This window comes from Lissotriton vulgaris, chromosome 11 (assembly GCF_964263255.1).
Source record: "Lissotriton vulgaris chromosome 11, aLisVul1.2, whole genome shotgun sequence".
Classification (NCBI taxonomy): Eukaryota; Metazoa; Chordata; class Amphibia; order Caudata; family Salamandridae; genus Lissotriton; species Lissotriton vulgaris.
The window spans coordinates 387946583-388018671 of record NC_141699.1 but is presented as its reverse complement, the minus strand read 5'-3'; the positions used below and the strand labels follow the sequence as shown (position 1 = coordinate 388018671).

Below are 72089 nucleotides of genomic sequence, written 5' to 3'. Positions count from 1 at the left end.
CACTGTGGGCCATTCAACACTGACCTTACATGCTATCACCAGGTCTCCTGGAACCACAATGTCAAACAGTGTGTTCAGATAAATCCACAGTACCTTTGAGATCTTAACAAACCTCTCTACCTGTTTTTACCATTCTACTGGACTCTCACGCAACTTCGAAAATGAGTTCGTAAAGGCAGCCAAATCTCCCCTACTCCAGGGTACATGTATATATCCCCCGTGAGCCACCTCCCGCAAGGGGTACGCCTCCACATGCATCAACCCTCCTCCCTGGAGATGTCTCAATAGCACTTAGCCTAACACTCTTTTTCTTTGACCACCTTTCCAACCATTTGTCCAATTGGACCCATGTTCGTAGTCCCACAACCAATTGCCTGATGTGGGTTTTTAATCCGATCACCCTCTTCTCTTCTAGATCCTGGTCCGAGTACTGCAACCTATGGCCACCCTGTAATGCTTTTGTCCTTGTCAAATCCACAGCATACTTGTTCGCTAATTCAGACAATTTCTCATGAGCTGTCCTAGCCCTTCGAGTAACATCTTTCGCCACAAACAACAGTTCATCTGGTTCATAGAGTTCGATTCTCTCTAGTGGCAATGTGCCTTCCACTATTTCCTCCACTTCTGATTTAAGTCTCATCACATCAATCCTCCTTGCCTTTATCGACGCCCTCAATGTACCTTGACCAGAGGTTCCATTAGAGTCCTCTCTGCCACAGTCCTGACTCACTCGTCTGTCTTCCTCAGGTGTGTTATGGGGAACCCTTCGGTTTTCCCAGCTTTCGCGGTCCCACTCCGGTCTGTTATCGCTAGGTGCGTGGTGGGAGAATCCCCCCTACTTTCCACACTCCCGCAATCCCATTCCTGCCTGCTTCCGCTAGGCGCGCAGTGAGACACCTCCCTATTTTCCCAACTTCCATGATCAAAATCATCCCTCGACCTGTTGCTCTGGGTATCCGCAATCGTCTCCCAAGTTCTCAAATCAGGCCTTAATTCTCTAAGCAACCTTGGCCGTGGTCCTCTCAGATCCATCGGTCCACTCAAACCCCCCTGCTCTCTAGATGAGTCTGCTGATGCTGCCAAAGGGGTGCTCCTTTCCACAGGCCTTGGCAATTGGCTCCATCCTTCCGCCACATTACTCCTTCCTTCACTGACACTTCTCTCTCTGTCTGTTTGTGGCGGACCCTCGCTTTGTGTCTGTTCTGGATTGTACACTGATACTATGGGACCTATGGTAACAGGTACCGTAAGAGCGTCTGGCAGTCTCTGAGAATCAAATCAACACCCTCTTCGTTTTGTACATTTTGTACCGTAAATCTTCCCACTACTCTCGTCCTTGGAGAAAGTTGAGGTGCCCTTTCTCCCTCCACCGAGCGGGACCTGTCCCCTAAGGGGCCCAAACCGCTCACCATTGGGACACCACCGTCCACGACAGAGGCTTTCCTGTCCATTGCTGGTGCTGATCTTCCCTCTATCTCAGGATTATATGGAGGTGGTCTGTCCGACAACAGTCTCTCTATCAGGCTGTCGTCTGTCTCACTGTCCTCATCCTCAGTACTCTTTCTCTGCGCATCCCCTGTATTGACCAACAACGGGTACAACCTGTCCCCTTCGATGGTCTGTACTCTCCACCTTTTGGCCAGTGCATCCCATCTCGCATCTTGAACCGCCCTAACTGATCTTTTCACTCTCTCTTGTCTCCTATCTCTGTTCTTTTCATGGGCTGCCCTTATCCACGCATTTAATGCTTCAAACTGTGTTGGTCTGGGCAAAGGCCGCAAAGAAGCCATAGTCGCTTTTAACTGATACAGCACCTCCAATTCAAACGTTCCGTATCTAGAAAAGGTCAATTCCTCGCTTCCGTCAGTCATCTTTTTTTTTTTTTTTCATCCTCATATTGCGATTTTATGTTTTGTGGAAATATCAAGGTTCAGCCTCTGCATTAACTGTACCAGCACTGCCCCTGAATACAAGTGTGTACGGGGAGTTTCCCAAAGATTTTGCAGAGGAGTCCCCTTTAGAACCATCACATAAATAACTTTTCTGGTTTTTTTTCGCTTGTGGGGGAGAGATAGCCACCTTGACTACTCAATGAGTATTGTACCCATCAACAGAATGTTACCATCGCTTAATCATAGGATCATCATTCCGTCTCGACCACTGAGTTTGGGTTATAAAACGATTTTCCCATATTATCCAAAAATTGTTTCTATTGGTATGCTTTCCCCTCCTGTCTAGTTTGTTTATTTTCAAGACTGAATTCAACCATTCCCCAATCGTAGGGGGTACTGAGCTGACCCATTTAATACATATCTCTCTTCTTGCAAGGAGGATTAAGACAAAAACCAAATTTTCTTGCTTTTTTGTTAGCTTACCCACTCCTAAGTTACTATCAATCCCAAAGAGTACAAGGGTTGTACTTACAGTTAGTTGCTGTTGCAAGATCGAACTTATCATCTTACCCACTTCAGACCAAAAACCATCCAAGTATGGGCACTCTTTAAAGATGTGAATGCCGTCTGCTCTCTCCTCTCCGCATTTTGGACATTTCCTGATTTGGGCTCCTTTAAATTTGGACAGTTTTTTTGGAGTCCAACAAGCCCTATAGATCGTGAAGAGATGATTTATTTTTAAAGCCGCTGATTTTAGTGTGGCCCAGCATTTTTCAATTGATTTCAACCATACTCCCTCTGGGTCTGAAATTTGTAAATCCTTCCCCCAGATTAACTCTGTGATCTGAGGATCTTCATCTCCTGATGTTATTAGGGCCCAGTACCATTTGGATATCTCTTTCTTTATGGGCAAAACTTTCTGCATATCTTTCTCCAGTTCTTCGGTATCCTTTTCATGTTCTGTGAGGCTTTTTGAAAGCTGATAGTATTTGAATTTAGAGATGGTAAACTTAGTGATAGTATGAAGATCATCCCATGAGATCAGAGTTGATCCGCTTATGATTTGACCCCATTACTTAATGTCGGCTGTTTTCAGAGGGTTTGCCTAGCTGTCTTTTAGGCAGTCTGGGGTGCCCGGGGAGTTCCATATAGGGGTCAGAGGGCTATAGTATGGGATGTTTAAGGTCCCTCTGATCTGAAACCAAAGCCTAGCCGCGTCTTTCAGGACCTTCAATTTTATTATTTTAAAGAATTTTGGATGGCCCAATTTATAAAGGAAGTGGTCATCTCTCTTAGTCATTGCTTGAAGGTATTCAGGATAGTATTGATGAACCCTCAACAATGGTCTCATGTTCTTAAAGTAGAAAGCTCTGTAATACTCCCACAGGTCAGGACTGGCTATCCCTCCGTGCTCTTTTCTTCTCCTAATTTTCCTCCAAGATATTCTAGTTCCCTTAGAAGCCCAAATGAAGCTCGCAATTTCTCCCTGAAGTTTTTTCAGTGAATTCCTTTAGAATTCTAAGGGAATTGTATTAAACAGGTAGGTAAATTTGGGCAAAATAGTCATTTTTATGATATTTGATCTGCCTAGGAAACTTAAGGGGAGGCCAGTCCAGACTTTTAAAAGTTTTCTTGTTTCGGATGCCACCCGATTTAGGTTTATCTGCGTAATTTTCTCCAGATCATGAACTAAAGTAATTCCTAGATATTTTATTTCGTTTTTGATACTGGGATTGATAAAATTTGTGTTCCAAGTCATAATCTCGGTTTTGGAATGGTTAATCAAATAACCTGAAACTTTCCCAAAATTCTCAAGGGAAATTTTGATTTCAGATATGGAAGACTGATAGTCATTAGTGAAAAGCTTCAAATCATCGGCATATAGAGCTACTTTTCTGGACCACCCCTGGTGTTTAAATGGTAGTATTTTTTCATTTTCTCTTAGAAGGTTTGCCAGTGGCTCAATATACAAGTTAAAGAGTAATGGCGAGAGGGAGCAACCTTGCCTAGTTCCTCTTTCAATGCATATGTTATTAGTAAGATCTGCATTCACCAAAATGTCCTCTCTGCCACAGTCCTGACTCACTCGTCTGTCTTCCTCAGGTGTGTTATGGGGAACCCTTCGGTTTTCCCAGCTTTCGCGGTCCCACTCCGGTCTGTTATCACTAGGTGCGTGGTGGGAGAATCCCCCCTACTTTCCACACTCCCGCAATCCCATTCCTGCCTGCTTCCGCTAGGCGCGCAGTGAGACACCTGCCTATTTTCCCAACTTCCATGATCAAAATCATCCCTCGACCTGTTGCTCTGGGTATCCGCAATCGTCTCCCAAGTTCTCAAATCAGTCCTTAATTCTCTAAGCAACCTTGGCCGTGGTCCTCTCAGATCCATCGATCCACTCAAACCCCCTGCTCTCTAGATGAGTCTGCTGATGCTGCCAAAGGGGTGCTCCTTTCCACAGGCCTTGGCAATTGGCTCCATCCTTCCGCCACATTACTCCTTCCTTCACTGACACTTCTCTCTCTGTCTGTTTGTGGCGGACCCTCGCTTTGTGTCTGTTCTGGATTGTACACTGATACTATGGGACCTATGGTAACAGGTACCGTAAGAGCGTCTGGCAGTCTCTGAGAATCAAATCAACACCCTCTTCGTTTTGTACATTTTGTACCGTAAATCTTCCCACTACTCTCGTCCTTGGAGAAAGTTGAGGTGCCCTTTCTCCCTCCACCGAGCGGGACCTGTCCCCTAAGGGGCCCAAACCGCTCACCATTGGGACACCACCGTCCACGACAGAGGCTTTCCTGTCCATTGCTGGTGCTGATCTTCCCTCTATCTCAGGATTATATGGAAGTGGTCTGTCCGACAACAGTCTCTCTATCAGGCTGTCGTCTGTCTCACTGTCCTCATCCTCAGTACTCTTTCTCTGCGCATCCCCTGTATTGACCAACAACGGGTACAACCTGTCCCCTTCGATGGTCTGTACTCTCCACCTTTTGGCCAGTGCATCCCATCTCGCATCTTGAACCGCCCTAACTGATCTTTTCACTCTCTCTTGTCTCCTATCTCTGTTCTTTTCATGGGCTGCCCTTATCCACGCATTTAATGCTTCAAACTGTGTTGGTCTGGGCAAAGGCCGCAAAGAAGCCATAGTCGCTTTTAACTGATACAGCACCTCCAATTCAAACGTTCCGTATCTAGAAAAGGTCAATTCCTCGCTTCCGTCAGTCATCTTTTTTTTTTTTTATCCTCATATTGCGATTTTATGTTTTGTGGAAATATCAAGGTTCAGCCTCTGCATTAACTGTACCAGCACTGCCCCTGAATACGAGTGTGTACGGGGAGTTTCCCAAAGATTTTGCAGAGGAGTCCCCTTTAGAACCATCACATAAATAACTTTTCTGGTTTTTTTTTCGCTTGTGGGGGAGAGATAGCCACCTTGACTACTCAATGAGTATTGTACCCATCAACAGAATGTTACCATCGCTTAATCATAGGATCATCATTCCGTCTCGACCACTGAGTTTGGGTTATAAAACGATTTTCCCATATTATCCAAAAATTGTTTCTATTGGTATGCTTTCCCCTCCTGTCTAGTTTGTTTATTTTCAAGACTGAATTCAACCATTCCCCAATCGTAGGGGGTACTGAGCTGACCCATTTAATACATATCTCTCTTCTTGCAAGGAGGATTAAGACAAAAACCAAATTTTCTTGCTTTTTTGTTAGCTTACCCACTCCTAAGTTACTATCAATCCCAAAGAGTACAAGGGTTGTACTTACAGTTAGTTGCTGTTGCAAGATCGAACTTATCATCTTACCCACTTCAGACCAAAAACCATCCAAGTATGGGCACTCTTTAAAGATGTGAATGCCGTCTGCTCTCTCCTCTCCGCATTTTGGACATTTCCTGATTTGGGCTCCTTTAAATTTGGACAGTTTTTTTGGAGTCCAACAAGCCCTATAGATCGTGAAGAGATGATTTATTTTTAAAGCCGCTGATTTTAGTGTGGCCCAGCATTTTTCAATTGATTTCAACCATACTCCCTCTGGGTCTGAAATTTGTAAATCCTTCCCCCAGATTAACTCTGTGATCTGAGGATCTTCATCTCCTGATGTTATTAGGGCCCAGTACCATTTGGATATCTCTTTCTTTATGGGCAAAACTTTCTGCATATCTTTCTCCAGTTCTTCGGTATCCTTTTCATGTTCTGTGAGGCTTTTTGAAAGCTGATAGTATTTGAATTTAGAGATGGTAAACTTAGTGATAGTATGAAGATCATCCCATGAGATCAGAGTTGATCCGCTTATGATTTGACCCCATTACTTAATGTCGGCTGTTTTCAGAGGGTTTGCCTAGCTGTCTTTTAGGCAGTCTGGGGTGCCCGGGGAGTTCCATATAGGGGCCAGAGGGCTATAGTATGGGATGTTTAAGGTCCCTCTGATCTGAAACCAAAGCCTAGCCGCGTCTTTCAGGACCTTCAATTTTATTATTTTAAAGAATTTTGGATGGCCCAATTTATAAAGGAAGTGGTCATCTCTCTTAGTCATTGCTTGAAGGTATTCAGGATAGTATTGATGAACCCTCAACAATGGTCTCATGTTCTTAAAGTAGAAAGCTCTGTAATACTCCCACAGGTCAGGACTGGCTATCCCTCCGTGCTCTTTTCTTCTCCTAATTTTCCTCCAAGATATTCTAGTTCCCTTAGAAGCCCAAATGAAGCTCGCAATTTCTCCCTGAAGTTTTTTCAGTGAATTCCTTTAGAATTCTAAGGGAATTGTATTAAACAGGTAGGTAAATTTGGGCAAAATAGTCATTTTTATGATATTTGATCTGCCTAGGAAACTTAAGGGGAGGCCAGTCCAGACTTTTAAAAGTTTTCTTGTTTCGGATGCCACCCGATTTAGGTTTATCTGCGTAATTTTCTCCAGATCATGAACTAAAGTAATTCCTAGATATTTTATTTCGTTTTTGATACTGGGATTGATAAAATTTGTGTTCCAAGTCATAATCTTGGTTTTGGAATGGTTAATCAAATAACCTGAAACTTTCCCAAAATTCTCAAGGGAAATTTTGATTTCAGATATGGAAGACTGATAGTCATTAGTGAAAAGCTTCAAATCATCGGCATATAGAGCTACTTTTCTGGACCACCCCTGGTGTTTAAATGGTAGTATTTTTTCATTTTCTCTTAGAAGGTTTGCCAGTGGCTCAATATACAAGTTAACGAGTAATGGCGAGAGGGAGCAACCTTGCCTAGTTCCTCTTTCAATGCATATGTTATTAGTAAGATCTCCATTCACCAAAATGTTGGATCTTGGGGTCTTATAGATCTCTTTCACCATATGTAAGAAAGATTCGCCCAGGTTATTTTTTCTCATTACCTTGTTTAAAAAGACCCAGTTAACCCGGTCGAAAGCCTTTGCGGCATCAAAGGTGAGTATTGTGAGAGGGTTTTTTTCGGAGGTGGCAACGTCTATTGCCCCAAATAGTTCATGAGTCAGGTCCTGGAATTGCCTTCCTCTGATGAAGCCTTTTTTATCACTATGAACCAACTGGGTCATCACTCTCCCCAGCCTTTTTGCCAAGATTTTTGTGCAGATCTTATAATCACAATTGAGTAGTGATATTGGCCGGTATGAATCACATCTTGTGGGCTTCTTTCCAGGTTTTAAGATTATAGTTATAAGGGCGTGGTTCCAAGAGTCTGGGATCTTTTCGTGTTGTTTATATACCTGATTAAGTAGGTCTGTGATTTGTGGCGACAGAGTTTCTCTTAGTGCCATATATAACTCGTTTGGAAGAGCGTCCGGACCTGCAGCTTTCCCTTTTTTCAATCCTTTTATTGCTTCCTCTACTTCTTCTTTGGAGAATTCTTCATTTAGATCTTTTTTCTCTTCCTCTGTTAGGGCTAAAATGGGTAGAGTGTTTAAATAACCCCCTATTTGTTGTTCCGATGGGTTGACATCTTCGGAGTATAACTCAGCAAAGAATTTTGTAAATTCCTGCCTTATTACCGTTTCCTCGGATGATGGTGGTGACTGTCTCTCTTGTTGTATACTTATTACCTTATTCCTTACTAGATCTGATTTTAGTTTCCAAGCTAGTAGTTTCCCACAGCCTTCCCCATACTCGTGGTTTGCTAATTTACTCGCTTCCCATTTCGTTCTTACTCTGTCTTCTAAGATGTCAGCGAGACAATCTTTTTGCCTTTGTCTCTCCTTCTCCATCTCTTCCCTTTTGTTTGTTGTTTGCTCACCCAGTATTTGTGCGTCCAGAAGATTTATAGAATTTTCTAAGTCCCTTATCTTATGTTTTATTATCTTCGAACTAAATGCCTCTTGGCTTAGTAGTTTCCCTCTAATGACTGCCTTATAGGTATCCCATGTAATTTGTGTTGATGTACCTGCTCTATTATATTCAAAGAAATTTTCTGTTTCTAACCTGAGTTCCTGTATACAATGCTGGTCGAGCAGAATAGCCCGTTCAATTGTCAGTCTACTTTGCGTTGTGATTTTAGTTCTTTTTAACGAAAGCCGGACTGCAGAATGATCTGACAGGTGGGCTGGGAGGTGTTCCAGATTTGTTACCCCTTCTGAGAGGCTTCTGTCAATTAAAAAGAAATCGATTCTTGATCTATGTCCACGTTTCTTGTTGTATAGGGTGAATGGTTGTCTTTTGTCCCCTTTTATTTTCCAAATGTCCATTAGGTCTAGATCCCTCCTATAGTTTCCAAGCCAATCTCTCATTTTTGGGAGATTTGATTGTCTTCCCGGGGGTGATCTATCTATTTTGGGGTCCATAATTATATTGAAGTCACCACCTAAGATTATTGGAGAGGTAGCTGTCAATAAGTGGGTATACAATTTTTGTAAAGGTCCCGGATTGTCTGTGTTCGGGCCATAATAACCTGCTATTGTATAGGGGTTGTTCCCAATTCTTACCCTAGCTATTGCCCATCTACCTTTGCTGTCTACTTCGGAATATTCATACTTGATTTTAAGAGTTTTCTTGAAGATTATAGCTATCCCTTTTATGTTGCATTCCTGATTCGTGCATACGTACGTATCCACCCGCCCTAGATTTTTCATTATTTGGTTCCATTCTTTTTTCAGGAGGTGTGTTTCTTGTAATATGATAACCTCACTGTCTGATGTCTTTAAATACTTTAAGATTCTGTTTCTTCTGTTTTTCACTCTGAGTCTGTTTACATTCCATGAGAGTATATTAACCTCTCTACTGTTTGACCCCATCTATTATTGCTGAGTAAAGGTAGTCATTATGACTATACTGGCCGGAACCTTGATTTTCCACTATTTCTGAATTGTTGAGGATTTTTTTTTTTTTTCCCTAATTTGCTCCCCACCCGTGTTTTGTTTCATATATTTTGTTTTAACTTTATGTGTATCTTGTTTACCCTCCCTGGGGAAGCCTCCTTCTTCTTTTTTTTGGGCTATTCTCCTTGCCCTTTTCAGGCTCCTAGACTCTTATATTTTTTATTTGCGCCTATATTTTGCGCCTATACTTTGTTCTTTCTGCCTTTTCCATAACGTGGTTTTCTAATGGTTCATGGGGTTTTCAGACCTGATATTGTCTCGGGCCATCTCAAGAAATTCTTTAACCTCCTCTGGGTCTCATATGTTGCGCATTTTATTCCTCCACATGATTCTTAGTGATGGAGGAAACTTCATTTGTACCACAGCACCGAGAGTTTAGTTCTGTCATGAATTGCCCTAGTTCCCATTGCCTGTCTTGCGAGGCTTTGGACATATCTGACCTGATCCTGAAGGACCAGTTATCCTTACTGAAGATTCCTTTTTTTAGCGCCTCACCAAGGATTCTGTCCTTCAACGTATATGTTTTAAAATTGACGAGAATTTTCCTGGGTGTTTTCCTTTCTTTGGCTTTTCCGAATGGGTCTCGGTGAACCCTTTGTATATCCTCTTCAAGCAGTTCCTTACTTGCCCACGAAAAATGTTCTGCAAGAAGTGTTATTACAAATATTTTTATATCAGCGCCTTCTTGATTTTCCGGTACGTTCAAAATTCTTATGTTGTTCTTTCTGGCCTGGTTTTCTAGTGACTCGAGTTTCTCACTCATGTTTTTGCCATCCTGTCTTAAGGATCTAATCTCTCTTTGGTGGGCGTCGACCTTCTTGCTTAGGGCTCCCACCTCCTCTTCCACTGCTGTTACCCTGTCGCCAAGCGCATTTAACTTGCAGTCTAGTGCCTCGCATGCATCTTGAATTTTACCTTGGTTGGCCTCCGATATCGCAAATTTGTCTCTCAGTTCGCTTAATATTTTCTCCCAAAATCTTTCCATGGAGTCAACTTGAGGCCGAGACTCTGAGCCGGTTATGGTGTTTTCTACTTCCTCTCCTACTGGGTTCCCCTCATTGCTCAATGGAGGCGCTTCTCCTGTGGGATTTACCTCTTCCATATTTATCGTATCTATACCTTCGGAAATTGTGAGGTCTTTCCCCCTGAATTGTGTCTTTAGGTTTGGAGATTGCACTCCTGAGGCAGTGGAAAAGGGGTCCCTTAAATCCTGTAGGGCCGACTGCTGTCTCTGTTTCTTACCGGGTAGGTCTTCGCCGTTCTGTGCGTTTTGCGAGAGTTGTTGGACTTTAAAAAACAGTTTTCAAAGAGGGGGTAACTCTTGTTTTTGGGACCTGTCCCTTCTCTTCTGATTTTGGCTTCTCTGCTCTGCACTTAGGTATTGGGCGTACCTTCCTGGGCTTTTTACCGGACTTCTTCGGTGTGGTGGCCTTGAGTACAGGGGGGTTGCTGTCTTGCTTGAGGTACTGTCTACTTCTGAGGCTGTAACAGGATCTTATAAACTTGGTCTGTTCTGGTTGAGGTTTTACCCCCCCCTTCTGCCCCCCCTTCTGCTCCCACAGAGAATATGTAGCTATAGCTGTATCAGGTGTCTTGGTGGTCTTCTTCTCCCTACTATCGATCTTTTCTCTGGGGTCCTCAGTGACAGAGTCAGTGTAAGTATCAGTTTCAGTTTCAGTATCAGTATAGGTGTCAATCCCACTGTAAGCCCTTTCTCCGCCCCCCCGCCCGATGCCTTGCTCATGGGCTGATACTTGCTGTTTTTCTCTTGCAGGGTCTCACGAAGGACTTCTTGTCCGCCTGCTTCCTTCTCCACCAAAAGCTTTGCTTGTTTTAATACGCCGGGATAATCCTCTCCTTTATTTTCTTGGCAAACAATTATTTCCTTCGGGACTGTGGTGACTTTCCTCACTAATTTAAAACCCCAAAAGGAGTCTCGATGCGTGTGAGTAAGCTTGTGTGCATCGGCAAGAATCACTTCAGCCGGGGCCTGTGAATACTCTGTTTGAAATGCTAGGTCTGCACACTCCCAGCGAGCTCTGCCACTTTTCCCCCGGAAGTGAAAGCCGAGTCTCCCGGCAGCGCTCCGGAGGCTTCTCCTTGCTAACGCAGCAGCCGTCCACGTCCCGATAAACTGCCCAGCAGTGCTCTGCGTCTCCCGTGTCTCTCGACCTTGATGTGGCCAGTGTTCTCCGTTGCCGCTCAAAGAGTAGGTTACCATCTCATTTCTTTCCCACACGTAGCCGTAGCCGTTACTGTTTTGATGTCCGTAGCTGTACGATTTACAATTTTACATTTTAAATGCAATTAGGCGCTTCTACGTGAAATCCTGCATGGTCGAGTCAGGAGCCTCCGACTGGACGTGTTATCCGGCCGCCATCTTCCCCCCGTCAGTCATCTTACACCAGTTCTCAAGCCACAATATGGTATGCAAACCAACATTCGTAGCCATGTAATGGGCTGCAGTATCCTCGGGTGGAGCCTCTTCCTCACCCCGAGGTTCTAACTTCTTTTCACCTTTGAAACAATTTTGCAACACTTTTAAGCATTTCATGATGAAAACCACAACGTTTCTTTGTTTACAGCGCTCTTTTACTTTCCGATGACAATCCACCAATCCCAGCGCGGCTTCACACTAACCGCCCTATCCCAGCGCGGCTCCCTCTGACATCACTCGCCTCCGCTTCGCAGCAAATCCCCTCCTCTCTCAGCTCGTCTCCCGGTCACGCATGCGTCCCAATCATACACTTGAAATGATCACTTCCGACCAAGCAACCACTTCCTTGACTGTACATCCACAGTCTGACTGTAATTGTCACCGAACTGGCAAATGTCTGTCCACGAAACGACCGGACAATCGCCTCAACTGATAGGTTACAAACACACGGCAACTTCCGACCAGCGTCCGTTACCCACGCACTCACACATTAGTTTCCCCTATCTCGGTCCTGCGGGCGATCAATGGTGCCTCATGACCCCCTTAACAATGGTCGACAATTACTATGGGTGTTCGATACGCCCGAACCACTTAAACTCCCCTTGAGCCTAAGATTTTCACTGGTTATACGCGCTCACAACCTGATCTCCTTTCACACTACAGGCACTCAACTCTGCAAGACAATACAACACAACAATACAAACGTAACACCGCAATCTAACAACGCATGACCCTTTTCATACTCACTCTCTTACGACCTGCTGCTTTCTGCCGCACTGTCACTCTCCGTCAGTTTCCATGGAACGCCATCCTCCGTCCGCGGTTCTCAGGACGCTCGTCACTAGATCTCTATGGGCCTCGGGGAAATCTTAACCTACTCTAGATTACCCTCACTCTAGATGATAAACCATCCTACTCTGCTACCAACTGAAAGGGCGGGATTTTCCTTCTAGAGTCTGCTTACCATTCTCCAGAATCCCGACACAGGTCGACTAGACCTTTTTACCTGTCATAGAGTGAATTAGGAAATCTATCTAAACCATGATTAGTCAATTTCAAACAATTCCCATTGTACCCCCAAAGAACCACTGACTAGGAACTAAGTTCAAGGATTTATTACAAAGCCAAAAACAACTGGATGTATAAACATCTCAGCAAAAGGTTCAAAAGATAAACAGGCACTAATACAAACATAATCCTACAGAAGAATCTCAGACGACTCAGAAATAATACAAGAATCAGTTCCAGAATCACCAGGCTAACAAGAATTGCTATGACCTGAGTTTTAGTATGCATTTATAAACGGCATAAAATCCAGGTTAATCTGTCCCTACACTATACTAAATGACATCCCTACTCAACAATATCTCATCCTAGCAAAGGTGTCAGCAGTGGTGACTTCTAAAGAAGTTCACTCACTTTCCTTCAGACTTAGTCTAAAGACTACTCAGTCATAGCTAAGCTCTCTGCCTGACCGACCGCTCCCTCTCACTCTCCAGCTCATCTGCTCTACCTCTCCCCTTGGGGTGCTGTCCCTAATACAAAACCCCACAATGCGGACGACACGCCTTCCGGTACGCCCCTCTAGAAGGTGTTGGTTTTCAGATTTTTCCATTATGGCACCTCTCCATCTTCGTCCTTGGGTCCCAGGCTCTCCTTCGTTTCAAGTTGCTTCCTTGAATTCCTCGGCTACTCCTCCACATCTGAGCCTAGTATCCTAACACTCATACACAATGGGCCCTTCTACTCCACTATCTACTTGGTCCTGCACCTGCAAAGGAACGCATGTGAATCGGCTCACAATTTCTAAATGTTGCAATTGACTTTAGCTAAAGGCAGCTTTCTCCAAAAACATTTCTACGATTTAATGCTAAGCAAGGCATATTCAATCAGGCCTACACGATTTCCATGAACTGGGCCTCTGCACGTTTATGTGCGCCAACATCCTAACATGAACAATATATTTCGTTCTTTAAGCCTCCATCTTTAAAGCAAAAATACATTTCTCTAACTTAAGCAATTCTATCACGTTTAAAAGGTACAACTGTGAGTTTTAACCCTTTCCATGCGGCCGCGATTCCCATGGTGTGCTGTAAACAGCACGAACAGGGGCGGGCCGTGACGAACCCCAGCCGTCATTAGCACACGAGCACCGTAGTGCATGACGGCTGGGGTTCGTCATCAGCATGGAAGGGTTTAATAAAGCAGATCTAAAGGCACAATGGTGATTTATTAAAACACATCTCTTATTAGTGAAATACTTCACATCAAACAACATCTCTATGTTAAAACAGCATTATTGAATTTCAAAACACTTAACGTTAGCTCTCAGTGTATTTCTAATACCATCTACTTTAGTTCTCAACCCTACATTACATTTGAACACGATTAGTAAGTCCTCTATATATGCGGGTGTTGACTACTCGTGCATATGATACACCCCTACAAATTTTACTTCGGTTTGGCGCTCTCTCACATGCAGCAGGTGGATGAGCAGTGGGGTCCACAGGGAGGCCATAAAGAACGACTAAAGTGTTTTCAGCGGTGACTGCCAGTGAGTCCTCTTCTCTCTTATGGACAAAGCTTGGCTTCAGTGATGTTGGATGTAGGCGGTGGGGGCAAACTATGCCAAGCGGCGGAATCAACGTCTTTTGCCAAACTCTGCGCTCCCATCGGAGTTGGGAAAACTCAGCTGGCATAGCGGAGTTCACCGCCCACCCTTAGCCAATACAGTTAGGATGGACACCCCATTTCAAGCCCCTCCTTAATTGTGATTCAATATGGATCACTAAACTCATTTTGTGTGTTGCGAATGCATTTTCATCTTGCAAAATCGACATTGAAAAAAACATTTTGTGTTTGCAAAACCTCTGATTTTGCAAATCACATGGTTTGAGAACTCAAATTGGTTTTGTACATCTGGGCTTGTTTTTTGTAATAGTTGATCTAATAAGTTGGCCTTCATCATCCGTATCACTCCCCTTTTTGAGACTTTCCCACAAAAGTGTCTGGAGATTCTTGTTAGCATCTTCACTACATCATTTTGCACACGACCAGCTCAGGGCGTGAAGCAATGCTGCTGGGATTCGGACAGGTATAAATGCCAGGTGATGCCAAACTTGCAATAGTAGGGTGTGGGCTGTGTCTGTGGACTGGCATTAGCCCCTGTGATCTTTTTTTCTCATGCAGAATGCCCATATAAAGGGAGAAATAGAAACTATATATTCCTAGGACGTTGGAGAAAATGGACTCGGGGGCTATAAATTGAGAGAATTTGAAACTATCTACTGGATAGTGACGTTGGCATCCTGAACCCCGTGCGAGGTGCAGTGGGGAAGGACTGATGAAATGGTAGATCCAGCTACATGAGTTGGCATCATTTGGCTGGCTGATGACAGTAGGAGGTTGTGAAACCATGTATAGTTATGGATCTTTTGAGGCTCGCCTCAAAGAAACTGTTCACTGAAAAACATGGCCACTGGATCATTGTGACAGGGAAGCATCAATTTACGTGGCAGGAATAACTAAATTATGCAGCAAGAAAAGGCAAATTATGCGGCATAATGCAACACCTTTTTGTTAGTATTAGTGATCTTTTTTTGCAATTATTACAATTGAGAACACTGTCTGGGCAAATATTTCACCCCAGTGCCAGTTTAACAATCAAATAGAAAAATAAACTACTGAAAGATGACCAGTTCATCTTTGCAGAGGGCTCCACTGCGCTTGAACATATCACGCAATGGTTAGTCAAATTTCGATCCTATTGAGCGAGGAACAACATTTTTTTTGTTAAAATCTGCAGATTATATAGCAAATACATAATTATGTGAAAAAAGGTGTGGCCGCAGAATCACATAATTCCAGTGGTCCTGTCTATATTGTAATAATTATGTTGCCAATTAAAATAAATCTAGTATTTGTAAAGCATGAACTAATCCCCCCTAAGGCTCTCAAGGCGCTGGGGGCCGTCATGGAGATAAAGTGAGCCATTGCCCGGGGGCGTGGCTTGTGCCAGACGGTAATGGCGGCGTTTCCGTAGTTCCCGAGGCAGACGGGAACAGAGATGGACCAACGCAGCACCTATCCCTCGTGTATCGACTCCAAAACGGAGGATGTGGTACACAAGCCAGCCGTGAGCTCCATGGGGATTGTTTGGAAGCTCATTGAATCGAGGTAACCAGCTAATTGCCAGTCTTACTCTCAGCGCGGCTCCACGGACTTCCCGACCGCCATTTTGGAGACACTGCTGACGGACCGGCTTTCTCGCAGCGTTTTTGTTTTTCTACGTATTACTCATTACTCAACCATTGCGCAAGTCTTTCAGGGCATTACAGGTACTTTTACGCAAGATGCGACTGATTCCTCACTTGTGACTCTTTTTCCACAACTTTGGCGCAAGTTAGCTTTCCTCAGTCTTCAGCCACCCTCTTGCGCATTACCTTTTCTCGCCGCTGAGGAACATTCACCCTATGCGGTATTTTGCTGAACAAAATAAATGCTATTTGCGCTACTGGGTCGCTGGTTACTTAGAAGTCCCTCGTATTTGCCACAATAGATGACTGCATCCACTGTCATGTTGTGTTGTATTTTATATTCATGAAGATGCGCTGACTACTTTCTCTTGGACCTTCTGACCCCCTTATCATTCTGACCTGACTTGTTACATCTCTGGCTTCAGCTGCCTTTTTTACTGCTTATTGCATACACAAAAAATGTCTATTCATCCACTATGGTTGTGCTACTCACCATTGCCTTCTATGGTATTTATTTAGACATGCACCCTCCTAGTCTCATGCAGACCCCTTATAATCCTTTCTTCATGATTGTTTACTGAATGTTTATTTGTATATTCATTTATCTGTACTACTGCAGGATTTTACTTGGTTATTTGTGCATTACATACCTTTTTGCATGTTTGTCTATTCCGCTGTAAAGCTCATTTTTTTACCTCTCTACTTGGTAGTGGTGCCATCATTGTTCTTTCATTGTAATTTATAATCTCTTCATGGGCAAACAACTCCATTCCAAATCTTCATCTCGCAGATTTTTAATCCATACTAGTTCACAATACCAGTGCTTAGATATGGATGACCCAGCCAATTCTTCGCCAAAGAATGCGTCATCAGCGGTGAATACTCTGGCTTCTAGTGGAAATAAAGCATCGACCAAAAGACTGAAGAAGGATCCTCCTTCTCCTCCTAAACAAGTCTCTTCAGTTACTATGGACCTATTGTTAAAGGAAATTAGAGCTTTACGTCCATTTGTTGAATAAACCACTACCACACTTCAGGAAACTTGGCCTACACTACAGGAACTCTCTAATAAATGGTCTTGTGTAGTAACCACATTGGAACAAAATGTTGATTCTTTGAACTCTTCTAATTCTAAAATTGATTCCTTATGCTCTCAGGTATCAACCCTGCACAAACAAATAGAAAATTTAGAAAACAGAAATAGAAGAAATAATCTCCGCATTTATGGCTTGCCGGAAGGGACAGAAGGGTCAGATTCGATCGCATTTTTCAAGTCCTTCCTTTGTAAACTTCTTAAGCTTCCGGAAGGTACTACTTTGAATATCCAAAGACCACATCCATTGGGTTCATCATCGCACCTAACCTCTACTTCCTCAACAAGTAAACCAAGAGGAGTGATATTATATTTTCTTGAATATACTGACTTATTAAAAATTCTATCTGCAGCCAGAGCATTGAATAAAATTACTTGGTCAGGAAGTTCACTACTTTTCACTCAGGACTATGCTAAATCAACAGCAGACCGATGCAAGGAGTTCTTATCAATGAGACCTCAGTTACGGTCGATGGGCGCGAGATATGGTCTCTTCCACCCATGCTTATTTAAAGTGACCATTAACAACAAGACTACTACTTATGAGGATCCACTAAAACGTAAAAGTTTCCTTTATTCTTTCCAGGCTGACTCCATGGATACCTCTTCTTCATCAAACTTTAAGTACTCACTTCCGGTTCTAATTTGTCTCTACTCCTTGCATGCGCCTCACCTTACTTATGGTGTAGTCACAAATTTACCCATGGACCTTCTCATGGGCTGATATTAGTATTGTTATAGCCTTACATTTCTTATTATTATATATTTCATGTTTTGCTTAGTTCGTAGAATGTTCCTATTTAAATATGGCACTACTTTTCACTCTATTGTTATTACTACATACTTAACCTCTTTTTTCTCTTTACAGGTAAATTCTTCAAATCCTCCTTCTCTCCCCATGTTCTTCAACATTCCGTTGGTACTGTTCTCCTCCCCGTCTCCCCTTGTGAGTCTGGGTCACGTCACTGTTCCATGCGGACTACCACCCTCCCACCCCTCGTATGGTATGGAATTTATGTAAGTTCCTCTTCCCCTTTGTCCTTCTTATCTTCTGTACTAACATCTTTCCTTCCCATTACTTTTCTACTCTTCTTTTTCTTCTATGGTATTCAGTTACTCTTCTATTCATATCACAATCTCTCTTTCTCTTTCCGCACTTTCTATATTTCTAATCATTATGTACTTTTTCCACCTTGCTCTTCTTTTTTATTTTTTTCTATTTTCAATTGTTTCAATATGTATACAGTTGGTTTATTGACAGAAATGTTTTTATCTTCTCAATACTTTGTTTATTCCGATATTTAATACATTACTCTAGTTTTATTTCATGCCTTTAAAAATTATATCTTGGAATGTCAGAGTTTACACTCACCTATTAAAAGACAGAGGGTTTTGGCTCATTTAACTAAACTAGGAACAGATATTGCTTGTCTACAGGAATCTCATTTATTAGCTGATGAATCTGCAAAGTTGAAGAGAGGCTGGGTAGGAGAGGTCCTTTTTTCCCCAGGTGATGGCAAGCGCAATGGTGTCCTTATCCTGTTTAGAAAGTCCCTTTGGATTAAGATACTCTCACATTGTGCTGATCAAACAGGTAGATGGGTGTTTGTAAAACCTTTGGAGGATAATGTCACTCTCTTTATTGAATGTTTATGCACCTACAGTTGGTGATCCTTCTTTTTGGATTTCTGTGGTATTGGTTTGTATGTGTCGTGTTGTACGCGTGGATTGTCTCGTGTGTATGATAGCGCGTGTCTGTGGGTGCACGTGTGTAGTGTGTGGAATGCATGGTTGTGAGAATGTTGGTGGGGTAGGGAAGGCAGTTGCTGAAGGAGGAGGGTTGGAGGTTGGAGTCGTGTTCGGTGCCGCTATATTGTACTTCGTGAAATAAAGGAGGAAGAACTGGATCTGCCTACGTTTCATCTTTTCCACATATGGCGACGAGCGGGATTCAGCGGCGGCACTGAGCATATTTTTCTGCTGAATATATTTTTTTTCTCTTTCTTCAAAAATTCTTTCTACAATTGATAAATTTATCTCTTTTTCCAAAGAACCCTGCAATTTTTCTTTAAGGCGCTCTTCAAGGATTAACTTAAAAGAAGTTCTGAAGCTGCAAAATTTCTTGGAATTTTTACCTTGAGTAACGTTGTCGCATTGCCGTTACACATCGCATTTTTCAAGAGGCCGTCTTGTTTTCTTCAACTCGTGAGTGAATTGTCATCGAGGATGCGTGTGCGTACTGTGACGCATGTTCGTGTTGCATCCTAGTAACTGGATAACGCGAAGGCTTCCGTAGACTGTCATCAACGTTGTTCGTCATCACGCACTATGCAACGTGGCGGCCATTTTAACTTTTGTTTCAAGTATCCTTGCAACTGGTACCGAGTGCCGAGCACCTTATTTACTCTTACATCGGGTGCAGTTAGAAGCTTTCACCGCACAGTGTTTAATTTATGGAAGTAAGCATTATCTTTTATTGTTTTTTCCTGGCCATTGAACATATTATTGGATTATTTTGATCTACAAGCAAAAAAAAGAAAAAAACAATTTTTATTTTGACAAGCTTTGGAATAAAAACTGTGGTGAACTTTTTGCCCAAATTGGAATACAACAAAGAATATACTGGAACTTTGGTGAACTTTTTTGTGCAAGAATTGAATTTTTGAAAGAAATATTTTCTTTATATCTATTTTGAAGTGATTACATTATGTTTCTTTTACCTATTTAAGATGTCTTCGATTCATCCACCGCCATTTTTCTTAGCAGAATCCGGTGAACCTCCTATTGCATGGGATTTATGGGTAGACATGTTTGAAGCTTATGTAGAGGTTTTAGATGAAGAAGAGTGTTCACAGGAAAGGAAAGTGTCTTTACTTAAACATAGATTAGGTGCAGTAGGTCTAAGGGAGTTCAAGAATTTACCTAAAATTGAGAATGCTGGCGATATGGGTGTTTATCAATGTGCGGTTAAACAAATGCAGGAAAGGTTTGGAAGGAAAATTAATGTCGTTATGGAAAGGTTCAAATTTTATTCGAGGGCTCAAAAAGTGGATGAGTCGATTGATCAATATGTTTCAGTTTTGAGGGGTTTAGCGGTTACGTGTGAGTTTGAAAGTATGACATATGACCAAGTTTTACGTGATCAAATTCTTATGAAAACCAAATCTAAAAAAATTCAAGAAAAGCTATGGTCATCAGGTAGTACTTCATTAAAAAATGCCATTGAAGTGGCTAGAGGGGTGAAAATCTCGGATCAATGTATTCGTGAAGTTAGAAATGAGAAAAATGATTCTGAGTCTAGTTCAGTCAATGTGATAAGTAAGGATGATAAACCAAGGTACACGAATGATAATAAGTAATTTAATAATTATTCTAACAAGAAAAGTAATGAGAAATGTTATGAGAAAAGTAATGAGCAAAAGAAATTTGTATGCTATAGGTGCGGATCTAGCAACCATTTAGCAAATTTTAAGTGGTGTCCTGCGCTTGATAAAATATGCACCAACTGCAAAAAAAAAAGGGACATTTTACTAGAGTATGTCACAACTTTAAAGCTAAGGTTAATTGTGTCCAAGAAGAGGATCAAGATGATGTTTTTCATATTGTAGGTGAAATTTCCAGTGTGCACGATGAGTCCTTTAAGAGTACGAGTAAAGTTAAAAAGCTACCATCATGTATCATCAATATTGATGGTTTGGAAGTTAAAATAATGGTGGACTCGTGTGCATGGCATACCATTATGGGTATGGATTTATTTAAAACAGTTTGGCCGAATAGATCATTATATGAATCGGACGTACATCCTGGAAGTTATACTGGACACAAATTAGCTTTAGAAGGTTTTATTTTGGCTAAGATTAGTTTTGGACATAATTCGTGTCAAGGCAAAGTATATGTGGTTAACAAAGGTGCAACTATTTTAGGATGGCCACACATAACAGACTTGGGTATGAAAATTGATCCTAGCTTAGACTGTCCTGTTTATTCTATTCAGAATGACTGTCATGAAATGAATAGCTATTCATTTCTCAATGAAAAATTTCCTGATGTATTTTCCAATGGCATCGGCAAGATGGTTGGATTTCAACATAAAATTATTCTAAGAGAAGGTGTGTGTCCCGTGAGACAAAAACTTAGGAACGTACCTATTAGTTACAGAGAGAAATTGGGGGAAATACTGAAAAAACTGTGCAAGGACGAAATTATTGAACCTGTAGAGAGTTCAGACTGGGTTTCTCCAGTGGTGATTTCCCTTAAATCCAATGGCGATTTGCGCTTATGTTTCGATTTAAGATGCTTAAATGAAGCTATTTGGGTCGATACATTTCCTCTTCCTAATCTACAAGAACTTACATCTTCTGTTGGGGGTTCCTCTTGGTTTTCCAAGATAGATTTGACAAGTGCGTATCACCAAATTGTTTTAGATGAAGACTCTAAGCATTGCACTGCATTTATTACCACAGAAGGAATGTTTAGATATAAACGTATGCCGTTTGGCCTTGCAAGTGCCTCTGCAGTTTTTCAAAGAGAAATGTGTAGAGTATTGCAAGGGATTAAAAATGCAAAGGTATTTCAAGATGATATTTTAATATACAGAAGGAGTATAGAATGTCATGATGAAAGTTTATATGAGGTCTTAGAAGCATTGAGGAGAAGTGGATTAACTATCAAAAATGAGAAGTGTGTCTTTGGAAAACCTGAGGTGGAATACCTAGGACATGTTATATCTAAGGATGGCATTCGACCAAAAATTAGTCATGTGGATGCAATTTTAGCTGTGCCTGAGCCTACAAATAAGGAACAATTAATGTCGTTCCTAGGATTAACAGAGTTTTACTCACGTTTTATTGAAAATTATGCATCTAAAAGTGAACCATTAAGGTTATTGTTAAAAAAGGGTGTAGCATTTGCATGGGAAGAGCAACAAAAACTGTGTTTTGAAAGGGTGAAAAAAGAAATTCTTACATCACCGTGTTTGAAACCCTTCTCGCCAATGGCAGAGTGTGTATTGTCTGTGGATGCATCTGGGTATGGCATTGGTGCTGTGTTCTCTCAGTGTATTAAATCAATGAAGTGGGTTGTTGCGTATGCTTCACGCACGTTAACAAAGTCAGAACGAAATTACTCTGTAATAGAGAAGGAGTTATTGGCTGCTTCATGGGCTGCTGAGAGATTTAGGATGTATGTGTGGGGGAGGAAGTTCAAGATTTGTACTGACCATAAACCTTTGGTGAATATTTTGAGACCTGAAGGTGGGAAGAATTTAACTCCTAGGTTAGCTCGCTTGGCTTCAAAGTTGCAGATGTTCAGTTTTGACATAGAATATATTCCTGGTAAGGACAATGTGGTTGCTGATGGTCTTTCAAGGTTACCAAATGTGGATTCAACAGGTACTGAGATCAACGGTGACTGCGAAATAGCTTTTACCATCAAGGATGTATTTTTGGTTGATGAAAAGAATGTCAATAACATGTTATCCGAAGCGTCATGGATGTGTGAGATGGACAAGGATGTTCTTTTGAAAGAGGTTAAACAATTCATAACAAATGGTTGGCGAAGAGAGTCTAACTTACGGGGTGAATGTGCTGCCTTTTGGAAAGTCAAAGAAGAACTGTGTGTTGTTAAAGATATTGTTTTAAGAGGGGACAGAATCGTCCCTCCATTTAGTTTAAGAGAGAACATTATTGAGAAAAGTCACATAGGGCATGGTGGTATGTCCAGTACGAAAAGGAGAATTAAAGAGTGGTTTTGGTGGCCAGGAGTTGATGCTATGGTGGATCGTTTAGTAAGGAATTGTAAAGTTTGTTGTTCCAGCGATAAGGTGGCGAAGCCGTTGAGTGTGCCTTTAACTTTGGTGGAGTTACCTGAGTACCCGTGGCAAAAAGTTGCTATTGATTTTATGGGTCCATTTTCAGCTCTATCGGTGAAGGATTGTTATGCTATTGTATTGGTCGATTATTATTCGAAGTGGCCTGAGGTAAGAATGGTAAATGGGATGACTACTGATGTGGTCATTGAGTTTTTAGAAGATGTGTTTTCAAGGGAAGGGGTACCGGAAATTCTTGTTTCGGATAACGGGCCTCAGTTTGTGTCACAGAAAATGGAAGAATTTGTAATGGTGATGGGCATCAAGCACATTAAATCATCACTATACCATCCCGAAGGTAATGGTCAAGTTGAGAGCTTCAATAGGGTGGTCAAGGAGGTGATCGAATTAGCGTTGAGTGCAGGTTTACCTTGGAGGAAAGCTCTGCAAGAAAGATTGACAGCATATCGTGTCACTCCGCATTCTGCTACTGGAAAAAACCTTTTGAGGTTTTGAGAGGTAGGAAACCATTCACTGGGTTGGTTCCATGGTGGTTGAGGAAAAGGAATGGTAAAGTACAGTGCAATAACAACAATATTGATAGTGAAATTAGATCTGAAGTCAAAAAGTATCAGCATCGTAGTCAGCAGTATCATGGAGGTAGATGTAGTTGGCCGTTGGTTAAGATTGGTCAAATGGTTCGGGTAAAGAATCCTAGAATTGTGTTGAAGGGTGAAAGTGTATGGTCTAAACCCCTGAAGGTAATGAAAGTGTTTGGTAGTGCAGTAGAGTTGGAGGACGGTAAGAGATGGAATTTTCGCCAATAGAGTCTTTGCAATGGGAAGGATGGCGGGGTAGGTTCACGGTCTGGTGATGATGAGAGAGTGTGTAGCGGATATATGTTAGGTGATGATTTTGGATTAATGAGGGAAGTGGTGTCAACTGGAAGTACGAGTAGTTGTAATGTTAGTTGTGACACATCTGGTCGTGATGAAATTAGGAGTAGGAGTGGTGTTAGTGATGTTATTGAATCTGGTTCCACTTGTACTAATATTGGTGTTGAAGGTGAGGCTTTACGTCGTGGTAATAGAACAAGGAAGTTGCCTGTCCGGTTTACTGATTTTAAGTTAGGGTAACTTTTTAGTTGGTGTCTTGTAAGCTGTTGAGGAGGAGGGTGTGTGGTATTGGTTTGTATGTGTCGTGTTGTGCGCGTGGATTGTCTCGTGTGTATGATAGCGCGTGTCTGTGGGTGCACGTGTGTAGTGTGTGGAATGCATGGTTGTGAGAATGTTGGTGGGGTAGGGAAGGCAGTTGCTGAAGGAGGAGGGTTGGAGGTTGGAGTCGTGTTCGGTGCCGCTATATTGTACTTCGTGAAATAAAGAAGGAAGAACTGGATCTGCCTACATTTCATCTTTTCCACAATTTCCCTATCCCAACACGTTACACAACACTATGACAATAATTTTATCCTTGCAGGGGACTGCAATGAAATCTTTGATCCCTTTAGCGACCGGAATTCCTCAGCCCCTTTTGTCCCTCATAGATCTCACAAATCCTTCACACAAATGACTAGACAACACAAATTCATAGACGCTTGGAGATTGTGTATTCCCACACTCAGAGAATACTCCTTTTACTCACCAGTACATCACACTCTGTCACGCTTAGATTATTTTTTTCTTTCTCACAATCTTACTCAGTCATTAGTGGGTGCAGATATTGGTCCTATCTTAATATCAGACCACGCTCCTGTAATCATTTGTCTTGATGTTTTGCAGCCACCTCCAGCTTCACGTAAACGGCACTTTAACAACACTTTGTTTCTTGATCCATTATTCACATCGTCTTTTATTTATTTCTTTAATGAATATTTTCTTTTTAACCAAACGGAGGATTTACCTTTTTATGTGGTCTGGGATGCCTTCAAGGCCTCAGCTCGAGACTTTATTATTAACTTTGTCTCAAAAAATGTAAAAAAGCCCAACAGACTACCACTGCCCTATTGACCAAAATTAAACAGTTGGAGCACTCCTATTACTCTTCCAAATCAAAGGAATGCTTATCTGATCTAATAAAACTTAAATTCCAATGTAATCAGGACACAACCAATAGTGCTTCCAACTATTTACTAAAATCTAGTGCAAAATGTTATGGTGGTCAGAATAAAGCAGGAAAATTATTGACAAATTATTTAAAGTTAAGCAAAATAAACTTAATATAGAATCGATTTTTGATCAAAACCATCAGTTAAAATTTAAAGATGATGACATTCTAAATGAGTTTCTCCTTTTTTACAAGTCACTCTATTCCTCTGAAACTCTTTCCTCTGATCAAACTATTTCCCCCTTCCTCTCCAAAATCCAGTGTACTCCAAACACACACCCAGATCTCTCACCTTTAGAGTCCGACCTGTCACAAAGGGAACTCCTCAACGCTTTAAAAACACTTAAAAAGGACAAGGCACCGAGTCCGGGTGGCTTCACTGTAAAATATTTCGCCGACTTACTCATTCCTAAATTGCACACCCTTATACTCGCCTTTTTACAATCTGGTGAATCTCATGGCTCTTTCTCAGATGCCCTTATTTGTATTATACCTAAGGAAGGCAAAGACCCCCAATTTTGTAAAAATTATCGCCCATTTATTTGGTAAATATTGACTATAAAATGTTTTCCAAGGCTTTAGCGTTACGTTTAGAATCTCATATGTCCGATTTATTAGGCACCGAGCAATCTGGTTTTGTTAAAGGGCGACTCATCACAGATAACACTTATTTATTCTTCAATATTCTTTCTAAAGTTTCACATACTAGCCACTCTTTTGCAGCCATAGACTTGGACGCAGAAAAGGCATTCAACAGAGTTGAATGGCCTTACCTCTTTAGCACTCTAAAATCGTTTGGCTTTGGTCCAAAAATCACTGCGCTCATATCTCTTTTACACTTCAATCCAAGAGCAGCCATATCAGCAAATAATACAGTTTCTTCCTATTTTCCTCTAGGCAGAGGTGTCAGACAGGGCTGCCCTCTTTCCCCCTTTCTCTTTAATCTTGCTCTGGAGCCTTTTTTGTTGCGGATTCGTCAAAATGATAACATTCACGGTTTCACTTTTTTAAATTATTTAAATTTTTTTTATTTGAGAATTCGTTGGTACAAAACAAATACAGCATAAAAGACATATATTATCTCATAATATTCTTCGATGAGCAGAAAAGCAGCATAGACAAAACCAGACAATCAATATAAAAAAATAAATAGGTGGTTACATATACGAATAAATATATATACAAATAGTAACAATATAGAGTAAATTCGATGTTATGAATACCGAGAAGCCTGGTCAGCCACATTTGGAAGGTTGGGGCATTTGGATCTTTCCAAGCGGCTGAGAGTAGAATACGTAAAACAGCAACGGCTAGAAAAGTAAATGCCTCTATTTCTTTATTCATAAGGGCCGTTTTTCTATCACTCCCAAGGATCATCATTGTCGGGGATAGGCTGATCTTTAAGCCTAGCAGCCCCTCTAAAAATGTCTCTATCTCTATTTTTATCGGGCTGAGCTTCTCACAATGAAAGAACATATGTAAAAGATCTCCGGGACCTTTCTGGCACCTAGGGCAGTTACTATCGATCCTCATACCCCAATCATGCAACTTAGGTGGTGTGTAGTACAGATCAAAAAGTGTTTTAAAATGTTGAACCTTCAGGTTTGAGGACCGAAGTACCTGCTTATCGAAACTCAAGGCTTTATCAAGGTCAGTATCCGGATCTTGAAGTCTGACTGCCCAGGCGGCCTCGTGTTTCTCAAGATCGTCAGGGGATTTTTCAATCAGCGCTTGGTATATACTACTAATCCTATCTCCTCCTCTTAGCAAATACCCCAGCACAGGGCAATACGACCAGTGCGAGTTATCAGAAATAACATTTTTAAGTGATTGTGAAACTTGGAGATATTTAAAGAATTGATCACTAGGGAGACCATACTTCTCTTGTAACCAATTAAAGCTGGCAGTGCTTCCATTCAACATCACATCGCCCACAGTCCAAATTCCCAGCTGCTCCCAGCATTTCCAGGCCCCATCCATACTCAAATTTAACAAGTACCCTGAGTTCCGCAGTGGGGTATACAGATTGATCTTCGGGATATGACACAGTTTCTGCATCTTTTTCCAAAGATCCCAAGGGCTCAGCGCCACCTTATACCGGGATTTTTTTTTTAAATCTGCGATTGGTTTTTCTCAACAATACCCCCACGGCCTCCTTTCCCATCAGTAGTTCATATATTGATGGCAAAGTATATAGATCAGAGGTTGGATCGCATGTATATCTCCCACTGGGTACTGACTCAAATAATATAGACATCTGAGTCAACAAACCAGCCCAATGGTAGAATCTTATATTTGGAATTGCCAAACCTCCACGTTCCTGAGGGAGCTTCATACATTTTGCTGCCCTCCTAGTTTTACCATATTGCCACAAAAAACTGTTAAAGATAGACTCGATCTTTTTTAACATCCCTTCCTCAATTAAATAGGGTATACATCTAAACAGATATAGGAGTTTGGGCAGCATAGTCATTTTTAACACGTTAGTTCTCCCTATAAGTGATAGATGTAGTGAGTCCATCCGCTTTAAATCTGATTCAATTTTTTTAAGAAGCGGGGAGTAATTATCCTGAATGATAGAGCCTATTTCAGCATTAATTACTACCCCAAGATAAGTAGCAGAATCAACATATATTTGATCAATTTTAACAATCTCCTTTGAACAGATCACCTGGGTCTTTGACTCATTCAGGCAATACCCCGAATGCATACCAAACTCCCTAGTGACCTCTACCAGTATCCGCATGGCCTCAGCTGGCTCTGGTGTAATCACTGCCAGATCATTGGCGTACGCCAATATTTTACTCGCAAATCCATTAGTTACTGCTGGCCGTATTCCCCTATTCCCGAGAATTTGCCTGACCAGTGGGTCGATATACAAAGCAAACAGGATAGGTGAGCAGGGCAACCCTGATGGATGCCCCTGCTTATCCTAATCCTGTCCGAACTCTGGCCCATCAGCTGAATTCGGGCCATTGGATCGCAGTACATGGCTTTTACTGCCACCCGAATTTTTGGGCCAAACCCTCTCCCCATCAGTGCGTCCCATAGGTATAGCCACCTGACGCGATCAAACGCTTTTTCTGCATCGAGGAGGATCCCCCCAGCAGCATAGGCCTCGAACAGCGAGATTGCTCTTCTAATAAGGTCCGCCGTTCCTCGACCGGGGATAAACCCATGCTGCCAGGGGGAGACGAGCCCACCAATAACCCTCCCCAACCGTACGGCCAGGATCTTTGCATATAGCTTATTGTCCGATTTGATCAAAGATATGGGCCTATAGGACCCAGGGTTTTCTTTCGGCTTTCCTTTTTATGGAAGACTATGATGTTAGTATCTTCCATGTTTCCGGAATCTTACCCATTCCCATAATGCCATTGAATAGGTGTAACAGTATTGGAGCCAGCTCTCCCGTGAGACATTTGTACATCTCAAAAGGGATGCCATCTGGCCCAGCAGCCTTTCCGGCAGCCAGGTTAGATAGTGCCTCACGGATCTCATCCAACGTTATATCCAGCTCCAATTTTTCTCTTTCAGCTGATCCTAATTTAGGCCCATTATCCGGATACCTGCCAATTGGACACATCCCACCTATTTCCTCTTTATACAAGGTTTGATAAAAGTTTGAGAAAACTGAGAGGATGCCCTGGGGATCCACCACTTCACGTCCATTCTCGCGGATTTTTGTTATTATATTCCTAGTATACTCTTGTCTAATCCTTAGTGCTAATTCTTTGCCAGCCTGCTCCCCAGTCTCATACACCCTCCTCTTATATGTCCAATATTCAGCAGCTGCCTTCTCTGCGAGAAGTTTTTGTAGTTTCCCTTTAATCAGACAGATACTGGTTTGGCTCTCTCTACCTTCCCTTCCTTGGGTTCGATCTTTGCAGTGCTGTTCTTCTGCCTTACCTAGATCTGCCAAAAGCTTGTTCCTAATGGCTTGTTCTTTTTTCCTGACCTGAGCAGAATAGCTAATAACCTCCCCCCTCAATGCTGCTTTAATAGAATCCCCCACACAGTTCCTTGATGCACTATAACGATTGGCATCAAAGAATTCGCGGGCCCAATTTTGCATATGTTCAACAAACTGTACATCAGTCAGAAGCTTCCGATTGAATGTCCAAGCCCTGAAGTTTCTAGCTAACCCCACACCATTATACATGATTGCCAACGGGCTATGATCCGAGAGGACCTTGGGGAGTTTCCTAATACTGATTTTACTAATTTCTGTGGATGATATTAAGAAATAATCCAGCTTGCTATATCTCTGGTGGGGACAGGAGAAGTATGTAAAACCTGGATCACTAGGTTCCTTTATCCCCCAAACATCAATTAAACCATGCAACAACATCATAGACCGAAGAGCCGTAGATACCCTTGGTTTTCTGCCAGTATACGAACTTCCCTCAGAAAGATCCGCGGAAAGATTAAAGTCCCCGCAGATCAATATGGGAATCGGCCATGTTGACAGTTCTTCTTCCAGAAATTGGAAAACCTCTGGGTCGTCCTAATTTGAGACATATATGCTACAGATAGTAAGGCCACACTTCAATTCCACCAGGGCCCATCTTCCCAGTGCATCAGATTTAGCCCGTTTCGCCCCCGCAACATAGGTTTCCCCAAGATCACTACCACCCCTTACTGTTGAAGTTTGGGAGGAACATGCCAGGATATTGAACCCTCCAACCCTCAGAAGCTGCCTCTTCGCCCATGGTAGATGGGTTTCCTGAAGGCACAGAATATCTACAGGTTCAGTCTTCACAAACTGCGCCAATTTTGCTCTTTTCCTCCAATCGTTTAACCCACCTATATTTATTGACTATACACCAAGGCTTGCCATGCTTCTTATTAAAAAAAAACCTTACTTTTAACTGCACATCATGAAAAAAAACCTTTTCCAAAACACATATACCATTTCCCGAGAACACCAAGGCTGTAAAAATCATTGTACCACAAATTCTCATTTTATTCAGCTTTTTCCCCCCCTCGCCCCCACCAGCCCGTACCCCCCCAAAAAAGCACCCCCCCTCCACCCCTCACCCTTCTTACCCCTCCCACTGGACCTTGGTCTGAGCTAATAATGATTGCGCGCAGCAGCGTGGAGCATGGGCGCAGCTGTTTACTTAAAACACAACAATCATATGAACCATAACTTATCCCCCCCAAACCGTCCCCCCACGAAGCACACAAAAAAGGAAAAAAGAAACCAGAAGAAAAAGCCTGCACAGAACTTAAACTTAAATCCTTATAAATGAGCCCAAAGCTGGCTGCATAAGCAAAGGAGGAAAAGGAGAAAGAGTCCCACTATTAAACCAAGCAACTCAGATAAATAGAACATCAAACACATTCTAAATTAATATATATATATATTTTTTTTTTAGACCCCTTGCCAGACTTAATACTCCGCCAATCAAACTTATTTGAATCACACAGAGTCCCAAAACTCCTTTGCCTTAACTTCTGATGAAAAATATATAGTCTTCCCATCTTTCAGTATCTTGAGCTGCGCTGGATTCACTAAATAAACCTGAATGTGTTTGTCCTGAAAGGGCTTAATCAGCTGGCAGAGTCTCCAACGCCTCTCCACCGTTGCATGGCAAAAGTCCGGTCTCACAAAGAAAGAAACCCCCTCACTAGATCTTTTTGCGTCCGGGCGAGCCTTTTCCGATATGATCTGCCGGAGAACATAATTACCGAAAAATATCAAGACTGCCCTAGGTTTGTCGCCTCTTCCGGCCCCCTGGCGAGCTCTAAACGGAGTATGATGGATTCTCTGCATTTCCGCAGCCCAATTCCACTCAGATAGTTCCAGGAATGCTGTCTTGAACAGGTTGATCATAAAGCCCCTAATATCTGAGCCTTCTGCCCCTTCCGGAATTCCCAGGACTCGGAGGTTATTGCGCCTCAGTCGATTTTCCATGTCCTCCAGTTTCCACTGGATGTCAACGACCTGGGCGCTCAGGGAATCTACCTTGGACGATGCTGCTGCAGCTTCCGCTTCAGTTGCCACGATCCGTTCCTCCAGATTAGTGACTCTATCCCTCACATTAGTACACGCCTTAGAGAGTTTTCTGACAGCACCCTGCATCTTACGCATTGCTGCCTGTGACTTCCGAGTGTCCTGCCTAGCTTCTTCTCTATGCGTAAGGATGGTCTTATATATGACATCCAATAGTGGTGGGTACGATGATGGGGCCTCGGCAATATGGCTTCCCTGAAGGGCCGTAGCTGAAGAGTGGTCCCAGGTCAGATCCGGTATATGTTGTGCGCGGACTTCTCCCTGACCAATAGGTCTTTTGGCCGTACTGGGGGGGTTTCGTTCTAAATCACTGTCACTATCAGATTCCAGATTGCTCCCTTCCTGTGAGTTCCTCTCCTCATCAGACCATTCTGCATCCTCTGTCACTGAGAAAAAGCATTCGCTGCTATCTTTCTCCTTCTCTTGTTCCTTGCCCCTTTTATCCATAAGGGTCAGCTGGGCTAGGGGTGGGGCACAATAGTGTAATCTCTTTCTCCTTCACTCCGCCCTCAATCGCCAAACCTTGCCCCGTAACCTCCTCCAGCTGATCATTCAGCAATATAGACACACAGACAGGGTATACGGGAGATGAGGAAGTTTCAATTGCACCCCCATTATCAGATGCAGCCCCATCATCAGTACCTGTAGCCGCCAGGGTCCCCAAAGCTGCCTCTTGTCTCCTTGCCTCAGCCAGATCCTCTGCCCGCATAGCAATTGGCGTTGTCACATCCTCCAGCCCCTCTACCTCGTCCGGAAGGAGGATAGATACGGGGTTGGTACCTGGCCCTTTAACCTTCTCGACCTCCTGTGACGCTAGCTCCTGAACTGGGGGTTGAGGGGCCTCCATAGCCACGTTCTTCTGACTCCTTCCCCCGCGAACCAACAGCTCCAAAATAGAGGGGGACTGCTGAGGGTGCTGTGCCACCTGTTTGCCTCACTTGGGCTGTATCGGCTTTCCCCATGTTCAACAATACTCGGGCCCCCTGTGCACAGGGATGTCACCTCAGACCCTGGCTGCGCTTGTTCCGGATTTAGAGCTAAAGCTGGGGCTGCTTGCGCTGTTTGCATCACCTGTGCCGCTTGGGCTGCCTGAATTTTCTTCTTTGCTGCTGCTGAAGCCTTGGCTGACACCCCTGCTGCCGTTTTCGGGGCCATTGTTGATTGTTTAACCGCCGGGTGCTGCCTCCGCTGCCTCCCCCGCAAAAAGCCGATCAGTAGAGCAACTCCGTCTGCAGCTTCTCCGATGGCTCCCACGTAAGCATGAGCGTGAAATCCGTTACGCTCGCGGATTTTGCGGATTTTCGGGAAATCCGCAATCCGCGAATTTTGCGGATTTCCCGCAAAATCCGCAAAAAAAAATCCGCGAACGTAACGGGTTCAAAAGTTGAACCCACACTCATTTAACTATTTTACAATGGCGCCAGCAAGCTGCCAGCGCCGTTGTAAAATAGTTACAAAGTTAGCTTGCACAGGAACCACTAGATAAAACGAAGCAGGTGCTTCCTGTGCAAGCTAACTTTGTAACTATTTTACAACGGCGCTGGCAGCTTGCTGGCGCCATTGTAAAATAGTTACAGGGCAGCACAGCCTTACAGGTCACTCAAGGGACCCCTGCGCCCTTCAGGGCGATTGCATAGTAACACACACATGGTCGCTCGAACTAGTTAATGCTCAAATTCAGTGACTCATTCATTAACCCAAAAAAAATCATGTGCCTCTTCCCAAATGTACCGCGGATAATCAGCTGTGATGCTGGATAGAGGCCTTTGCATCCTTGACTTTCACGAGCGCAATACCCGTGCTGTTCCTGTGACCAGGAGCTTCTTTTTCCTTATCTGCTGAACCGATCTTTCTCTGACCTTTTATACATACAAGAGGCATGTGAACTCGCATGGAAGCACCCCCCCCCCCACCACAAAATCCGCAAATCATGGTCGCTCGAACTAGTTAATGCTCAAATTCAGTGACTCATTCATTAGCCCAAAAAACAATCATGAGCGTCTTCGAGGCTGGACAGGTGTGCCTCTTCCCAAATCTACCATGTAAAATCAGCTGTGATGCTGGGTAGAGGCCTTTGCATCCTTGACTTTCATGAGCGCAATCCCTGTGCTGTTCCTGTGACCAGGAGCTTCTTTCTCTTCGTGTTCGCACGGGTTGCTGCAAGTTCGCACGCGTTTTGTACAATTTCGCAATTTGCGAAATTGTGCAAAACCCTCGCGAACTTGCAGAAACCCGTGCGAACTTAAAAAAAAAAAATCCGCAAATTCGCGAGAATTCGCGGATTTTGCGGATTGCGAGTTCGCAAATCCGCAAAATCCGCGAACGCGAGATCCGCAAAATTCGCCCATGCCTACTCCCACGGCCTGCCTCGACCAGCAGCCGACACGCCCCCAACCTGGACGCCGGGTCCAGTACGCCAGCAGCCTCGGCAGTCCGTCCGCACACCCGTCCACAGCCCCAGAATGTCTCCACTCGAAGCCCACCGCTCCGGGCCACCAGGGGACAAACAACATCAGCTCTCCTTCACCGAGAACCAGCCAGGTGAGCTGCTTCTATGGGGGGAAGGGGAGGGTTACTGCTCCCCGCCCGCACTGCAGCTCTGCGGCTCTCTCACACAGCCGCCATCATGCTTCGTCGGATTTCCCTCGAAAATGTGCAACTTGCCATTGCTGCTTTGAAAGACACTACTGTCAAAATGGCGGCTTATGCTGATGACGTCCTCTTATTCCTTTCACAACCTCAGGCTTCCCTTCCTACTTTTTTAGCAGAAGTTGACTCCTTTGCATCTGTCTCTGGCTACAAATTAAACAAAGATAAATGTGAGATCTTACCCCTTAACAAGTATACTTTCAAAGCTGAATTTACTACTTCAGGCTTCACGTGGAATCCTAAGTATATTGAATACTTAGGCTTACATTTTACTTCTTCCATATCAGGAACGATATCTCACTGCTTGGATGATTGTATACAAAGACTCTCTTCTCTAACTACGAGATGGCATCCCTTATATTTGTCTTGGTGGGGTCGGTTAGACACTATAAAAATGATGCTTTCTCCTATAGTTTTATACACGATTTCTAATATTCCGGCATTTATTCCTTCAAAATATTTTAGAAAGCTTAATTCAATCCTATCTTCTTTCTTGTGGAGTAATAAAAAATCGCGTATGTCCATATCAAAATTAATTTGTCCTAAAACAGAAGGCGGAACAAACTTCCCTGAATTCCCTACTTACCATAAATCTTTCTTATTACATCAAGCTTCACATTGGCTTTCTGACCCTTCTGTTAATCGTCCTCTCTAGTCTACACTTGAGCAATCCTTTCTTTCACCTTTTTCATTTCAAGAATATTTACTATTCACACGTAAACCAAAGTCTGTATCTTCCCCTATAATTACATTTACTTCTACGCTATTACCGCCTAATTGTTTACCCTCTTTTCTTAACCTCATATTATGATTAATAACAAACCTTTTTTCTGGAAATCTTGGAGACAACGGGCCTTAATTTGGGTACATCAACTATATGACAACGGTCAACCTTTATCCTTTACACAGTTTCGTACCTTATTTACCTTACCTCTAATCTCAGTTCTAAATATTCTCTCTTACTAAAAGCTGTTCAAGATGCTCGTATACATGATATACCCTCTGCTCCACCCACTCCTCACAGTGATAAATTGAGATCTCTTATTCTTATCAATTCAAAGGCATCTATCATATATACATTTTTTCATTCCTCCTCTGCATCAAGAGAAAAATCAAAGTGGAAACATTGTGGGAAAACTATTTCGACTCTTCATGGATCTTTGGGATGATATATGGCTTAACATTAGTAAATCTTCTAGGGCTGCAAACACCACACAGACACTTTTCTCTATATATAATAGGCTTTTACTCTCCATTAATTCTTAATACACGTCACTCTCATCTCCCCGATACTTGTTGGTCATGCTCATCACCACGTGCTGACCTATGCCATATGCTTTTTCATTGCACCTTGGTTAAAGATTGTTGGGAAAAAGTGTGGTCTCAAATCAATGCTTTCTTTAGCTCTACTCATTCTCTCTGTATAACCCGTATCTTTTTAGGAAGTTTATCCCCTTTTTGAGCAAGCTGTAACTCTAATGTTCAGATTGTAGATTTATTATTGGCAGTGGCCTTTCAACAAATCACCAAAAATTGGAAAGATTTTACTAAATTATCTTATAAGGCATGGTGGTATGCTGTTTGTTATAATCACAGATTGGACACGGCATTTGTATATCCATTACACATGGCAACGAAACGTTTACATTTGTGGTCACCTGTCACGATGTTCATTGACATGAGCGCCAGATGCTCTGTCGTTTGCTCCTCATCAACAAGAAGTACATAAACCTCCATGATTTTCCTCATACTGGTATTTTGTAATTTATCTTACATTGTATTTTATATTGTAAATTACTGTTGATTATCTAAGTTTTATTTTTAAATCGATGTTCTGCATATTATTGCATTATTAATTGTATATGATATAACTAACTGTATTTTACTTAAGCTTTGTATCTTTAGTCACTTTACATTGATACTTTATACGTAACTTTATTTTGCTTGTTATTGATCTGTCTTTTACATTACTGTATTCCTTCAACTTAATAAAATCATTTTGAACTTAAAAGTGAGCCATTGCCCAGAGTCACATGCTGCTGAGCTGGGCTGCCGCCGGCGATCGAACCGTGAGCCCCGCGCTCCGGATTCAGCCACTCTAGCCGCTGCACCACACCCCGCCAAAAATTAATCTCAGAAAGGTGGAATCCTGCGTTAGGCTTGGTACAATTTAAATATGTACCTGCAAGTGACACAATCAGCAGTGAGCACTTCATTCTCCAAGGCGGGGAACCATGGGAAATGCCGAAGTGTGCATCTCTGTGGTCCCCAGTTCTCCCTTTCTCTTCCTCTTTTGGGCCACATATTAAAGTGTCGTTTGGGGAGAGGTAACATGCAATGTTTGCTTACCAACAGAATGTATATCTTTCACTTTCTGGGGCACTCTCAGGCATATTCCAGTATCTTGAATGGTCTGCTACGATTTCATGCGGTTTGTTAGCCTCATAGTTCTACTTCCCTTCTTCTACCATTCCCTCCTTAGGGGTCTGGTCTGGTCGGCAGACTAGACGTCTAAAACAGGAAATCTGATTATTTCGTCCTGTGAAAAATAGGTATAATGGGGCAAGATCATTCTTAATTGAACACCCTTTCCTCATTTTTCATATTTCATTCTAGGCTTGCCAATTTTTTTTCTGCTGGCCCGCCCCGTCCACCTTTCTTGTCCCCCTCAGTATTTTGAGGTGGCTTTCTGTGACGTAAGGCGCTAACAAGCAGCCAGCAAATCATATTCACCTACTATCAAAAAGCGCACATCTTGTATAAATACATGCTAATATTTTATAAAGGAATTCAAATCGGTCTGCAACTACCTCATGTTAGAATTCTGCCTTTTCTGTTTAGTATGTATATACACGACCTGGAACTACTGAGGACAAACCCAGCATCTTGAAGGATCCTAGTTGGCCAAGAACACGTAACAGCTAAGAAAGAAAACAAGCATTGACAAACATGCAATAGGCATTAAAAGTTTAAAATATATAAAAAGTAAAAATATGTCTGGGTAAGGGTGGAATGCATAAGTTTGCAAACAAAAGTAAGTAAATATCTATCTGAAAAAGAAATCACAATTTTAAATTTAAGCAGAAACGAAAGCAGAGATTGTCCCACGAGCCTTGTCACTTATGCAGACTATTTTCCAGGTTGATGTGCTCATTTGCACGAGCAAAATGACGTAAGTCGAAGTAAAGCAATTCTTTGCAATGCAATAGGTCTCGCATTTTCGAAACGTTGCCCTTTGGCATTGTAAAGGACAATGTGTTTTATGTATGTGTTTTGAAAACTTGCAAGCTGTGCGTAAACACGAGCTTTGTAGGTTTTCTGAACTCATAACTAAAATTTTGCAATGCCAATAGCTCAAACTGTCGCAAATGCGAGACCTATTGCATTGCAAATGCTTTTTTTGGGTAGGAATGGGGACGGCCAGATTCATCAAGCTTAATTGCGCTTGCAAAGGGCCAGATTCTGAGAAACGGGCCCTTTGCGAGTGCAATTTTTGCATTTGGGATTCATCATCCCAAATGCAAAATTCGCTAATAAAGAATTCGCACATTTGCGAGGAATTGCATTTAAGGAATCTCTATTTGAGATTCCTTAAATGCAATTCATGAACCATTTTAAAATTGCGAAATCGCAATTGTGGGCCGCTATTTACAGCGAGGTCAAACCTCGTGGTAAATAGCGAAAACTTAGAAAAATGCATTTAAATGCTTTTTTCTAAGTTGCATGTTACACACACACATGTCCTTTGGACATGTGTGTGCCCAAAACACCAATGTAGATTACATTTCAGGGGTGCTACAGGGTGTCCTTTGGACACCCCTGGCACCCTTGAAATCGCTTCCTTATTTGCGATTAGCTGATTGCTAATCGCAAATAAGGAATAACTCCCCATTCATTCCTATGGGCCTTTCCATAGGAATGAATGGGGAGTTATTCCTTATTTGCGATTAGCAATTTGCTAATCGCAAATAAGGAATGTGTAGGAAACGCAATTTATTTAGCGATTCCTACATGAATCCCGTTTTGCAAGTCCTTAATAGCGATTCCTTAATAATCGCTATTAAGGACTTGCAAAACGGAACAATGATGAATCTAGCTGTAAGTGATTTGCCCAGAAACACAGGATGCTGTTAGAAAATACCTCTGGGGTGGGTGTCCTTTTGTGAACACGTTTTTCGTGCTATCGGTTTACGGAGCTGAGACAGGAGTACGTATTCACCCTGGTCTGGTTTACAGCTTTGCCCAATGCCCCAATTGTGCCCGAGATATAATGAATGCCAGTAGCCTGGGGGCAGTAAAAATAACAGTTTTATCATACTCCTGCGTTTCTCCTAACATATCCTTTTAAAAAATATTTTCGGTTTGTTTAAGGTCTTTTTTGTGAAAGTATTAATGTACTTCAGCAAAGTGTTTTTTCGCTGCATATTAAATGCTTGCAGGTTATTTTGGGGGTTCAGAGTCTTTGAGTACCGTACTATACTCCATGCCACGCATTATGAGCCTTTTCTTCTTCCTCCTGCTGGCTGCGCGTGCAGGCGTTCTGCCAACTGTTTACACTCACCACAGCCTCCATGTTGACTAAACTTCTGTGCTGCAGAAACCTCAACGCCTGAGGATGACCACCAACTGGACAGATTGTAAGTGCAGTTATGCACATGGCCTCACTCAAAGGAGATGACAAAGGGGACAGCAACTTAGTGTTACCATACAGGCCTTGTTTATGGTGGCGTGGGCTCCGTAAAGAGCATCATAAGAGACCCTTCCGATGGGCAGTCTACATATGACGCAAAAGCTGTGAAGGACGGCAGCTATTCTTAAAGTGAAAGGGCATATGGCACGCTGCAAATACTAACAAGCGACTGCCATTGTTGAAGCCGGTGTTCCATTTTTTGCGCTTCTGTTGTTCTGGCGGCTGTTTGTTTATATTTTCAGAGCGCCATGTAGGCTTTCACTTTAAGAACGTCATGTGTTTAGAGCGAAATTAGTAAAATGCAAGGTGGCGTGCGGCCCACAGCAATTGACAGGCGTTACCGCAGTGCAAATTAATTAAATAAAGAAGCGCGCCCGCTAAAGTGAAAGTGTACCACGCTGCAAATTACAAAATAAATTACATAACAATGTAAAAGCAGGCTACGGCGTTGTTTGGGTGGAATAAGTAAAGACAATAGTGCTCACTCACTAGATAACGCAGACCGAGTAACGAGCCAAGTAAAAGGTCCAGTTGTTATGGGCGGTAGCAAATGGAGACAAGGCAGTACCAAGGAGGGACTAAGAAGCCTCATAATGAATCAGAAGCCACCATTTACGAAGGACAATGACCAAGCCAATTACAAATGTGGATGGAGACTGGAAGGAGCTTCCAGTGCATACCCTAATATAGCACGCCTCGCAGAGCGAGCAACGCATGCGCTCTGCCGCTAGGTTCGACCTAAAAATGAATGGCACATCCAATTGGAGACCAAAGGCATGACAACAGGGGTTGGGACCCAGCAGCATCACTGGAATGCCACATAACTAAGTTATAGCACTGCTTTCAACATTAACCTTTTGAATTCCTTGCACTTCTGTACCTAAGCCGAGGGCATTCAGCCTGTGATGTCAGGAGGGAGCACATGATGTTTGCAGTATATGGAATACAAAGTTTAGAGATGGCTGGCTAATAAGCTAGACGAGAGATAAAATCAAGAAAAGAACGGTATGTATGATGCAGTCACAGAGAATGTGCTGGTGTGTGCTTACTTGCGTGCTACACACAGGCAGAGAGTGAAAGACAAGGACTTGGAGAATGCAATGGAGCAGCTAGGATCTACCTAAAAAAAGAGGGCTAATGTCAGTCCTTCCCTCAGGACTCTTTCACAGGTCAAAAGGAGACCATGGACCAGCGATGTCAAATAGACCCTGAGCCTCAAACTGTTCACTCTTTAGGAACCCCTGAGAGGAATGGGAAGCAGACATCATTCATTACTCTAGTATGTGCCATTCCAATATTGAATCTGTTAACTCATAACCACCGCATGCATAGAAAATGTATTTATTTGTTTTTAAATAACTAGAAATACAATATTAACAATAAACACATATTAAAAAAAGTTTGTTACAAATACACAGATGAGTTCACAGCGTGTCACTTCAAAAATACACATGTATACATTAATTATTTTTCATCTTACAAATGTGTCGGTAATTTTGTCTTTGTTGACAGGAGACAGAGTTAGGAAGCCGCTCCAACAACGTTCTCAAACTCAAAAGCTCAGAAAGATTTTTCCTTTCGATTTCTTTGAAATCATTGCTCCCCACTACTGGACATGGATAGTGGCCAGTGTGTCATTGAGCCTACTGGAAGGAAATGGCCCACCTGGCTGCTTTTGAACTATAAATTACAGCATTAATCATGGATCAGTGGGTCCCTCAGGTCCCTGGGCCCAGGTATTGCACCTGCTGCACAAATGGAACCTACACCCACTCATAAATAACCCCTTCTCGGATCTGACAATCCCATTTGGATAAAAAATCTCATAGAAAATACTCCAAAACCGGTCCCCGGAGTCATATGTGTGACATACACGTTTGGGAACCTTTCGCGCCTCAGGAACTTGACATGTACTTGGTACATACATCTACGCTGTCGTTGTCCAACTAGAGTGTCTTACTGCTATAGGAACTGTCCGTGTCGCCATCACTTACTCTGTACTTAGTACATACAGTGATGGTGTCCGAAGGGCAGCCTCTTATTTTTGAAAGAGCTTGAAGTTCTGGATGGTGCTTTGGTTCTGATAGCTGCTCACTGTTACCGGTTCATTCGGGTTCTGAGAGGTGCTGATGAACCAACCGGGGCATGAGGCTGACTCGAAAGAGCTACTGATGGACGCGTCCACCTTGAAGAAAAGGAAGCGCAGGAGGTTGGTCTTGATGGTTGTCAAGATCCCACTCACTTCCTGTGGGAAGAAAAAAGGAATCTGGTTAGGTGGGCCTGGAGTAGGAAATAGTGTCCTTTATAACCTTAGAGCCAATACATGCCGTGTAGCCAAGGGTTAAATATTACCCGACAACTTTAGTATGTTTAGAAAAAAACTTTTGTATTATTTCATGAAAAACATGACATCAAGTAGACACTCTATCACAGCAGTTAGTACAAAAACGTGGAAAAATATATACAAGTGTATACAACAATATCACAATGAAGGCAACATACATTTAAGGAAAAAAGAACGAAAACATATAATCAAATTATTATAATGACACCAGCTATTGTCTGCAATGTGAATTCAATAGCACATTGATTGCAGTTTAAACACTTTCTTAACAATTCATAGAAGAAATGAGCCAGTCCTTTGGTAACAAAACCTGTGAACAGGGCGGAACTGAGATGGAATAGCCTGCCTGTCACACAACACCTGTGAATAGTGAATTGTAAGAAATTGCAGGTAGGGCCTACGAGAGTGGAGAAAGTTTGTCCCTATCTGCACCCTTTGTTCTTGACACAGGCTGGGGGTCAACGCGTTTCGAACCTTATTTAGTCTAGGTTCTCCTCAGGACGAGGACTGGGTAAAGGTGAACCTGAAAGGGAATTTAGGGAAGGGGTCAGCAGTTATATAGATAGTATATATTTTTGACAAGATAGTGCTCTGACTGGCTACCCATAAGTAAGCAAAATTTACCTTCTCAGCCAACACAGTGGCTGCGTGGAGAGAAGTACACAGAACCACTGGAATTGTTCTGCGAAGACAAGAATTCGGGGCGCCCAGGGCGATCTGTATAAATCAGTCGAGACTCACATCCTCCTTTCTGTATATTTTTAAATTGTAGGATGCTGAGGAGTGAAATACACAGTGAACAAGTAAGACTCAGAAGCGGTAAGGTTCACGCTTCAAAGATTCGGCAGAGGTTTAAAACAAAGACGTTTCCTACCTGCACTTAAATGTGCGCTGTGTGAAGGGCGGTCTGCGTTAGTCAGTAGGGACTCACATCCTCCTCTCAGTATTTTTTTAAGTTGTAAGGGGCTGAGGAGTAAAGAGTGAACGGGTGAGACTCGGAAGCGGTAAGGTTCTCGCTTCAAGAATTACGGCAGAGGTTAAAAACAAAGACATCTCCTACCTGCGCTTGAATGTGCGCTGTATGAAGGAAATGAGCCGCGGTCCGTTTAAAGCGGCTAGGCGGGAATCAATCTCTCGCTGCACTCTGTGGACAAGCAAAGTCCGTGAGATTAATGCTGTGAAACATTAAATGTGCCGCGGCACATTTAATGCTTCACAGCATTAATTCTGGCATCTTTGACACTGCATTCAGGTATCTTGCTTATTTATTAATCCCGTCCCTGCGTGTTGTACAACCTCACACGCACATACTGATAGCCTCCATTCTTGTCTTCGCAGAAAAATTCCAGTGGTTCTGTGTACTTCTCTCCACGCAGTCACTGTGTTGGCTGAGAAGGTACATTTTGCTTACTTATGGGTAGCCAGTCAGAGCACTATCTTGTCAAAAATATATACTATCTATATAACTGCTGACACCTTCCCTAAATTCCCTTTCAGGTTCACCTTTACCCAGTCCTCGTCCTGAGGAGAACCTAGACTAAATAAGGTTCGAAACGCGTTGACCCCCAGCCTGTGTCAAGAACAAAGGGTGCAGATAGGGACAAACTTTCTCCACTCTCGTGGGCCCTACCTGCAATTTCTTACAATTCACTATTCACAGGTGTTGTGTGACAGGCAGGCTATTCCATCTCAGTTCCGCCCTGTTCACAGGTTTTGTTACCAAAGGACTGGCTCATTTCTTCTATGAATTGTTAAGAAAGTGTTTAAACTGCAATCAATGTGCTATTGAATTCACATTGCAGACAATAGCTGGTGTCATTATAATAATTTGATTATATGTTTTCGTTCTTTTTTCCTTAAATATATGTTGCCTTCATTGTGATATTGTTGTATACACTTGTATATATTTTTCCACGTTTTTGTACTAACTGCTGTGATAGAGTGTCTACTTGATGTCATGTTTTTCATGAAATAATACAAAAGTTTTTTTCTAAACATACTAAAGTTGTCGGGTAATATTTAACCCTTGGCTACACGGCATGTATTGGCTGTGCAGTTTCACGTTCTATTATTAACTATCCTGATCAGCCACCCTGTTCTGTTTCTCGATTATTGAGGTCCAGGCTGGTCAGTAGTAGGACCCCACACCTCTATTTGTGTACTCTTTATAACCTTAGAACAGTTGTGAGGGGTGCATCTATGTGCAATCGTGCTTTAGTGTGTGGAGCCCAGAGTTTGAGGTGCAGATGGTCAGGTGGCATGGTAGGTCTGTGTCACGAAAACATGGACCTGGGAAAAAGGCGGATAAAGTGTCTACCTGAGGATGCAATGGGATTATAGGATATCTGAAATGTGGGTCTCAGAGTACAGGGAAGGTGGACCTCATATGTGTGGAAATCAAGGTGAGGTGTGAATCCTGATGAGCCTGCAGAGTAGGCCTCGATGGACAGAAGAGGCGGGTCCCTGGCTTGTGAATGTGAAAGGTGCAGAGCGCAGAAGATTTATTAGGTCCCTCAAAGTGGTCCACAGGGTTCAGAAGAGGCTGAGTATCTGAAGGTAGCACTCAAGGTTGCTGAAGGGATGGAAGCTTACGAACTCCTGGCAACCACGTGTAGGGGATGAATGTGGCCACATCTGAATTCTCAACCTCAGGATGCAGAGAGGGGATACAGGCAGCATAAGTGTGGACTTCAAGGGGGGGCGAACCATATGCATAAAGGTATAAACCACCAGGTGCAGATAGGATGCCTCAAATGTGGAACTCCAGCTGCAAAGGGGATCAAGCAGTACATAAAGTGTGGAGGATTTCTTGGAGAAGGGAGAACTGGGGTTGGCGTATCCCTTGAAATAGTGGGAGATCATGAGGGCTCCGAAGGTTCACCTTAAGGTGCCCGGCAGGGAAGACAATCTTTTGTTCTTGCCAAACATGAACAATAATACTGTAACTACATCAAACTACAGACCTCCAAAGTGCTCACATCTTCGCTGACCTGAACAGATCATTCTGACAGCTAAAGTCAGAGATGAAGCACTTGAAATTTGGAAATCAGAATTTAGATAGGACCACAGAGGAAGCTTAATTCTGAAACTTGAACTACAAGGAGGCCTTGGGGGGCACAAAGTCAGGAGTACATGGAAGGGGTGGGGACTTGAATTAAGGAGCTCCACCCCTCCCTGCTCACCTCCAAACGTAGCTCAGGCCTCGTCCCGACCATCACGCAGGACAGGTAGAGCTGTTTTCCCACGATGCACAAGGTCACAGGCCGCTTCTTGACCCCAGGAGGCGAAGTGTAAAAAGACATGTTCAGCTTTACTTCAGAGGAGAGGAGAAAGAGGAGATAGTGGTTAATAGCAAGGCCACTTTAGAGGGGTGACTGGTGCCAGGTTATTACAGCACCGCCACCTACGAACTACACGTGAACCCTATGTAACCACAGAAGGAAACAATGCCAGTGATATGCCTGAGATCACACAGCATATCACAGTAAGTATCAATGAAATGCAACTCACAACTGTGTATCTTGTATCCTATTCCATTCTTTCACTTCACAAGTTATTTTAATAGCAGTTTGAGAAAGTGTCTCACTTCCGGGTTAGTGCCAGTCCGCCCTCATCTGTGGTTTCATGCGTCAAAGCACAGCTCCTCACCTTGTCGTTCAACGTTAGGCCCCTGCAGGTGAAGGGCCACTAGCTGGGCCTGGCCAAAGAACTCATTCAGGGCGAGAGACTTGTTGTCAGTGTCAGTAATGCGCTGCACAGTGCTGGAGAAATACCGGTACACTGATTCAGCCATAAAAGTGCGCTCGAACGTCTGGACGTGAACGTCATCTGAAAAGAGGCGGGAAACAGACATAGTGAGTGCGAGGCCCCTGGAAAAGGAGTGGACCAGCAGCTGAGAAGAATCCTTCTGAGCCCGGTCCTCTTTGGAAATACAGCATTACAGAGCAGACTGAGGTGAAAAGGAGCACTGCAGCTTCGGAACTGAGCCACTGCCTTGAACCAGAGATCCCTCTTTCAGCACCTAGGCGAGCCCTCATGTGGCAGGAAAGACCACCCCTCCTGGAATTCCTCTTCACATATTCCTTAACCCTCGACAGAAGCCCCCCGAATGGAGATTTTTTGGAGGTGGAACTTTACCCAGTTCGAATTTTGCAGATCCAATGGTCCTGCATCGAGAAAACCACTGATTGCTAAGTATGTAGTTAATATAGCACAAAAGTAATCAGTTTTGAGTGTGCCCACTTAAAGACTAATCCAAGTTCTTTCTATAATTTATAAGTGATTACATAAATTATTTAAGGCTAAAAAAATACCTGCTGTAATAAATCTGCTGAAGTAATCTACAAATGACTTAACACTAATCTTGACGTAAAATTCCCCCATTACAGGTGACATCTTACCTTCCACCAGGATGCTTCCAAAGATCTCCAGGAGATCGCTGTCCCCGAAGTGACACCCATTAGCGGCGTTGAACACCCCTCGCCTCATCTTCTCCACCGCCACCACGACCACCACTGCTCTGCGGAAGGCGGAGGACTCCTTCAGGTTGGTCACCTTCACCCTGCCGGATGGCCTGCAGCTGGTGCCGTCCCCTGGGCAGGAGCCCCAGCTGGCATCTACCCTGGAGGCCTGTGGGCACAAAGAAGAGTGAGACACTGCTGACTAAGAAACAGGGCAGTGCACAGTTGTGACATCACTGCAGGGCGCCAGATCGGAAAGCATGCATGAAAATTGGTTGCATTTGTTACACAAATTTCTCATTCATTAACCAATGTCATTGCTGAGCCTAAGTGGGCAAAGGGGTCGCTGGCACAGCCTGGTAGAGTCTTAGCAGAGTGGGAACCTGGTAAGTGGATGTGGGTGATAAACTGACAATGCCCTTTGGTGGCGCAGCATGTGTGTGACGTGGTAAAAACCCATGACAACAGGAGGAACCCTATTACTGGGATATAGTTGTGGAAGAACCCTTCTGTGTCACTAAAAATGACTTAATTTCAAAATGCACCAGTGGAAAGGAAGTATGCTAGAAAAAAAAGAACAGCAGTGTGTTACTCAAACATGGCTGATTGGGAATCACGCCCCCACAATGCGGATTGTCGCCTACACCTCCAAATAAGGTGCACACCCCTAGGCCGGTAGTGCGCCACCCCAAAACACAAGCAGTACCTCTTCAAGAACAAGTAGGGCCCTATGCCAGGAAAGTGTCTCTCAAACGAGGAGCCAGCCTCCAAACCAGGAGAGAGTGCACACTCCCAATCTGGAGTGCATGGTTCACAATCTGGAGTGCACGCTCTCAATCTAAAGTGCACTGCCGGGACTTATGATCATGCATGCTAAAGCCTTCATTCCTCTTCCTTCACCCTCTTGCATACTGAACTTAGACTGTTTCCCAACCATTCATTAAATATTTCAGATTTTAAAGATGATTGCAGATTCTCAGGATGTGAAATAAAGAAATGTTCTACCTAGAGGCCATGAATGAATGAATGAAGGGAATTGTAAAGTACATCAAGTACTCAGAGGAGTGTTGCGGAGCCAAGAGGCAACCCGGTGGGTGTCGAGGGTGGTGATTGTAAAAGTCAGCCCCACTCCGCCCCCTCACGTAATATAATCCCCTTGTAATCCTACAATAATTAAAGTAGGCAATAAGCACACAACATTTTGAGGCACTGCAGAAACACTTACCATCATGTCACACATACCGTCTGCTTCATAGATGATGTCATAAGATTCACTGTAAATATTTAAACATTAGAAATATTAGTACTTTGTGTGACTTTGCATAAATTTTTTTTATTGGAGCATTAATGTATTTCATTATAACCCAAATCAATGGTGGCAATTTTCATAGCCGTGGAGGGATTCAAAGACAAGCGCTCTAACAAGATTCGAGCAGTAACCTGGTGGTTACAGACAGAGCGCTGTTGAAGAAACGAGACGTGCTCCTGGGATCCTAGCTCGAGACCTCCAGGCCAGGGACAGAACTCTGAACTCTGCTGCATGTAGATTGACCCAATCACCCATTTTATGGGGTTTGGATAAACCCTCTGAGTTATTTTACTGGCATGGGGTCCTGTGTCCGGCAGGTGACAAACAGATCTCTGCAGCAAGTGCAATAAGCCCCCACAGGTGCACAGTCTTGAGGTTTTGTGAGTATATCATCAACATTTCCAATGTCTAGTGCTTAATTTGAGTCTATGGTTTCCGGTGCAAGGAATGTTCATGCTCTAGTACCTGTCCGGGAAACATCCTTTACAACACAACCATTACATCGCACTACACTTACAATGCAGTCAATACATCGCAACATCCTTTACATCGCATGTCACTACAACGCAGGCATTACATCGCATAGTACCCCTACCCTATCCAAAACTTACCCTACTGTTGCACCCCCTGGAGTTAGAATAGTAATTTTTACCCCTACACTATCCAAAACTTACCCTACTTTGGCACCCCCTGGAGTTAGAATAGTAATTTTTACCCCTATACTATCCAATTCTTACCTTAAATGCAATGTAATGGTATGCGTTGTAATGGTATGCATTGTAAAGGTATAATGCAATGTAATGGAATGCGTTGAAAAGGTAGTTTCTAAAAATGCTATGTAGTGTCTTGCGATGTAATGGAGTGCGTTGTAAAGGATGTTGCGATGTAAAAACTGCGTTGTAAAGGCATGCGTTGTAAATGTATGCGTTGTGAAGTAGTGTGGCTCACTGGTTAGAGGCGGCAGACCTGAGAGCAGAGGACGGCCCGGGACCAGGGTTCGATTCCCGGCTCGGCAGGTTTCTGGACCAGGGTCAGCGGACTCGATAATTCTCTCGCCTCGGTGCCCACTCTGATCAGCGATCACACTCGGCAACTCTGGGCACTAGCTTGCCTCATCTTCACTAACGGCCCCACCAGACCTCCGGGGATGCCTGGTCTCACCCTGGAGATACCCATTAAGGGACCATCTCTCAGGGAAGCCAGGAAGGGTTTCGCAGCGGTCGAAGCGCCTTGGGACCCTACGGGTAAGTAGTGCGCTATATAAATGCCAATACATACATACATACATACATTCACCTGCCCATGGAAGTTCCATTGGTCTGGAACCTCCTCGCTAAAGAGGTCTGTACCGACAGTGGAAGGTGGGCTGGTACCTGTGCGCTACGGTCAGGCACCAGAAGGTAAGGACACTTTAGTACCTGTAGCTCTCCATCAGCTCTGCGTCCATCTCTGGCACCAGCGACATTGGGCGGTTCCTGCAGATAAACACAAAACCGTAAAGATATGTTGATCCACTGACCATACAATTGTCATCAGAAGTTCTTTTAACATGCATACACCCCTCGATATCTTCATAACATGATAAAGGCCTGCACCTGCTGCACTAGATATGGTAAACTGCAGTCCTTCTACAGGTATAGCACTGTAGAGAGGGTGAAAAGACTGCTGTCCCCAAAATGCTTTTGAAAATAGAAGCAGCCCCTGCTGTTGGGCTTAAAAACAAAAAAAAACACCACTGTATTGCAATGGCCTGCTTTGTCCTGCAGGTCAATAACAATATCATTCTTTTTAAAAAAAGCCTTCTTACTGGACCTGTAACTACTCTACCCCCACATCGATTACACATAATAATTAGCCTTGGAACATGCAGTAGATTGAAAGTTTGTACCCATGCATTTTATTATTACTTTTGCAATAAGGCTTAACAGTTTTAAAGTAATGAAAAAGTAAAAGTGATGCCTGTGATGTGCAGAAAAACATCACTAAAAATGAAGTAACAAAAATAAATACAACATATGAATTATTGCAGAATTGAAAACACTTACAGTGAAGGCAAGAGGTATACAAGCAAAATGCCATCACTTGCAGAGAAGGGAGGCAATGGGTGAAGTTGGCCATTGTCCAATGCAGTACAGTGTAGTGGGCTGCTTCAAAATGTGAATAACCCCTGTACATAACAATGGCGAACGAGATAGAATTGAGAGCCACTATATATGTATATACATGCTTTTCTCCGAGTTTTCTGTAGATAAATAGCAGCATGTTTTCCCTGGTGAAACGGTTTGGTAAACACCGGAACATGTAGATTTTGATACACAAAACACTAACATATGCATGTAAATATGAATACCCTAGTAGCTGGGCTATTGGAAAAGCACCCATATCTAAAGTCGTGCACAATACTTACTGTATGGACTTCTTCTGTTGACTGAGAACCAAGGGCTGGATTCTGCTAGTTCCGAAGGGTGCTTTGCTTTCTCTCACGCGCTCGTCTTTCTGAAGAGGGTCTGTGCGTCCACCTTTTCCTGAGAGAAAGGTGCTTTACCGACAGCCTGTCTGCTTTTTCCTATCTTCGTTTGCGTGTCTGTGTGCGCCCCTATCTTGAATCTGCGAACTGCCACTCACCCCTCCTTCTTATATTGTAAGCCCAGCCCGCCCTGGGAATTTCCTCCTGCCGGGGCTGGAGTGGGAAGTGTTTACGCAAGGGAGGCGCTGACCGGCCGTGACCCCGCGTACAACGGCAGTTTCAATAATAAAAGAAGTGTGAGATAGGGAGACCAGAATTTTAAAGCCAAAAACCGGGACATTTCACAAAAAATAAAAGAAGGACTACAATTTTACTTCAAGCGATGAGATCGCTCCTCATCAGGGAATTACAGAACAAGCAGTAAGAACATACATACAATGCAATTTTTAAACCCAGTAGCTTGCCTGTTAATTAAATTGCTTTCTTGAAACAACTGCTAGCCATCCCTGCTTTGTAAAACATAAAAAACACCTCCCACATAGCTGCCAAGGTTTCAGACTGCTTATGTGTGACACTTTTATAATTTCAGTGTAATTATGAGTGACATTCAGCGAATATGAGTGACACCTTCTCGCGAGCATAATCAAGAAATGAAGACGAGGAAAACATAAATAACAGAAACTACACCGATTTGAGCAACAAGAAACTCTAAGAAGATCTTAAAAAGGCTTGCAAAACACCTAATCGTACTGCAGACAGCGACTGACTGAAATGCAGAGCTCTCAGCTGTACTAACTTTACTTATGCGGTTGAACTCAATTTTGCGCAGACAGTGCGATTGCTGCAATGTAGAGCCCTCAGCCATAGCTGCCAAGTGTTCCACCGCCACATAAGCGACATTTAAATGTTGTCAGTGTCCTCATGAGTGACATTCCAATGCCTGTCAAACTATGAGTGAGACTTCATTGCAAGAAGAACAAATGCATAATCTCAACCACATTGAGATAAATTACAGAAATGACTCTTTTTTGTGCAATATAATGGTCTAGAAATGCCCATAACAGAGATCAACATCTTTCATGTGCTCATTTAAGGGCAATACCTTAAATCCTTCTTCCAATAAGATATACCTGAATTTTTGAAAGAGGGGTTCTGAAGCAAAAACAGAATAATGTTGAGAGACCGCTTGAGTTTGTGTCCCCTGCCCTTTGAAAATGTTAAAACAATTTATGGAGTATGGTGACAAAACGAGAGGGGTGCAATGTACAGCAGGCAAGAGAAAAACAGTGCTGTTCTATTACAGGCCAACACAATCACTAAATATGTGAAACCTGCCCATTAGTTCTGTTCTAGCATTGTACGGTGATGGTTCAAACTTAAACAGGATAAAGGAGCAGTTCTTTACAGAGTGCAAGTTCAGGTAATGGAAATAAATGCCACCTTTATAGATAAGCAAACTTGCTAACCAGAACCAGCTGGATGCCCTGAAGCTGGTCTACTTCTCCCCACTGTTTCTGTCCCATTTCCCTCATCCCATTCTCTCACTTGCGCTCTCTTCCCTTGCTCTTTCATCCACTCTTCCTTTCCTCCTCTTCTTTTCTCTTCTCTGCATTCTCCTTCCATGCGCTTCCACTCATTCTTCTCCTTTCTCACGCTGTTCTCTCTGCCCGCCTTTTCTCCTTATTATTTATTCCCTCTGTAGTCTCTGTTCATCTGTTTCCCCTCCATCCACTTTTCCTGTTTCTTCTATTTGGCTCTTTTTTACTTTATTTCCTCTTTTTATGCGTTCACCTTCTTACTTTCTTTTGTCTCACACTTTCTCTCTCTCTCACTCCTCCATCCCCACTCTCCTTTCTCAGACTCCTTTTCTTTTCTCTCATGCTTTCTTTCCTACATCTGTCCTCTCCTCTCTCCCTCGATTCCTCCTACATCTTTTCTTTCTCACTCCATTAGTATACTTCTGCATTGCTCACTGTAATCTGTGAAGGGCCAGTACGTTGGTTCATGCACCCCAGCAACAAACTGCAGAGGCACTAATAAACAAAAACATCACTGCAAGAACCACTAACCTTTGACTCAAAAAGATCTTAATTTCAATTAAAAAAATATAATCTAACCTATACTGACAGGACTTTCTGGTCTCTTCATAGCACTCAAGTGAAAATGAAATGCCTTTCTGTACTTGAAGTTGAAGGCATTGAGTAAATTTAGTCATTTCTATAATACACAAAAAAGCATTGCATTTGTTAGTATTTCAGTGTTAATTGATCCAGTTTTCAAGTGCATTGCTACTTACATTACATTAGCTGCAACTCCCACAATAACATTTTTCATAGTAATTTGTTTTTTGTAATGTTTCCTTGCCAGTGCTTTCGTAGCCATAGTTCATTCACGGCCCCTGTTCTCTTCTTACATCCTCGTCATTTTTGGATTAAAATTAAACATCACTGAGGTCACGGAGCGAGGCCTAAAACTTACAGAACTTCTAAACTAGATGGTTGTGAACATCAAACTCCCAGGTTTTTATTAATTGTTGGACTGTGACCAGTACATAAGGAGACAGGCCTTTCTGTGTCCCTGAAGTAGTGAGGAAATTGCCCGCTGAATGCAGTAAAAACAGCTGATGGCAACAGGGAAGGTGCCCCCCCTCTGGGGATTAATGTACTTATGCAAGGAGTAACTACGGAGGCCTCATGACAGTGCGCAGCCTTGGTCTCATCTGAGCTTAATCAATGTCAGTTAAGTCAGCTGAGCCCAACCAGCGGCGGCACCAGCGTGCAGTTCTACTTAACTTGCAGGCTCATGCAGTTTGCAAAAACTAAATTATTATGAATGTTGTAATAATCAGAAAGCAGCATGAATTGTCAGACCTGAGTTGCGATTGGACGAGGGTGATCTCTTCTTTCAGCACGGGCCGCATTGTGGAGGCCCTCAGATTTCTAGAGATCTTCCCTCTACACAGGTGACTGTCCGACTTCTGCCGAGTGCTCTCCCTGTGGTCCCTCTTGATGATGGGGCAGCAAACTACTGGCGGCACACAAGCTGTTAGAAACATTACTGCCCACGTTTAATTGCCGCCTTACTACGAGTGACATCCTGTTGGAAAATCGACAATCACGTGACGGCACGTAACGTGATGCCGCCTCAGCCGGCCCTAGCTGAGTGAGTCTAAATAGCAGCTGACTCTGTGAATGTTCAATATGCCTCCTGCGCAGCTGAGCCCCCTGGAGGGCGCGACCCACTACATTGCAGCTTTCATTTTAAAATCGTCTGCACCAGCCAGCCAGCTGCAAGTGAAGTCTGCTGCGACCCGGCTCAGGTTCGCATAGGCAGCCAGTTTCAGCGTTGTCAGCAGAGTGCCAGTCAAGGGCAAAATGCGTGACAATACATTTCAGTGCGGTGATGCGGGAACACCACACTGAAATGCTTGGCGTCACTCCAGATGCGTGACACTTGGCAGGACTGCTCCCACCGTTTTCAGTCGACCCTCTTTAAAAACAGGGACATGAGCTATATTTCTTGAAATTTGCTGGGACAGCTGGTTAAAAACTGGGACCGTTCTGGCAAAACGGGGACGCCTGTTCACCCTAGTGTGAGATGTCTCCTCTCCGAAGGAGTTTGGAGCCCTTCATGCCCCCGAAGTGTTTGCACAGTTCATCAAGGATTCGGGCAGGGGCGGCCTTAGGCATTTGCAAGCTGTGCACCTGCACAGGGCCACCAAACCCCAGGGGCCGCCACACCAATATATATCCTTAATATAATAATCCTCTGAGGATGGATACATATTTGCGTGGCAGTCCCTGGCAGGAATTAGGCTGCCTCGGCTCTGTTCCACTTCCAAACACCCTGACCCCCCCTGTTCACTGGCTTCCGCGCTCCGCCCCGCCCAGACCCCCTCTTCCGGGGCCCCTTACCTACGCTCCCTGCCCAGGGCCACCATGAGCCTAGAGCCGCACCTGATTCGGGCGGCTCCTGTGAATGACCCTTAATGTAATCACTGCCCAAACAATGGCTAGATCTCAGATTGCAGGCATTATTGTCCAAGATCTGTAACTCTGGCTTCAAAGCAACCAGACTTCATCCTGTGTGTTTTTAACTTGCTCCCACACACACACATACACACACACACACACACACACAAGGTAATTAGGGAAGTGGTCGAAGTGGGGGGGAAAATTAGGGGAACTGTGGGTGGACAATCAGAGGGGGGATTAACCCAAGGATTGGATCAGTGGGCGGAGCCAGAGGGTGGCCAGAATGCGCAAACACCTACATTTTTAGTATCTTTGGCATTTCACTGCCCAGTTTAATCAACCAATGGATACACATTATTATTTAAGGTCATAATGAGTTATTGACATTAAAATACATTCACAAAGTGGGATATGCTTCTAATCACAGAAAGCCACAAATACGATAAAATGTGGAAGCACAAGACATTTGACGCCGAGCCATGGAGTTTCTGTCATCAGCACTTCTCCCTTTTTCCACAACAGCAGTTCAAACATGAATGGCAAAATATCCTAGTTTGCAAAGGTTTTCTATATAATTATGGCTCTGCCATATTTACCTCATAACGCAAGATCTGCTGCATGATCTGACCATTTAAACTAATAAATTGTTTGTAGCTCAAACGTATCAAAAGTTAATAAAAAATGTGACGTGTTGCTGCGGAGTGGATGGACTATTGCACAGGTTGACTGTTCACCTTTCTCAATGCTGCATTTGTATGTTACACTGGTACTAATAGGGCAAAATCTTTCCAGAGACTGTTAGCATGTGTACACATGTCAAAATAATAAAACATCAGAAAATATACTGCATTACGCTGCAGCCCTTTTTTTAAGGCATCATTTAGTCAAATCTGCGGCATCATTCTGACCTCCTTTGCTGTATAATTAATTCCAGTGGCCCCACAGCAGGCAGCACATATTAAAAGTGCTTGTGAATGAAGCAGAGAGACTGTGAAGTTTGTGAACTTAGTTTGAGTGCGTGCAGATCCTGCATTGCCAAACCCTGGTGAGTTGCAGCTACTACTGCTGAAACAAGGCCAATGGAGGTACTTATGGATGAGGCAGACTGGCCTCAAGGGCAGGGCCGGCCTTAGCACTGTTGGTGCCCTGTGCATTATTGTTTGTTAGTGCCCTCCAATGACCACCTCTGCCAAGGATTCCCTCACCAACACCCTTTTATCAGTACTCCTCAAGTCTCTATAACCACACTCTCTCTCAGATGCATTTAATTTGATTTACAGAGCCACTCATACCAATTTGTAGGGTGTCAGAGCACTTTACATCACACACATTACACAGAGACAATCAATATGTGTGTAAATCACTGTATAGAAAATGTTACATAAGACTTAGGACTACAAGGTGTAGGAGTCACATGACAACTATACTAGTAGGCCGTATAGGTTAATAGTTATTGGTCTGGAGAAACGCAAACTCAGGATTTAAAATGTAATACCATGGTTGGGGATTCTCTTTAATAATCAGAATTGATATCTGTCCAAAAGAACACTTTCTGCAACATTAGGATAATCAAAGACTGGGGGAAAAACGTAAAGCAATAATTTATACCTTGAAGTTTGTATGCAGCCCTTAGATGTCAGTTAATAGCTCGCTGTTCTATGTTAGGATTTTAACTTATAAACTCCAAGTAATTAAAGGATCTCTCTGACAAAAGCAGTAGCCCACTGACCTATTAACATTATGTGCACTTTGTGATCTGCATGGTACATGTTCTTTGCAGCAGGCACATTAACCCTCTGAGCCACCTTTCCATGAGCCAAAACTTCCACTAGACAAAATTTCGATCGCTCTCTAGGAAGAACATTAATCACCAGAGTCATCATGACATTTTTATTGTTGCCGAAAATTGCTGAAGGGAAGGAAGGAGGCATCACACACTTTTAAAACCATAATATACCTGCAAACATAATGCCTCCACCCAAAGTCAGCACCCGGTGCTGTCACACTGGTTGCACCGCCCTAGAGCTGGCCCCTCTCAAGGGTTCTGTGACCTCAGTGACAGAGTCACTATTGTTCTAGGTTGTGCTGCTTCAGAGGCCTGCCCGCAAGACTGGAGGTGAACTTCAGTATGGATTGTGGTGGACAAGCCTTGAAGGTTAACCTACACTTGTCATGCTAGGGTCCACCTGCTGGTGCTAAGACACCAGGGCTTCTAAGGTCTTGTGAAGCCTTCTAAGATCTAGCATGGGATTGTGCTCTCTCAGGAGAGTTGTCTGGTGGACTGGTCATTAAGACTGAACCTGGTTCCCAGTTCCAAATTAAGCAGCTCTGGCCGTAGTGCCACATCCTCTCCCCCACTGAACACCATACTGCCCCACTGAGAAAAACTCACACTGCCTTTAACTACAACCCAATTTTTGCTGGCTATAAACACCTGGATGCTGCTCAATTTGAAATACGCACTAAACAGGAGCAATGTGCGGCCTACAAACAAAATGTAACAACATCCTGGATAAAGCAAACACTCAAAGGGAATGCAAAATTGAGCAAACCATGTGAAATGTAAGCAGGAACAACATGGTTACCTTAACGCTTTTACACTTACTATTCAGAAATCAGTGCTTTTGCCTGAAAAGTTAAGGACATGACTACAGGGCCCTGACTGGACCCATTTCAATGTCCAAAACGTAAGCAGTATGGTAAAAAGACCACATCCCTGGACGCAGAGCTGCAGTACACATTTTGCTTTCCAATCCACACATTGCAGTACCTCCAAGGTTGTGCACTGGTTGCAAGCCCAGGGAAAACAAAGACAAGTAAACAACAAGCATTGAAAATGCAACCATTTCATTTTTAAGGCACATAGTCCTTCAAATATGTCTCACACAATACTTCTATCCGTTAATAACTCACTCTCCTTGTAACTTAAAAGATCTAACCCTTATCAGTACTCTTTACATTTAAGGAACTCTTTAACTATTTTTAAAATATATTTCCCAATGGCACAGGCTATATCTAAATTGGTAATTCCCACTAAGACGTTTACAGCTTGCATCCTATTTTTAATATCATATTTTTAAAAAATTGGACATAAAATCTTTCTTCGTATTTCTAAAATCTTCAAGCAATCTAATAATATATGTAAAATATCACAAGTACTTCCTAAAGTGCAGGTGCATTTTCCATTGCTGTTTATCATTGAGTTTTTTACCCCTTTATTCGCGTAACAAGGATTTACCCCAATTCTCAGTCTTAGCACTTCACGCCTTAGCAGACAGCTAGGTAGCCTGTCGATATAGGGGAACGTCCTTTACAACGGAACTTTTACAACGAAGTACCGTTACGACGCAAGTTTAACAACGAAAGTCATTACAACGACTTTCGCTGGAGGGCGCTCTAGGATAGGTAATAGTTTAATTTACTCACCAACACCTTCCCTACTATCCACGGGGACTGGAGTTGGAATAGTTAATTAAACTATTCACTATCCAGCGCCCCCACCGCAAGTCGTTGTAACGACTTGCGTTGTAAAACCTGCGTCGTAACGGTATGCGTTGTAAAAGCATGCGTTGTACCGTCATACATCCGTCGATATAGGGGTAATGTAGATCATTTTTCCCCGCTGAGGCCATATGGGAAACTGAGCTTTTCCGTAAGAGGTAGTCCTGGTCATGTGTTCGAGAAACTTTTTTTCCCAGTATCTTAAGTTCCTTCTTATCTATCTTTAAATAGAGGGACTGAGGGCATAACTTTAGCTTTAACACACCGTGTGCGTCATTAATTGAGGCTCTAGTCTCTTTTGCCCAGGTCAGATCACTGTTGTCAATTTTGTTCTTACACTACCATGAGATTTTTTGGTCCTCACCTGATCCTCACCGCTGCCAGAAACGTAATAAAGCCATGCAGGCTGTTATATCCCAATTCTAGTCTCGCTGCTTGCACCATGGACGATCCAGGCAGCGAGAACAAGCTTTTAAGGATATTTCCCTCCTCTTTATCCCATCCATTTTTGCCACTCAGATAGAGTACCTCTGCACCATACAAGAATTGTGGAAGGACCATTGCTATATAGGCCTTTAAAACCGGTTTATCGGACATTTCTCCATATATACTATCAGTGGCGGCTGGTGACATTTGAAAGTGGTGAGGCGTAACATTATTGTTGTACTGCACTACAGGTAGCGAGTATAGCGAGCGAGGTCGAACAACCTACGTGGGGTTTGAGGGCTTCCCCACCAAGAAAAGTTTGAAAAAAGAGTGGACAAACAGTGCATTTTTAAGCAAATTTGAGGAAGCAGGAAGGTTAATAAAGCAATTAGTGCTGGCTGGGCCTATTAAACAGATCGGTCACTGCACCTCCCCTCCCCTCAATTCACACAGCTTTGCTCTTGTACCTTCACCCAGCTCCACAGAGACCCATGCTCACTACAGGTGTACATACACCTCTCTACTGGGGATTGCCAAGTAGACAAATACACAACTAGCAAGCAGACACACCTCAGTCTTGAAACTGTAAAGCAGACACCCAAACGGATCTTATAATAGGAATTATAATGCAGATAAATAGTCAGACACTCAGCCTCCTCCCCCCTTCCATCTCATATGTTCAAGGTTTTATCTCTGAAACCCCACACTGCATTCTAAAAGCCGGGAGGTAGTTAGGGGTATGAGGCATTAAAATACGATTAAATAAATATAACCATTACTTTTCCATTAACATATTGCACTGTTAAACATCAATACAGGTACAACCCCTTAAGTCTGCCTATTTCCTGCCCATTCTCTGCTACAGGGTTACACCAAATCACTCCACAAACACTGGCGAATATGAAACATTATGCAATGTGATTGTACCAGGATCACACCTTGCATCAATGGGTACTGAAATGGTGTTGATGTACAAAGAGGAGAAAAGGGAAAGCAAAGCACTGTGTCCCTTACTCCTGTATGCTGCGCGAGCCTCCGTGCTTCTGCTGTGACACAAGCACTGCAATTTTGGAGCAGCTGCAATGCCCACAAATGACTGCTTCTATCTTTTCTCTGTATATTCCCCCCTTCCCTTCGAGCAGAGCCATGGGCTCAGGGGTTTAGATCCTTTTACCTTATGCACTTTTAGAAGACAGATTATGCTGTCGTGTTTTTTGGGGCATCGCTCAAGGAGCCCTATTAGCATGGTTTGTGCGCACAGGTCTCTGGTGGGGGAGAGACGTCCACGTGACACAAAGCACCACAGTGACCACACTTCTACCAAGAGGAGCGGTCTCAGCACCGCTGCCCCATGAACACATTCCTTTGCTCTTACTGTGGCACAAACTTATATAAATTGTACGATCAACCAAAGTATATACATTGTAATTTATCAACGCCTGTGACAACACAAATTATACTGTCCGTCACGGTTCTTGGTGAACATCGTAAAGCATTTGTTGCAGACTGTTGCAGGAACAGATTAATTACTATTTTAAATGTTCCACAAAATTATTGCTATAATGTGCATAAATAACATCAATGTTAAATAAACAAAACAAAATTATCAGGAACAGAACCCCAGTTTCAAAACATTTGCTGCAAAAACCATACATCTTCGTTTTTTTCTACGGAGACACAATAAATCTCCCTGAACATGAATCGGCTCTCAATAATAGAAAAGCAAATGGAAAAGTATGAATTTAAATGAAATAGGAACGGGTAATAAAAAAAAATAAACTCACCGTCCGGAGAGACTCTTTCCCGACTCCCGCCTTCCTCTTTTCAAGTCCTGCAGCACGTCATCACAGGAAGGCGGCGCAGCAGGCAGACTCCCTACCCTCCACCACTGCGATTTTGATTGGGGCGGCCGGCTGCCCCAGGCTACGTCATTTTCTCTCTGTATGCTGCTGCAGCAGCATACAGAGAGAAAAGGGAGAGTGAGTGTGTGGTTTTACGCGAGGGCAGGGGGGAGTGGCTTGGGGGAGTGGCTTTCCCACTGTAGTTAATACTGTCTGTTTGGGCGGCCTCATGGTGCCCAAACAATCAGTATTAACAACAGTGGGCTAGCCACTCCCCCAAGCCACTCCCCCCTGCCCTAGAGTAACACACCGCCCACTCTGACTCGGCTCTAAACCAGGAAGGAAGTTCTGCTTTCTCCCGTGCGAGAATGCAGAAACAAATCACAAATGGTAGTTATATTAAGGCAATAACTACCATTTGTTTCTGCCTTCTCGCACGGCGAGAAAACAGGGGGGGCGGCGCCCAAACGCCCCCATGAAGTAACCGCCACTGTATACTATTAAATCTTTATAATCCCTTCACTGAAGCCGATGCCCTCATTTTTAATGTCACAAGGAAAACAAGGGAACCCTACTCACTACGGAACCAGGGTACGTATTATATATAAGAAACAATGGTTCCAGTGGTGCAATAAATGTATGCTCAATAATCAATACATTATATAGAAAAGGTGGTCCGAGTTGTAGGTCAATTAGTTCATAAAGTTAGATCTGTATTACGCCATACAGACAGACACCACAAATTAATTGTACCAATAAATAATTCTAGAAAAGAAAATGTGCAGTTTTTAAATTACAACTTTGCATTTATTTATGCAATGGTTTACTTGCGTATTTTTTCAACATATTGAGTCGTATATATTCAACAGTTTTATGTAATTGTGAAATCATTACATTTCAAGTGCTCTCAGTGAGGAAGGGAAGGGAAGTGTGAGGGTTGTGAGGGACTGGGTAAAGGTGGTGTGACTGTTTAAGAACATTGCGTTATAATCAAAAAACGCCTTTACAATCGAAGTAGTATGAGAGTTCCCAAGTTACATCACACATAGGTTGAAACAATTCTTTTCTTTGAGTCCTATGGTGTGTTAGGTTAGCGTAGTCTACGTTTCGACCCCCATGTACGCTAAAGGGTTATTCATGCCTCATGTTGGGGTCTTCGTCAGGACAGTGAAAGTAGAGAGCCTATAAGATAATGCGGAGGCTATGATTAGATCACTGTGTGGCGAGCTGTCTTTAAAACAGAGAAAAGATCGAAAATTACACACATCAAAGGACAGTAGACATCTGTGCCATCCTTGAAAGGGCCTGTGTGCGCTCCTGGAAGTTCTGGAATACATAATGTAAGGAAAAAGTCTAATGGGACTGAATTCGGATTCTGAGAAATTGTTCTCTCAAAGAAGATTTCTTTAAAGAATCCGAAGACCTCATCAACCGCCTGATAGACAGGGGATATCCGAAACGCCTGGTGAAAAGATCCCGAAAAAGAGCATGGTTCCAAGATAGATCTATACTATTGGTACCCAAGGCACGCACTACAACCAACGAGCGAATGATTTGTGTAACAACGTATTGCACAAAAAGTAATGAAATAAGAAGAATTGTCAACAAACATTGGGATCTGATTGCGGACACTTTAGACAGCCCTCAGCCACCAATGCATGCTTTTAAAAAGGATAAGAGCATAAGGGACCACGTTGTACGATCATTGCTGGATACACCACAGGCACCGACTATCCAAAGACTATGGAATCTACCAGAAGTTATAGGGCATTTCAGATGCACTACGTGCAAAGCATGTCCAACATGCTGGGAAACCAAGCAAATAACTTACAACAACCTTACGATAGATCTGAAGTCTTTCACAAACTGCAACACAAGTCGAGTGATCTACGCAATTCTATGCCCATGCGGTTTGATGTATGTTGGTCAAACCCAGCAAAAGGTGAAAAACCGAATATTCCAACACTGCAGCAGGATTCGTTGCTCAACGACTGGGGCACCACTTGTGGATCATTTCAGGGACAAAAACCACACCCCAGAATCAATCAGATGGGTGGTACTGGAAAAGATCTCCCTGGGACCACAAGGAGGCAGTCTGAACTCCATCCTGAACATCAGAGAATGCAAATGGATGCATTAACTAAACACTATCAACGGAGGGCTTAATGAACTAGATGCTAACTATGCCCAAATGGCAGGTCTAAACCCAGAATAAACACTATGTCCCTCAGACTTATCCAATAACCTAAGTACTCATACCATAAGGTTTCCAAATGGCCTTAGTTCCCCTATTGCCTTAGTCCCAATAGATGTCTGACATCTGCAACTACAACGTATGTTATGATTATCATTTTCACTAAGTGTCTTGCTACCGATTGGGAGTTAACCACCTTTATGTTCCACATTTTGTGGTTTAATACATCATAATAACTGTCTGAGATTAACATCACCATTGTATTATACTATATACCATGCAATGTAATCCAGGTGTTTTAACCGTGATTCCTACTAAATATGTATATTTCTCTCAAACTATGCACTGTCGGATATTGATATCACCATTGAATTACAATGTACATTTTGTGATGTGATCCATGTATTTTAACCATGATCCCTACTGAGTATGCATAATTCTCTGAATCTATGCATGGTACTATTTGGCATTAAATATGTGAATTTCTACCAACACATGTAAAGACTGCTCTATGTGCCATTATCCTTGCCAAGTCAGCACACAATCTCGATATAAACACTGCTTTATTCTTGAATCGACCGCCAACTCCTTTCCTTAAACAACCACTCTTTAACCCAATCCCTCGCTGCCTAACTAAACTCCTCTGGGCACCTTTACAGACGCTCCCTTGCTCACGCACTGCGCGGTGACAGGGCGTTCTGCAATAGCCGGCCGTGATTGGCTTAGAACAGGGGAGCCTCCTTTTCAACGTCAGTATCCAGCGGCAGCACCGCGAGCATCCGCAGATGCATCGAGGTAGCTGCGAGCACTGACGGCGGCGTTTGTACGCCGAAGAGGTAAGAATAACCAGGATATCCCTGCATGCCAGGCAGGCCCCGTTAACGCCACACTAATATGGATAACCCAACCTCACTATAGATATACCTATATCTGATAGCCAGAAACCGGTCCTAGGATGCTTGATTCCGGTCCAGGGAAGACATGGCTTGGCAGTTCGGTCTAGACCGTTCCCATGAGGCACAGGGTCAAGACTGATTTGCATATGGCCATGTCTGAACTGGGGTGGCTTGGTGAGCAAAATAACGATGGATTAAACCCAGATCTGTGACTGGGGGTGAATGTTTTCCCATTGTACAACATTCCGTCCATCATCTTGTGTGTTTTGCTGTTCACCCTATGTGGGAAGGGTATGCCCAGACGTGGGTCCCGTGCTCACTAAGCCACTGGAGTCAAGCTATCCTAGCTGAAGACGGCTGATAGCCAGAAACCAGTCCTAGGATGCTTGATTCCGGTCCAGGGAAGCCATGGCTTGGCAGTAAGGTCTGGACTGTTTCCATGAGGCACAGGGTCAAGACTGATTTGCATATGGCCATGTCTGAACTGGGGTGACTTGGTGAGCAAAATAACAATGCATTAAACCCAGATCTGTGTCTGGGGGTGAATGTTTTGCCATTGTGCAACATTCCGTCCATCATCTTGTGTGTTTTGCTTTTCACCCTATGTGGGAAGGGTATGCCCAGACGTGGGTCCCGTGCTCACTAAGCCACTGGAGTCAAGCTATCCTGGCTGAAGACGGCTGATAGCCAGAAACCAGTCCTAGGATGCTTGATTCCGGTCCAGGGAAGCCATGGCTTGGCAGTAAGGTCTGGACTGTTCCCATGAGGCACAGGGTCAAGACTGATTTGCATATGGCCATGTCTGAACTGGGGTGACCTGGTGAGCAAAATAACGATGGATTAAACCCAGATCTGTGACTGGGGGGGAATGTTTTGCCATTGTGCAACATTCCGTCCATCATCTTGTGTGTTTCAATAATCAATACATAACATAATATCTGATAACATTTTTAAAGGTATAGGGGATGTAGGAGGGAAACACAAGGCTCATGACACCAAATGTATATCATCATTACTATTGTATTGTTTCAGAGAAAAATATCATAAACATCTACATTGTACACATAGTGTTTTCAAAAAGTGCAAAGGTGTCCCAAGTGTATTGTGAGAACTGAACAATTGTAAAGTGGAGTGACAACAAGTGAAATATATACACGGTTTCCTGCAAGGGATAATTTACAGGGGAAGGAAGAACGACCATTAAAGCAATTGTGATAAACAGTAATGTTACAGTGACTATTTCCAATCATAGACACAGTATGTATGGTTCATTTCCATATGGCGCCGATGGCGTTTCGACCCTCTAGGGGATGGAGGGTCTCGTCAGGACTGGGGGGATGTGGGACATTAAAAGGGCAAAGAACAGAAATCAGGACTAGAACACTATGTGCAGGAATTTAATTAGATGTATTAAATAAGGGGCCATCGTGTAGGTCTGGTTACCTGGCTTAAGGAGGGCTCAATAGCTCCTATTGACGTGCCAACCATGCGTGAGAAGGTAAGGTAAAGTTACTTACAGTGGACCCAGCCGGGTACTGTTTCATGGAATGGAGGGGAGGGAAGGGAAACAGATAGGATTTAGAAGGGGCACAAAACCTGAGAGTTGAGGTGTGCGCGGGAAGTTGAGGAACTTACCACTGAGAATGATCGATGACAGCGATACCTGCTCCGTGGCAGTGTATCCGAGTGTGTGTCACCGAGACAGCCGAATGATGAGGGATGAGCACGATTGCGGCTGTATTACACCGGGAATTAGGTGAGCCAGAACAATGCCTAGAAGGGTGAAGGCATGGAATCAATTATTACAGGCTCACAACACATACTTTTGGGCAAGGGGCTGTGGCCAGTAAAGTAGGGCTTCTCACCCCATGAAGAGTAGCGTGATCGCTACTTGCAGTCTGGGTGAATCGGACTGGTCTGACCGGGATAGCGTGCGTATGCAGCGTACACGAGGGAAACCATATATCATGTAGCGCGTTCGCAGGCAGAAATAGAGAGAGCAAAACGCTCAATCTCTGTCTGTGCACGGGGCGGGAGGGAGGCATAGTTGGCACCGAGTCGCTGAGGAACTCTGGTGTGGTGGTAGGTCAAGGAAAAATGGTGGGTGTTAGAAAGGACAGGTATTTACAGTGCAGGATGCAATGAACAAGGGAGATCAGTGATCGAGGGAGATCAGTGATCATGTGTGAGCGCATCAGTGTCACAATAAAGACTTGCATGACGGATGTGTAGCCATACATGGGACCAGGGACTCGAAGGGATGTGGAAGGCACTTAGCAGAGTGGTGGTGCTTTACATACAATCAGAGTACAGTAAGAGTACAGTTTGATAATACGTGAATTAATACATAAACATATGCATAAACTTGTACAGTGTATGCATGCCACATCCTTGGGAACATACCGCAGATGCAATACACCACGTTGCGTGTGTTGCAGTTAGAAAAAAAAGTCTAATGTGTGCTCGCAATTTCCATGTTTGAATGTTGTGGTGTTCTCAGTAAAGGGACATATGACACAATTTCCACACTTGTGGTGACCAACAATTGGGGTGAGACCCCAAGCTGATTCCAATGTGCCGACTTTTTTTGGAATTTCAGTAGAGGATCTAACTAGGTGATCCTTTATATTCTTGGCCCTTTTGTATGCAAATAAGGGGACTTCCATCGAGGGGTCAATGCTTTTAATGATGTGCCAGTGTTTAATGATGATACTTCGGATTTTGTTGGTGTGTGTCCCAAACGTAGTTACACAGACAATTTTATTCATCTGTTTTTTAGGTTTGGTAGCGAGGAGTTATTCTCTTGGGCAAAACCATGCCCGTTTGAGTGATCTCTTGACTATTTTGTTGGGATAGCCTCTCAGTAACAGTTTTTTTTCTCAATACTTCTGCCTCTTTCATATAATCTTCTTTACAGGCACAGTTTCGGCGTATACGTAAAAACTGGCCGAAAGGTAAACCATCTCTAAGGGCTCTGGGGTGCTGACTTTTAAATGAGAGAAGCATGTTTCTCTCTGTGGGTTTTCTGTGTAGCGAAGTGAAAAGTTTACCATCAGCATGTTGGATATTCAAATATCCCTTGCAGAAACCGTGTATATATTTCACTTGTTGTCACTCCACTGTACAATTGTTCGGTTCTCACAATACATTTGGGACACCTTTGCACTTTTTGAAAATCCTATGTGTACAATGTAGATGTTTATGATATTTTTCTCTGACACAATACAATAGTAATGATGATATAAATGTGGTGTCATGAGCCTTGTGTTTCCTTCCTACATCCCTACCTTTAAAAATATTATCAGATATTATGTTATGTATTGATTATTGAGCATACATTTATTGCACCACTGGAACCATTGTTTCTCATTTTTAAAGCATCAAGATGGGTATACCATTGCAGGCTACTCTCGAACCACATCCCCAGATATCTGTATTGTGTTACTTTTTCCAGCATCTCAAGTGCCCAGATACGAGGAGAACTTTGTTTTTCTTCTTCCAAAACATTGGATCTCGGTCTTCTCCATGCTCACAACTATTTTTTTATTCTAGGAGTATTCTTTAAACATGTTTAATTTTCTTTGTAGACCAATCTCCGTCTGGTCCATAATTACCAGATCATCTGCGTATAGTAAGCAGGAGATATGGTTTCCTCCTAGGTTCAGGCTTGCCCCTCTAACCTTGCTTAATTTTAGGGGCAGGTCTGCTTTAAACAGGGAAAAAGCAATGGGGCAAGTATGCACCCCTGTCTCAGCCCATTACCAATCTGGATCCTCAGAGACAAACCTCCATCCTCATCCAAGATTATCTGGGCCCAGTTTTCTGTATGCAGGGCTTGGATGGATCAAGGCCAATAAGTCACCTTGGATATTATACCCTAACAAGGTCGCCCACAGCTGCTCCCTGTTCACAAGATCAAATGCTGTGCGGAAGCCCACAAAGCGGCAGAACAAATTGCCCCTCTGCTCGATCGACTTCCGCGCACTGGACCAGAGAGCAAAACAGTGATCAACCATTAAGTGTCCCTCTTTAAACCCTCCCTGTTCTGGGGGCACTATTTGTTTTTTATCTGTCCAGTCCTTGAATAATCCCAGAATTACTTTGGCAAATAATTTTTCACCTATGTCCAGGAGATTTATTAAATAGTTTTTGGGGGCATTTACATCGCCTTTTTTATGTATAGGTCTTACAATTGCCCCTTTCCAACTGTCTGGCCCGGCCCCTGTATTAAGAATCCCCTGGAACATATTCACAAAGAACTCTGACCACCACTCCGACTTCGTTTTTATAATAACAGCCGGGCGGCTCGAGTTAAGTTTAGCCTGGATATTATACTCCTAATGGTGCTGGGGGAGAAATGCTCTTTTACTTCTTCCCTTACACTTGACAAAGCAATAGTATCTTTTTTCTCCATCCTTGGCCACTTCGAATAAATTTCCTACAAATAGTCCACCCACTTATCCTCTGGCACCAAGCACTGCAAAGACCCTAAAACTTTACAGGTGCTTTCTTGCACTAATTTCCAGAAGCCTTTCACATTTTTTTTCTTCGATTGCCTCTAATAATTTCACCCAACATCTGTCCTTATAAATTCTTTTTTTATTTCCAATGATTGCTTATATTTTGACCTTAGTTTCTGAAAGTTAAGTAGCAGTTCATCATTGTGTCTACCTCTAAGACTTCTTTCCTTTTGCCTAATGCTGGCTTTTACTTCGCGACAATTCTCATCAAACCATGGATTGCTATTAATTTGAAATCTTTCCTTACTTACTGTCTCAGGTTTACCACATTTAATTTATATCCTTAGACATTCTACCAATTGTCTTATTATATCTTAATACCAGGTAATATCCTCCTCAGGTGGTAATTTTTCCAATGTAAATGTCAACTGAACTGCACTTAGTTTTTTAATATGTTCTTCTGTAATACGAGTTGTAAGTCGCTTAGGGTATTCTACCTGGACTTGAATGGCTGTTTGTCTCAGAGGAACCCTTTTTGCGTATAATTTTGTCAACAGAGTAGTAGAGAGTAGTAGAGAATGAGTAGAAGAGAGTAGTAGAGAGTGAGTAGTAGAAAGTAGTAGAGAGTGAGTAGTAGAGAGTAGAAGAGAGTAGTTGAGAGTGAGTAGAGAGTAGTAGAGAGTGACTAGTAGAGAGTAGTAGAGTGAGTAGTAGAGAACGAGTAGTAGAGAGTGAGTAGAAAGTAGTAGAAAGTGGGTAGTAGAGAGTAGTAGAGAGTGATTAGTAGAGTATTAGAGAGTAATAGAGAATGAGTAGTAGAGAGTAGTAGAGAGCGAGTAGTTGAGAGTAATAGAGAGTGAGTAGTAGAGAGTAGGTAGTAGAGAGTGAGTAGTAATGAGTAGTAGAGAGTGAGTAGTAGAGAGTAGTAGAGTGAGTAGTAGAGAATGAGTAGTAGAGAGTAGAGGGTGAGTAGTGAGTAGAGAGTAGTAAAAATTGGGTAGTAGAGAGTAGTAGCGAGTGATTAGTAGAGTATTAGAGAGTAGTAGAGAATGAGTAGTAGAGTAGTAGAGAGTGAATAGTTGAGAGTAATAGAGAGTGAGTAGTAGAGAGTGAGAGTGAGTATTAGAGAGTAGGTAGTAGAGAGTGAGTAGTAGAGAGTAGTAGAGTGAGTAGTAGAGTGAGTAGTAGAGAGTTAGTAGTAGAGATTGAGTAGTAGAGAGTAGTAGAGAGTGAGTTGTAGAGATTGAGTAGTACAGAGTAATAGAGAGTGAGTAGTAGAGAGTGAGTATTAGAGAGTAGTAGAATGAGTAGTAGAGAGTGAGTAGTAGATAGTAGAGAGTGCGTAGTAGAGTGTTAGAGAGTAGTAGAGAGTGAGTAGTAGAGAGTAATAGAGAGTGCGTAGTAGAGAGTAGTTGAGTGAGTAGTAGAGAGTGAGTAGTAGAGAGTAATAGAGAGTGGGTAGTAGAGAGTGAGTAGTAGAGCGTAGTAGAGTGAGGAGTAGAGAGTGAGGAGTAGAGTGAGGAATAGAGTGAGTAGTAGAGAGTGAGTAGTAGTGAGTAGTAGAGAGTGAGTTGTAGAGAGTAGTAGAGAGTGAGTAGTAGAGAGTAGTTGAGTGAGTAGAGTGAGTAGTAGAGAGTAGTTGAGAGTGAGTAGCAGAGTGAGAAGTAGAGAGTTAGAGAGTGAGTTGTAGAGAGTAAGTAGTAGAGAGTGAGGAATAGAGAGTAGTATAGAGTGAGTAGTAGAGTGAGTAGTAGAGTGAGTAGTAGAGAGTGAGTAGAGTAGTAGAGAGTGAGTAGTAGAGAGTTAGTAGAGAGTGAGTAGTGAGTAGTAGAGAGTAGTAGAGAGAGAGTAGTAGAGAGTGAGTAGTAGAGAGTAGTCGAGAGTGAGTAGAGAGTACAGTGTAGTAGAGAGTGAGTAGCAGAAAGTGAGTAGCAGAGAGTGAGTAGCAGAGTGAGTAGTAGAGAGTAAGCAGTACAGAGTAATAGAGAGTGAGTAGTAGAGAGAGTAGTAGAGAGTGAGTAGTATAGAGTGAGTAGTAGAGAGTAGTTGAGTGAGTAGTAGAGACTAAGTAGTAGAGAGGAGTAGAGACTGAGTAGTAGAGAGTGAGTAATAGAGAGTGAGTAGTAGAGTCAGGAGAAGAGAGTGAGTAGTAGAGTGAGTAGTAGAGTGTGAGTAGTAGAGAGTAGAGAGTTAGTAGTGAGTAGAGAGCATTGGTAACATAACTCGTCTTTTCTGGGAAGCCGCTAAATCTGGGGTGCACAACAAAGGTCAAGGGGGCTGCAAAGATGCCCCCCTTTCAAGCTAACCACGATATACACTTACAAACCATGAATGCCAATGAACATCATTTGCATACCCAAATGTTATCTAGGAAGTTGTTGGAAATGCCTGCTCATAAGCCTGGCAGGCTCTGCACCGAGGTGGGTGTGTTTATGTCCATGTAGAGCCCTGTGACAGGCTGCAGCACGTGTGGGCACCGAAGCTCGGGGGCACCTCTGTCACCACCCCCACTAGCACATACGCCCAGGTGCGCAGACACACACCGGGCTCTGGGCCTCCGGCCCGCCTGAAGAATCTGGAGGAACTCAATGTAATTGCAGAGCTTCTTTTAAATTGCTCCCTTTCCATGTTATGTAGCAGTATATGCACAAAAAGAAATAACAGAAAAATGACAAAAGGGTGCTTCATAGGAGGCGAAGATGCCATGCTTCAGGGACAAACACTCAGATAGGAAAGTATGTGGATGTATTTACAGATAAACACACGTGTGTCACATGAGAAAATGAAGAATGAGGGACATGAAAAATTATACTGGCTGCCAGTGAATATAAAATTTAACAGTAATTACTTTAAATTGTAAAAAAAATTAAATACAGCCAAGCCCTGAAAAAATTAAATAGAACTTAAAATAAACGGCAGAGTTAGCATATATAATCGTGTGTGTTTGTTTACATATACGAGCATTCACCTGGTGCGGTGATGCATGGTTTCTTCTACGGTGATATTAACCACTGCCTGGCGTGTAGGTGAAGCCAGATAGCCCATATGTGATTTGCGTCATCGCTGTATACCAACTACCAGATGAATCACACAGTAAAAGTGAGTCTGCACAAATATAACATACCCGGTCAAGAGGCTACAGATCTCAGGACTGACACACCAACAGTATGCTGCAGCCTAACTCTAATAAAACGGACAGAAGAATAGAGATAAGAGCGCCCAAGAACAGCGGGCAGTTGCTATTGAAAATACTGCCTAACGCAATTTACGAGATGAGGCGGGTTCAAAGCGGCAGTGAAAGCGATCGCTTTTTTGTTGCTATAACAACGTAAGCATCGCAAGATGGCGTTGGACTGTCCACAGTCCCATGGACACCCGCATGCTGTCTGCATTGAACAGATGGCGAGAGCAGCCATCTTTGTCCATGCAAGCGCGTGCATGAACCCACGGGTAGAATTGACTCCAAAAGGTCCTCTCTGGCGAGACAGCGCATGCACTACTTTCACCAGACGAGACCTAAAAATAGCGCTTCATTGGCAAACTCTGTAAAAGTGTTTGGGAGTGAATAAAATCAATCTGGCCAGTTTTCTACCACTATGTCTAACTTTATTTAGTTATTTTTTATATTTTTAACCTTTTATTACCGATGCTGCACTTTGGAATTAAAATGTCAGAAAAATACATTTCCTGCAAAAGTAATTTTTTTTATTGGATCCATTTCACAGGGGAGCAAATAAAAGAAAGTGTGAACCCTGTCTTGAAGTCACGATTTTCAGTAAGAGAAGAACTGCTAGACAGTAAGAGAGGGAAGAAGGAAAGAGTTGGGGAGCAGCTGAAGCAGCAGAGCGAAATTGGACACTGTCTTTGTCTTCTCTGGGCAAGAATGAAAGACAGAGTCCTGTTACCTCTCTGTCGCCTCGTCATCACGAACGCCTGGAATGCCAAGCTTTATTTATAGGCGATGGCGGTTTCTTGCGTCCTGGGATGCATTTTCAAAATAAACAAGCACTTACAATGCAACGGTCTCGCCTTTGCACAAGTTAGAGCTATTGGCATTGTTAATGACAACATTTTTATTTATGTGTTGGGCTTGAAAAATGGCATTGTCATTTATAATGCCAATAGCTTAATCTCTCGCAAATGCCACACACAAACACACAGACCCGCACAGAGCCCCACACACACACACACACACAGAGCCCTATACACACACAGAGCCACACACACACAGAGCCACACACACACACACAGCCCTACACAGAGCCCTACACACACACAGAGCCACACACACAACCAGAGCCACACACACACAGAGCCACACACACACAGCCACACAAATACACAAATATATGGTATTGTCATTTACAATGGCAATAGGTAAGCATTAGAGAGTAGTAGAGAGTAATAGCTTAATCTCTCGCAAATGCGAGACCTGTTGCATTTGCAGCCACACACACACACACACACACACACAGAACCCACACACAGAGCCACACACACAACCACAGAGCCACACACACACACACAGCCACACACACACACAGAGCCACACACACACACACAGAGCCACACACACACAGAGCCACACACACAGCCACACACACAGAGCCACACCGACACATACACACAGCCACACACACAGAGCCACAGACACAGACACAGACAGAGCCACACACACACACAGCCACACACACACAGCGCACCACACACACAGAGCGCCACACACACACACACACATAGAGCGCCATACACACACACACAGAGCACCACACACACATACAGCTTGTTTTAGGTGTTCACAAATTACGCAGACAGTTAAGCCAAAATACCGACTAACGTGATCAAATGTATATATGAAAAAGCAATAAAAAAATCTTCCCCACTGTAATATTAACAATTAATAATAAAGATAAGTCTAATGGTATTCAAAAGAAAAAAAACGTTATTGACAGTTACATCAACAACAATAATGATCGAACTTTCAGCACCAGCAGTGGTGATAACAGTAGTAATAGCAGCAACAATACTACTACTACTACTAACGATAATAATCATTATTATTAGCAGCAGTAGTAGTGTAGTAGTGGTAGTAGTATTAAAGTAGGTGCCATCACCCTGATCAAAATGCCTTCTAACCCAGCATACACCCTGCATAAAGTGGAAAGGATGGTCCATTGCACCACGTTTCATAAAATACAACGCTGAATTTGGCGTTGGGGTAGAAAACGCCTAAAAGGGTTAATGTGTCACCATCACTATCGTCTTTTGCCACGGCCCCTTCCCTAGCATTCATCTGCCATGCCCTTAGTCACAGCGGCTCCTGGGGACACCAGATGTAAAGCATACCACCTTGGTGACCCCTCAGGGGCCCCGCACCACAACAGGTGGGTATTGCATTCCCAGAGCACCAGGCTGGTGCGCATGGTACATTCCTGCACCGCAGGGGGTGCCCCCTGTACACCTAGGGATCTCCAGCAGTTCCCAACCCTCTATCTCCCCTCTCATTTGCCTCGATGCCCTCGCTTCTTGCCGAGGCTCCACCGGCCCCTAGGCTGCCAGGCCCCCGCCATCCGGGGCTTTGCATTTCTTCAATATCGGGGCAGCACGAGCGGGGAAATTCGAAGCCGGGCACTTTTATTTCCCTGCTCCTGGAAAGGGCGCGCGGAGAGGGCTGTCGGCGTTGTGGAGGAGAAAGAGGGGTACTCTGGAGTGGCAGCAGAGTTAAAGAGAGCCAAGACTACAGTGGGGGGATACCCTCACAGGCTCAATTCCATCAGTGCCTCCCGGCGCCGTCTGGCCGAGTGCTCTTCTCCGTGTGTTCCTCCACCCCTTCTGCCTCTCGGCAGGAGCACGGGGACAGTGGGACCAGGTGAATGGGGACGGGCTCTTCACTGGAGTCCGGATGAGAGTGGGGCAGCTGTAGTTTGTTGTGGACTTTGG

General features: G+C 43.3%; 1 protein-coding gene across 1 annotated transcript; it reads right to left on the bottom strand.

Moving 5' to 3' along the window:
• Positions 1-39602: 39602 nt before the first annotated feature.
• LOC147679837 (interleukin-1 beta-like) lies at positions 39603-49001 on the bottom strand. The gene is made up of 7 exons (XM_086944758.1): positions 48798-49001; positions 47809-47865; positions 46307-46355; positions 45022-45250; positions 44270-44449; positions 43804-43934; positions 39603-40522 (listed from the first exon to the last, which is right to left on the bottom strand). Exons 2-7 carry the CDS (start codon positions 47853-47855, stop codon positions 40316-40318), a joined length of 843 nt encoding a protein of 280 aa, XP_086800884.1. The 5' UTR covers positions 47856-47865; positions 48798-49001; the 3' UTR covers positions 39603-40315.
• Positions 49002-72089: the final 23088 nt, after the last annotated feature.

What these genes read in the sequence shown, in the direction of transcription:
- LOC147679837 (XM_086944758.1), bottom strand. Translation starts at nt 47,855, where the DNA reads ATGTCGCTGGTGCCAGAGATGGACGCAGAGCTGATGGAGAGCTACAG. An exon ending in GAGCTGATGGAGAGCTACAG is followed by an intron (nt 46,356 to 47,808) that starts GTACTAAAGTGT and finishes AAATATTTACAG; the next exon opens with TGAATCTTATGACATCATCT. An exon ending in ACGGTATGTGTGACATGATG is followed by an intron (nt 45,251 to 46,306) that starts GTAAGTGTTTCT and finishes TTGTGCCCACAG; the next exon opens with GCCTCCAGGGTAGATGCCAG.